General features: G+C 34.7%; 4 protein-coding genes across 6 annotated transcripts; 2 read left to right on the top strand and 2 right to left on the bottom strand.

Moving 5' to 3' along the window:
* The first annotated feature begins 5,647 nt into the window (after positions 1 to 5,647).
* MS3_00005165 (uncharacterized protein) lies at positions 5,648 to 6,654 on the top strand. 2 transcript variants are annotated; one of them, XM_051213187.1, is made up of 4 exons: positions 5,648 to 5,821; positions 5,855 to 5,968; positions 6,009 to 6,092; positions 6,128 to 6,654. In XM_051213187.1, the coding sequence occupies exons 1-4, from the start codon at positions 5,750 to 5,752 to the stop codon at positions 6,224 to 6,226; spliced, it is 369 nt and encodes a 122-aa protein (XP_051069144.1). In that variant the 5' UTR covers positions 5,648 to 5,749; the 3' UTR covers positions 6,227 to 6,654. The 2 variants fall into 2 exon arrangements, with proteins under 2 accessions (XP_051069144.1, XP_051069145.1); XM_051213188.1 differs by having other exon boundaries at positions 6,137 to 6,531.
* Positions 6,655 to 6,734: 80 nt separating this feature from the next.
* MS3_00005164 (uncharacterized protein) lies at positions 6,735 to 21,801 on the top strand (the record flags this gene model as incomplete). Of its 2 annotated transcripts, XM_012942684.3 has the most annotated exons (4): positions 6,735 to 8,306; positions 11,026 to 11,804; positions 17,699 to 17,902; positions 20,350 to 21,108. In XM_012942684.3, exons 1-4 carry the CDS (start codon positions 7,958 to 7,960, stop codon positions 21,106 to 21,108), a joined length of 2,091 nt encoding a protein of 696 aa, XP_012798138.1. In that variant the 5' UTR covers positions 6,735 to 7,957. The 2 variants fall into 2 exon arrangements, with proteins under 2 accessions (XP_012798138.1, XP_051069143.1); XM_051213186.1 differs by having other exon boundaries at positions 11,026 to 17,902; positions 20,350 to 21,801.
* A 19,514-nt stretch (positions 21,802 to 41,315) lies between these two features.
* On the bottom strand, positions 41,316 to 49,239 carry RCCD1 (RCC1 domain-containing protein 1). Its single transcript, XM_051213185.1, has 5 exons — positions 46,904 to 49,239; positions 46,700 to 46,863; positions 46,540 to 46,661; positions 44,619 to 46,496; positions 41,316 to 42,661 (listed from the first exon to the last, which is right to left on the bottom strand). The coding sequence occupies exons 1-2, from the start codon at positions 47,232 to 47,234 to the stop codon at positions 46,700 to 46,702; spliced, it is 495 nt and encodes a 164-aa protein (XP_051069142.1). The 5' UTR covers positions 47,235 to 49,239; the 3' UTR covers positions 41,316 to 42,661; positions 44,619 to 46,496; positions 46,540 to 46,661.
* Positions 49,240 to 53,189: 3,950 nt separating this feature from the next.
* On the bottom strand, positions 53,190 to 66,853 carry MS3_00010593 (uncharacterized protein; the record flags this gene model as incomplete). Its single annotated transcript, XM_051218980.1, has 5 exons — positions 53,190 to 53,297; positions 55,473 to 55,640; positions 60,931 to 61,049; positions 65,241 to 65,362; positions 66,807 to 66,853. The coding sequence occupies 5 exons, from the start codon at positions 66,851 to 66,853 to the stop codon at positions 53,190 to 53,192; spliced, it is 564 nt and encodes a 187-aa protein (XP_051069141.1).
* Positions 66,854 to 72,089: the final 5,236 nt, after the last annotated feature.

Here is a 72,089-nt window from a genome sequence, read left to right as displayed (position 1 = left end):
TATCTAGATGTATTCAGAAAGCGAAAACGTCGCTTATTACTAATATAATTTTTTTCTCTCAGATTATTACATACTGGTATGCCGTTTCCGTCAAAAGTGATGATCCTTATAGCCGATAGTATTATTTGTATTCTCGAAACTTATATGACACTAATAAATAGTTTGCACAAAATAGCTTTAACCTGCATTTACTAAATGACTAGCAGACATCCATGTTTGTCAACATCCTTTAGGGTGGTAAATTAAATATGAAAGATTATGATAGCTCACTTCTGTTAAAAAATTGACTATGATTTATCCCCGACTTGGTAAATACTGCACTGAAATTGCTTCAGCTCAGATTAACACGAACAACCACATTAAGGTGACTTGACATACACCCAGATGGCGGACAACGACTACTTACACCATAACTTACAGTAAGGAATGCTTTAACAGGCACAAAAAGTTCACGGCCAAAATAATGTCTGAGGCTTAGAGAATGAGACACTTGAAATACTTGATAATATGCATGACAACCCTTAGCTTGACTCATTTTCCGGTGACAAAAATAATTAAAAATCGTGTTACTGGGAATCAAAAGGTCAGTAAGTTGTTCAGCTGAACGAATCAATGGGAATAACCTCACATTTAGAAGCGAGGTAGTATGTTACACTACGGAGGAAACTTGCAAAAAAGACCTCAGAAAGCCTCTAATAGGTACTGCTTCTGACCATCGCGTAAAACGGTTGACACATGCTGAGGAACCAGACTATCCGTTTGCTTCTGTTGAGAACTATACCAGACTAAGATGGACATGGTCAGAACTAACATCAGGAGTTGCAAAATAACCTTAAAGACATTTAGAACTAGCCACTCTGAACTTTTAGGAGTTCTCACATGGGCATCCTCTCTCCCCCATGTCTTCATTCGTAATAGATGGCCCAAATCATTATGAAGTGAACGTGCTCGTCGCTGTAACTTTACGCTGATATAGGTCAGTCGACATTGTTAGGAACATGACGTTAATGCCCTGATGTTTGGCGGTATATTTATCAAGCAACAAGGTTTCATTACCTGTTCCTAAGTCTTTGGATCGTAGCTTGAGGTATTTTGACGACAGCTCAGGACGAACGTCAGTATCTCCTTTCTGTGGCTGTACAATTTTAGGAACATCGATTCTTAGGAAAACAAGTCGTCTATAATTACACTGTTATGTAACTATAGTAAACTGATAAGTGTAACTCAGTAAGCAAAGCTGTTTAGGAGAGTATGTGTCCGGATAGGAGTTATATATGAAGGCTAATAGTAGTGAACTTCCAGTCATCTACAGAGTACCACAGTACATAGCTAAGGGTTCCAGGTTGAAAGTGCTACATCACTATTCTGTATCCTGAGCCTATACTGACAAAAGTAACCATAATCTTGTTTCCCTGTGTAAGAATATACTGAGTAGAAACACTATGCCTGGAAATTTCCATTCGGATAACTACGATTTAGGGTTTCTGAATGTTCGCAGTTGTATCGTAATGTTGCTGTTGAGTGACGATTTCGTTAGGTTGGGTGTGAAATTATCGGTGTAAGCTCTCGCCGAGACATTCCTCAATGTATGCGTACAGAGGAGAGATCCTCGTACTCGTCGCTGATGAATCTTGGAAGGAGGGTTCTAATAATATTTTATATGGTATTACCATTAGTCGTCTATTTGAGTGTATGTTTTAACCAGTTAGACTGTCGAAAAGGTGGTCATATCTTTAAGGGTAACCACAAAATGTACATTGCGAGGAAAAAGATGACGACTTTAAGTGTTTTTTTATGTTAAGACACAGATAATCGATATTTGAACATCAATATCCATTCGCAACTTTGCGAACTACATGCAACTGGGATGTGGTTGAACTATTAGATGATCGAACATTTTCAATATTTTTCATGTCATTAAGTTTGTTATGCCTCGGTTTCCGTTCTTCAGAATCTATTCAGAGTACTTGTTGAATTATGGTCTACTTCGATATTAGTACTGCTCTAATAAAAGACCTAATTCTAAAACTGTAGGTTTGTCGTGATGTAATTACCTTATCTATAAGATCTAACGTGGAAGTCACATCATGCCACTACATGCTTACAGAAACTTTAAAAGTTCTGTTAGACAGGTATTTACAGCTTTGCTAAAGTTTTTTAACTAAAGGGCTTCAAAATGGTCTACCTTATATTTTATTGTAAAGCTGAGAGCAGGTGAAATGCGCTATATCGTCATTCCAAACACAAACATTTCGTCAGGCCACAAAGAAAGATAAGAAATGTAGTGACTACAGAAAATAATGAAGTAAATTATAAGGTCATCAGCTCACTCCTAACTTCATAACTCTGATTTCCACACTAACATCATTTTAGAGTCGACTTCTAAAACGTTTTGTTTTCATCCACTTAAAAGCATGCTACTAGAGTTATTGTAGGGGGTGCTGCAGCTTTATGGAGCGTTGCTGTACAATGTTTAGCGCTGAACATTAATAGACACAGTGGATAATAAATGCACCCATATTGCTCTCAATATACTTGTGTCGGCTACATACATTCACGTTGCTTTATCCTGAGGTCAAAGATTTAAGAAGAGCCTATCATAAAATAAAAGTGAATAAATACACTCAGCCACACTGTAGGGTCATGCTACTATGTTCGTAGAATAGTTGTATGCTAAAATGTACAATCTAATGTCCTTTTTAATACAAACGTTTGGATTGGGATAAAGTATTGATCATCTGTATGGAAGTCAACTATGTAGACGTATTGGGAACAAACATTTGTAAAAGTAGGACGCCACTAGAAACCAGCACTATAAATTCTCCGGGCGTCGGATTCGTCACTTAACTCTGCCAAATATACAGCCTTGGGCCTGCTACGAACTCTATTTTTTACCTTGGTTCGTAACTGTGGATAGAAATGTTGTTGGTTGACTAGTACTAAAAAAGCATATGGACGTCAACAACATGGAAGACGAGAACCGTAGGCATATGTAGTCACTGTCTTCGTTTATGCTGGAAAAATTAATCTGCAAATTACTGTACGCAATTTTTTCGATTTGGGCAAACTTATTTATGCTTTTATATAACCCAAGTATCTGCACCGAACCTTAATGGTTGGCAATGGTAACAATAGATTTTACGCATAGAAACCTTTTCCTTCTGTATTGTAGACTATTGCACAGATCAGAGAGCACAAGAAATGCTGAAAAGTAGGTCTTCAAGCGCTTTTTACGCTCGTACACCTAAAATGCCGGAAATCATAGTCCGGAATTCTACAGTCTAAGTAGAGCAAGTAAAATTATTCGAGCACTGTAGACTCATTTTTTGGAGTGAGCCTGCTCTGTGTATTATAGTGTGGGGTATATTTCTAAAAATCAACCAGAAACTAAGCTACTGCAGTCATCCATGACAGATCAATCATAATGTTATCACTAATAACTGATCCATGTTGAAGAATGTAGCTATTGGGCTGCTTCTCAAAGAGTGTTATATATTGTCTAAGTAAGTTACTCCGGCTCCGGAAGCACACAGCTCAAATGAGTTAGAGGGCAGTATTTTGTTCGAAAAGCTTTCACTATTGAGTGGTATTCTCTGGTTTGAAGTCATAGAAACATGAAAAATAAATATTTAAATACGTATAGGTAAAACAAGTCATGGATACCCAAAAATGACTGACTTCCTTGGCTTGTATGTACTACAAGCAATTCTTCTGTTAGACAAATTATGAGCAGTAATACAGTGGCAAGCACTACTTTTAAGATTCGTGGAGTTACAGTGGGAGCAAGTCAGTTTTAGTCATTCGTATCAACGAGTAGTGGTAGTCCTACTAACAGTAATAAATAGCTAACTAACGTGGAAGAATTTTGATTGTTGAATGTGAGACTAATGTGAACATACATTATGTGAATCTTGATCCACATTCTTTCGAGAGCTTCAGATTCACTTTCAATATCAATAAAATAAAGACTGATCAATGGACTACCCTACCACGTATTGCAGACTGCTATATTCATCGACTAATGCTCACTGACGAATGAGTTTTTCGAAATAATCGTAGTGCCACTGGGATTTGGAATGGGGCTCTCAACAGTGTGGGATGACGTCTTGTAGTGCTTTAGTATCACCATTATTTAGGGTTCTACGTTCTTTAAATATGTGGAGCAGATATTCTGTGTAGTGTACATCTTTGGAGAGTTCTGGCGCGTGTGTGGTCAGTTTGAGGGTTAAGATATAATATACGGATGATCCGTAATTTTATTTTGAGTCCTCTGAATTATTTTCTTCACGAGGCAAATCAGGTCGCTGTGAATCCTGGTGATAACCATAGTTCGGTTGTAAGACTAAGCTAGGGTATCGGACATGTTATTTTGCAAGGAAACAAGGTCGGAGTTTACTTGTCATGAAAACCCAAGCAAAGAGATTTTTCTGAAGAAGCCTCTATAAAATTTCCACATGGCTTTCACTATTCGTAAAAGCATTTTAGTTACAAAACCATGTCCTGAATTATATTGTGAGAATTTTTGTTTGATTTTTGTCGATCCACTGGTTCTCCTAGTTTATGGTTAGCCCTTCTAGGATTTCGTCAGATTTTGACAAATCTCTGGTAAACATCACGGATGTAACGCACTCAGTCAACTCTCATGGTAGCTGATTTATTTCCACAAGGAACACTACACATAGTTTAATTGCACTGTACTTGTGAAAGTCGGTCTCTGCACAACAGTACGTGACTTCGATGTTATCAAACCACAACAGGATGAGTTGATGGTAGCCACATTCTGAGTGCTGACTGAAATAAGTTCAGGATTATAGTCAGATTTGAGATTAAATGTATAAATATAGGATAAAGTCGGGTGGTGTTGATTTTCGAAAGGAAGTTCGCGACCAGGATGACAGGCTAGCACTTCAGTATGACATGACTTGATTTCAAATTTGAGTGAGTAATAATGAATTTCACCTAAACTATTCAAGACTCAAATAAGTCTACTTGTGATATTCTGAGAACTATACATGCAGCCTAGATAATTCCACTCTAGAAGTTTTATTAATCAGGAAAAATCTTGGTGTCTTGTTACCATGTAATTTAAAATTCCATACTAACGGTGAAAATGATGGCTTTCGAGAAAAGTTTGAGGCCTATCTCAGCCAAGTTTAACCAGAAGCTTTTCAGCTAATTTTTAATAGTTTTATTCGACATTATATAGATTATGAAAATGGAGTATTTCCAAATTTATTCCAAAAGAATTCGGAAATTACAAGGCATATGCAATAGAAAGCTACAGAATAAGTTCGAAGACGTCAATTCACAGTTTATGAGGAACGTGAAACTCGTTAGGCGTAATTTCCTTTCATTCCATCTACAACCATTTGAACCATTTGAACCGCTACAGGTTTTTGCAAAGACCCAGCTTGGAAACACGTTCTAGAGCACTAACATCCCGTTTTATATTTTTCTTTTATACCTGTTGGGTCATGCTTCTATATGAATTGGCTGTTCATTTATACCGGAAACTGTATCTCATTCAACAATAGCTTCTATTTTATAGACAAATAATTGAATTACAAAAATAATCGCCAACAAAGTAATATTTGACCGAAAATTAGACTGTTTTCTTTTGAATAAGCATAAACGCTCAAATGGACGACTAATTTGAACGACTACAGTTTGATTTTGTTTAGCCTAATTCTTTACTCCCTACTAAGCGGCCAGTTAACCTGTGACCTCGAAGTCAGCTGGTTGTGTCGATATGCATTATGAACAGTTGCTCTGGGCTGTTAAAAATGGTGACTTGCAATCGATAAAAGAAAACATGAATAATGTACGCATTTACAGTTATTTAATTATTACTTAGTTGTCTGGGGTTAATTCTACTTTTAAAAATGGAAGAACTCTAATTCACTACGCTGCTGACTATGGACAGAAAGAAATATGTGATTACCTCATACGAAATGGTGCAGATTTAAATGTATGCTCCAGTTATTTTTTCACTGATTCAAGGTTTGTAGGTTAATGACAGTTTTGGAGTTACACCTTTGCTTGCAGCCATATATGAGGGTCATATAGATTGCGTATCTTTGCTGCTCAACAATGTAACTCCTTATTGGCTTAATAAGTATATTTTCAGGGCGCAAAGCTGGGGCTAGCTCCAGATGGCTCAACGTACGTCGACTGTGCCGCGTCAGAAGATATAAGGAATATCTTGAGAAACTACATAACTGTATGATACGAGATGCACATAATCTACACAATGAGTGCCAGAAATTTTGTGTTTTCGTTCCAAAGACCGTCAATTTATTGGCACGAATAGATTCTCTCCGAGTTTCTTCCAGTGCACGTATTCCAGGCTGCAAAATGATGGTTGCTTAAGAGCTTGCACAATATTTTGTTCTCCACTTCTGCTTTATGTTCACTTAACTTTAAACATTATTGTCCATAAAACAAGGTATATTTCCTCCCTTTGTACACAACTTATTTTGTGATTTGTATGCTTTATTATGTGTAAATTTTTCTAATAAACATTTTTCCTAAGTTCTTATTTTTTCTTAAAAACTTGGATTTCAGTGTTTGTATGTACTCAGTGTTATATGCCTAAGAGTTGTGTTATGACTTCAGGAAATTAACGTTTATATACCATTGTTTGGGTTTTTTATTGCCAGGCCCAGTCAAAACATATGTATCTAAAGCATATTCTCACCTTTTCCTCAGGTTGTGTTGTATGATCATCTGATGCATAGTGGATGTTTTAGTATGGTTGATAATTTTTTCCTTTCAAAAACAAACGTGACTTAACCATTTAAGGTGACAATAAAATGCATCGAAGCGTTATCTGATTTAAAGTCTCAGTACAGCGTTGTTGCTTTGGGGCTTCCTCAACATTTAGAACTACATCTCCACTTATCTCTAAAACGTTTGGTTCTGTAATCTATCATGTAATCGCTGAAGAATCATCACCGAAAACAGTAGCTGTAAGTACTAGGCCCATTATATTAGGGAGATGAATGCAGTGTTCTGCGTTAGGAATCATGTTCTTTTATATTAACACTAATATTGTACTATATTTACAACTTCGAAAGTAGCTCTAATAATTTCGTTTCGCTGCGCTAATGGGGTATGGAAACTTGAACCGATGTGGATGCTTACCAGGTTATACTTTGCATTTGACTGACTGATATTAGGGGTCCTGAATATTACGAAATGATAATGATGGCTAGTAGCTAAACGGTGTAATAACATGTTTTTCTCAAATAATTTTGCAATATATTTAGTTTTCATTTGACAGAATTAGTTTGAGACGTTGTTCATAGGTTTTTCCGAGAACATTAGTTTCAGTGATTACTAAGTTTACTCGGTAGATTTCTATATTTGTCAATAATTGTGTAAATATATCATACAGCTGTCATTTATCCCTCTGATTTGTAAGTAGTTTGAAATTATGCGTACTTTATCTATAAAAACTCTAATCAACCCATGCTTATCGTGATATGTGGACTTTACATAAACATACACCTTAGTGGGGTAACGTTTTTCAGTAACCCATATATTAGTTATGATCTACTATCTGAAGTGTGCAATCATGCTGAACTTCCGGTATTAAAAAATTAGCCTTAAAATTTGTATTTCTTAGAGATAGAGTTACTCGAAATAACTATTTAGAGTAAGTATTTACACACAATTAGAGCCTCATAATGCCAATATAAGGTAGTTGGTTGTTTAGAGATAATAGTAACGATAGCTATTTACTTTTTCCAATTCATGAAGTTACATATCCTTTTAGATAATTAGAAAATCTTTTTTTTGACCCCAGTTGCTTTTCTTAAGTTTAAGTATTGTCCTTTTTCCTGTTCTTTGTATTAAGTATTTATTTCCATTGTTTACCGGTCAGTGCATTGAAAAATATTTCACTTTCATTGAAACAGATAATATTTTGCTGTTACTGACAAACAAAAATTAAACCATGTCTACTACTGGTGTTAGGTTCTGTCTCGCAGTCCCAAAGTCGTTAAAACATCCAAAATATTCCGATAATACCTATCAAGTACGTGTTGCTCATAGACTAGCTGAATGTCTTAAAACGTCCATTATGGAAAACCGTCTAATGTCAACTTTTGTTCCTACTGACAGACAGATTAACATTGAGTGTGATGACCAGCCAGTATTTACATCTTGTTGTACAATTGATGAAACACCAACTGATTTGAATAATTGTGGTCATTCTACACACTTTGTTCTGATATATATACCAAAGTTGTGGCTTAAACAATGTGCATCATTACTAAGACCGGATTTATCAATCGATAAACAAGGTTAGTTATCATTTAATGGCATTCAGTAAAGGAATAAATCCATAGTTAAATGTTCTGAAACTTTGTACTTCAGAGCTGTTTTGACAATTTTTGTCTAATATACTGCTTTAAGCCACACAAAAGGGTTAAATAGACCTTTATAAACATTAAACATGTCATTTAATGTATTATGTAGGCGTCTAAAAACCTACATTTATTGATATTCAGACTACTTATCTTAGTTGAGGTATAACCGATAATTTATTTATTTATTTGAACACACAAATATCGGTAAAAAGGGGCATCAGATACATAGTTGATAAATGATTAATGAAATTAAATCCATTTATTTTATTCTACAAATCTTGTTGTGATTAGATTGATTAAATATATGATGATGACCTACCTCAAACTCATGGGCGAACAAAGAAATTATTCGTATCATTGCAGCTAATTTACAGAGGCAACAATTAATGACTCCAAATTTCAATTTTATTTATCTGTGTCAGTTTGAATCGGGTAGTTAATCGCTCGTTCCATGAAATTGAAATCAGCAATCAATGAAATTGGGGTTGCTACCATATATATTTCTAACTTCTATCACCCTTCACCAAATATCTTTTGCTATATTTTGTATTGATAAAGGCTTCTGAATCTATGATCGACACACTTAAGTGATAATTTCCAGGTTTTTAATTAGTCATCTGTGAATCCACAGAAGATATTTTTCGTAGGTTTCTATAGTATGTAGCAATTTCTTCATTCCAGTGGCTTAGATTTTAATAGGATAGGGAGTGACGTAGTTGACGGCGTCGACAAAGTCACTTATCTTGGAAATCTGATCAGCTCCAATGGGTTGGTGTTTGAAGAAATCTCTACACAGATTTAAAAAGCTCGTTTGGCTTTCGCCAACTTACGTCACCTGTGGCGAAGGCGAGATATTCGTCTATCAATTAAAAGACGAGTATACTGTGCAGCAGTTCTTTCTGTTATACTTTACGGCTGCAAAACGTGTTCATTAAGGGTAGAAGATCCTCATAAGTTAGTATGTTTTAGAAATATTGCCAACATCTGCTGGGATCACTGGGTAAGTAGTCGTGAGGTTTGACACATGATATCAGGGAATGATGGTAAATCAGTTGATGAGGTTGTAAATCTTCATTGATTGAGATAGGTGGGCCACGTGTTACGTATGCCCGACCACCGTTTACCACGGCGCGCAATGCTGACTAGTTTTGGAAATGGTTGGAAGAAAGTTAGAGGCGGCCAAACCAAGACGTGGCATCAGTCTTCTAGCCATGTTGGTAGATGGAGACTACTTGGTTGGGTTCCGCGTGACTATCATAACCAGTGGTTAGAGACTGGGTGAAATGGCTTGAAATCGACCACAATGGCGTCGGTGTATACACTCTTTGTCTTCTCTTAAACCGCGAGATTAAAATCGCTTTATACCTTTCTTTCTACGAAATAATTCTTTGTTCCTTTATTGTATCCTTATGCACAATCTTTCTTGTATACATTACTACCATTGATGTAACTAATATGAATTTGATGTTCATCTCGTTGTGCTAATGAGGTGTGGCAGCTTAAACTGATGTATATATGCGCCTGATTGTACTTCGTAGGTGGGATTTTAGTGTGGAGTTCCAGCAAAAAGTGAATGTTTCACGATCATAAGTTCATATTATACAGCTAATGTGTTAACCATTACTTTCAGGAATTATCAATAAGGTTACTCAGTTTGCTAGTTGTTTAATTTTTTATTCCGTTCTTATACGTATTCTGTAACCCGTTGAACAATTGTTTACTATCTCTTCAAGAGTGAATACGTTTAGATGTAGACGATTAGTTGAATAGTTCTGTGGATTTTAGTTATGTCATTGAGGTATTCTACCCGTTTTCATAGGTAAGGTTTATCAAAAGCTTTGATGTTTCAAAAATCACTTATCAAACCCCTAATTCATTTGTAAAGGGGTTTATTATGAGTGGTAAAATATGCCTAAAATATTCCAATCAGTCACTAATAAACAAGACAAAACCTGGTGCATATTTGTATCAGCCGAATTTCCCACGCTTTGTATCAACTCAATAAGAGGAAATGAATAATGTCGAAACAATGTTGTCAACTATATTAGAAAACTAAATAAGGAAAATTTACTTTAAAGGTATGATTGAATTTTAAGAGTGAAACCTATCATTGAAATCATGAACGTATGAAGTAATATTGGACTCAAGAATTGCCTCCAATCATAGATTAGCCAAACTTCTATCAAGGTGTTAACACTTTCCGGGACAATTCAGACTAGCAGTTGATGATTTCATTAACTGATCTCATTTCTTGGGGTGGGAGCCTTGGGTTGATTTTCCTGGTTCATTTTTAAAAACTAACTATAGTGTCACCGAATATTTACACAAAAAAGGCTTACTGCCTTAAACAACCAAGTCCTAATTATTTGCACAGTTTCAAGTTTCCAGTTCGCCCATTCCCGTTTACCATTCGAGTTAAGAGAAATTTAATCCGAATTCATATGTGAAGGTATCAGTATGTCAACCATGACATTTTGGTCTTGGCTTCCAGATAGTTTTATAAATTTGTGCACCTGTGGAGATAACCAAAACAAAAATACGTGTTATCATCAAAGCTTTTACGACTACTACTAACTTCTTAAAGAGTTTTTAATTAATTATTAAACCATTTTGGTTACTTTCCTTCTTGTCTTTTTCTGTGTATACCTTGTAGAACTCAATAATTGTGTTCAAAAGTTAACCGATGGTCAAACAGCTTGGCTTGCCGAACTCGCTATTCGTAGTTTAGTTTTGTCTAAGGCACATATTAAAAGTCTTGTATGTGATTTGGGTTTGTCCTTAAATCTGATTGATAATATTGATGAGTATATTTTATCAAATCGTCCAGCTCTATTCATCTTAGAGTATTTAGGACTAATATCTAATTTAACTAGAAGTCATGACAAAATGGAGAGACGATCTATATGGACCGATCATTTCTCCACTTTAAATGTATTTCCGAATTCGGAGAAATTACGTCAGTATCTTGGTGATTCAATTGGATTTTATTTTGTTTGGATGAAGTCTTATTGTGTTTATTTAACTTGTCCGTTAATCGCTGGTTTATTTTGTCAAGTGTTCAATTTACTAAATGGTCAACATTTTGAAGATAAGCAAGTATCACTGGGAATTCATTTAGTTTATACTATTTTCATGATATTATGGGCTGTTATCTGTACTAAACTGTGGCAACGTGAGTATATTTCTTGTGTCGATCGATGGTCTGGCAATGCCTTAATTGAATTAGCAGCAAATGACTTAGCTTGGCTGTTTAACTTTATTGATCAGAGACCAACTTTTCACGGCACTTGGAGACAAAGTCGCGTTACTGGCTTGATGGAATTGCACTATCCCGCAGCTAAACGTCGATTACGTTATGTGGCATCCGGTTTCATTACACTAGCATGTTTGTTATGGGCTATATTTGTAAATATTGCCCTGTTGAATATGGAAGTAAGTCATCTTATCATTACGCAGAATGCTTTAATAGAGTTATTTACTTGTTATAGAGGTACAATTGAGGTAAACCTAAATGGTGGATCTTTAATTCGCCCACCAAAACATTGCCCACATCCTAGATAAATAGATTCCAGAAGACGAAACCTTTTTCAAGTCAATGGATGTATTATCAGCGAATTACAGCTGTCATTTATATACTTAATGTTAAGTAATTGAAGATCATTTAGTTTATGAAAATTGAGATTTAAAAAAAAGAAAGCTCAAATTTTTAACGTAGAACTGTTCTGGCATTTGAAACAATAACCATTGGTTGATAGATCAAGTGGGAGCAATGTGTCACATTGTAATTTATACACATTTAACGAATGAAAATTGGGATGGGATATGCTGCCTATATTTCAATAATAACCTATACAGTGTCACTATAGTTTCTTTCTTAATATAATGGATTTAGTATAGCTGAATTTTTGCTATCAATCGAACCCAAGACACAATCCTTTCAAGATTTACATACCCTAATACAAAATTAATCAATTGTAGTCAATATCAACAACAACAAAATACAAACCTATACATATAATTAAAATCACGGATAGTTTAAAATATTTTTCTCTCTTAGGTATACTATGATAATACGTTATATGATTATGAGACTAGTCACGTTATGCCAGGTATAAGATTCACAACTCAGAGTAGAAAACCAGATAAATACTAGTTAATAATCTATTCAACACAGTTACAAGCAGTCAAACTTATTGAGTCCTGAGTAGAAATCAATAGCAGGAAATCACATATTTAATAGTCAGTAAGCTAAGTGCCTGTTTGTCCATGCTCACCAACCAATTATACTTTCACTACCATATCAATAATAAATATCTTGATTCATCTCTAAAGTTTTAGTGTTAAACACGAATATATTATTAGCATATTTCACAAATTGTATAGTCGACAGTCAACTGAAGAGTTGTAGCCTGTTCAAACTTTCTAATGGAATTCATTGGATAGGCGCCTTTTAATCTTTTGAAATTTAGTATCTCCGAATGTTTTTGGTGAAGTGAATTAATTCTCATTTCTTCTCGTCCAGTCAATCTTCTTTTGAAGTATTCAACATTCATGCTTAAAGTTCACGAAGATACCGTACATCTTCGTAATTCTACATACTAATATTTTTTCAAGTTGATCTGTTTAAAAGATTTATTTGTTTTAATACACAATGAAACGGTCCTATTTCTTGGATAAGCTTTTAGGCACTATTTTTAGTAGTCACACTGTCAGTATCACAGTATGATCAAACTGCTCAGTTTAGCGTAGTTTCATAATAACATGCGAAAGAACCCTCTACCTATTAAAAGGAAAGTAGTCTACCCAACCTTTCGGCGTGCTTTATCTTATAGCTGTGAAACATTATTTTCCAATGTAGAGGAGATAAATAGGTTAGTAGTATTTGATTATAGATGTCTTCGAAACTGTTAACACATGAAAGAACAATCAAATGAGTGTTGCTGAGGATAGGGACGTAGGGTATTAGGTAAAAAGACGAAAACTATTTGTGAGTCCTCGTTAACTGACTAACTTTTTGAAATATATGATTATTGTATGGTCTGAATCGACTATTGTTTGACGACTGTTTTCATTATTCACTATATATTGTTAATCTAATAAGTAATTCACAGTCATACTATTTTATTTGCATCTTTTATGTTTTGCTTTGTTTTATTACGATAACTTCATCATTTTAAAACATGATGTTTTATTTGATCAAAGTTTATATGTCCGGCTATCTCAGCATTACATTCACCAGTTCGGCAATTATCTCAACATTTTATTGTACCAATAACTTTACTGCTCTTTCAGCAATTGCTAGGATTATTCCTACTGCTTATGATCAAATATTCCTGTAAGCTTGTATCTACCTATATAAAGTCTTTTGATCAGTTGGCTGAAACGAATAATCTCACATAGCGGTGGATTGTTTCAAAATTGTAAAGCTCAAACTGAAAGAATAAGATATTAACATAAATTATTTGACAGATAATAAATAATATTGAGTATTTAGTGTTTAGAAACAATCTTGAGGAGTGCTTGAATACATGCTTCGTCTTAATTAACATTCATTACAAAGGTGTGTTTCCATTCTTGAGAAAACTGATGTTTTCTGTCAGATTCAGAGTCGAAGTATACAGGAAAGTTGAGCAACATTGCAAGTTGATATATAGATATCAGTCAGCAGTAAAGGCTATTGCATATTGTTGAACACGAACTGGTTATAATGACATTTTCCTACCCCGAGAACTTCCACTAAGTAAACCTATATTATATAGTTTAGACAATCAAATATATCATCATTTTGTATCGTTTCTTAACGTAATCACTAAATTTTTGTGACCTTTATCGTACTTTAGCTCACACTTGATATCAGAAAAGACATTGACCAGACAATGAACTTAATTGTACTCTAAGACATCCTTTAGCATTCTTAGCTTTGTCTGTATTAAAATGTACATTGTGTTTTGGTTTTTCATTACTTTCATCATCATATCAGAAGAATATTGTCTTTTAATGATTAATTTATGTTCATTATATTCATTCATTTCAGTCATTATTAGATTTGATTATCTTTTTATTTATGTAAATTATATGGTTAACTGCTTATGTAATAATTTCAATAGTTGCGATGATGAGTCAGTTGAAGCTAGATCACTATGGAAAACCTGGAAACACTGGAAGGCCATCTTGTCTTACTGTGGGACTCCTCAGCAGCGCGCATCCACGACCCCGCCTCGCGGGATTCGAACCTAGGACCTATCAGTCTCACGCATGAGCGCTTAATCACTAGACCACTATAATAGTCGAGAAATAATCCTAAACTTTTAGTATATAGTATAGTATTTATTATATTTTGATAGTTTTACTAATTTCAAGCATATTTCGATAGTAATATTATATGCATAAAATTTTATGTAAATAATACTTACATCTTAAAACCTTTAGTATTGTATAGTAACACAAACAGTAAATATTGTACACTGAAAAGAAGTGAAAATAATCAAAATATCATCACAAATCAATAGTAAGCAAATTAAAATGAAAGAACAAATAGTTATTCACGTTACTTAACTATTCATTAAATTTTTTCTTTAGTCATCTATCTAAAAGAGTTATGATAATTCCTAATACAAAATATTATGGTTTATTTAACTAATTTAGTGTCCTACGAAAAAAAAATAGCATTACATAACATTGGAGAGTAAGTCAAATTATATTATGAGTTTTGTTAAAATTTACTTTACACTAATTCAAACCCTAGAATATCAGTAACAGAAAATTAAATTCACAGTGATTCAATTTTCAAATCGGATCACGTATGTTTATTGTTTTAGATGCCAAGAATAAGACTGGACCTCTTTTTCTTAATTATCCACAATTTTCAATGTTTAATTTTAAAAAATATCATTCTTTGATAAGAACTTACTTTTAAATATGCAAGAATTTTTCAATTTATTTAGGTCAATCGTAATTTATGAACGTATCTAAAGCATTAGTTTGCTATATGTATTCACAATACTGGATAAATATTTATGGTATGTCTCAATACTTTTAATAATTAATTAAGATGTAGAAGAGGTTTAGAAAGAAGACTAGGTGCGTATTAGTTTCGACATAGATATAAATTAGTAGAAATTATTGTTTCTTAAACTGACTTACTCCTACTACCCGTTGTGGAGGTGCACGAGCCCCCCACCAGCATTGTCCATCGAACTCCGTATTGGGCAATCCTCTCCGATTTGTTTCACGTTGCTACTCATTCCTTTGATGTCTGCCTCCGATTCTCGGCATAGCGTGTTCTTCTGGCCTTTCTTTTTTCCATTTCCCTTCAGGATTCCAAGTTGGTGATTACCTTAATGTGTGTCCTATTCGCCTCTAACGTCTTTTCCTAATTTCCTATCCAGCTGGAAGCTCGTTTGTTCTCTCCCACAGTTGGCTGTTGCTGGTGATATCCGGCCAACGGATATTGAGTATCTTGCGTAGACAATTGTTTAGAAATACTTGAACCTTTTAGATGATGATTGTGGTAGTTCTCCACGTCTCAGCCCCGTACAGTGGAATTGTCTCGACGTTCGTATTGAAGATTCTGACTTTGATATTGGTTGACAGTTGTTTTGAGTTGTATATATTGTTCAACTGTAGGAATGCTATCCTCGCTTTGCCAATCCTCGCCTTAATGTCTGCATCCGATCCTCCTTGTTTATTGATGCTGCTGCCTAGATGTGGGAGACTTTCCACCTCTTATAGAATTTCTCCATCAAGTGTGATTGTGTTAATCCTCTCTGTGTTGTATTCCAGGATCATGCTTTTTCCTCTGTGTATGCTGAGGCCTGATGCTGCAGAGGCTGCTGCTAAGCTGACTGTCTTCATCTGCATTTGTTCGTGCGTATGGTATAGAAGCAATAGATCATCTGTAAAGTTTGAATCGTCTAGTCGAATCCAAGCTGTATATTGTATTCCGTACTTTCCCTGAGATGTGGAGGTCGTCATAATCCAATTAACCACCAGAAGGAAGAGAGGGAGAGAGTAGGCAAACTTGTCTGACTCCGGTCCGCACTTGAAATGCATCTGTCAACTGTCATCCATGCACGACTTCGCAGTGTAGACCGTCTTTAAATTCTGGATGATGTTGACAATCTCAGGTACGCCATAATGTCGAAAACGTTCCCATAATGTTTTCCTATCCACACTGTCGAATGCTGTCCCATAGTCAAGGAAGCTGATGTATAGTGACGAGTTCCATTCAGTTGATTGTTCAATGATGATCCGCGGTGTCTCAATTTGATCTGTGCTTGAGAGGTCCTTGTGGAATCCGGCCTGTTGATCTCGAAGTTGGGCGTCGACTGAATCTTTCATCTGGTTCAGCAACACTTCGTTGAATACTTTTCTTGGTACCGATAGTTGTGTGATTTCACTGTAATTGTCGCAGTTGCTGAGATCTCCTTTCTCTGGTAACCTAATGAGGTGTCCTTCTCTCCAATCTCTCGGCACTTGTTTTTTTTTTCCCGAATCTCCCTGAATGGAACATCTTTGCAGTTACTTCCATATATGGCTTCAGTGCTTCAGGTGGTACGTTGTTAGGTCCAGCTGTTTTCTCAATAGGAAGGTCTACGTGTACTGTTTTCCTTAAACTTATTCGTATGGATAGCTAAGATCTCGGGGTTCAACGGTGATTTAATGTTTAAAACATTTAGATTTCAATGCAATAAATCTGAGGTTTGAACCTCACTCCACCTACTTAGGTTTGGAAATCCTGTTGTTGCCACTAGCCCTAAAAAATTATACAACTCATACTTGGTATGTGCGTTTTATCGTCTTCAGTGATAAAGTTGCTTCCATACAATAGGAGTGTTCTGTTATCACGATTGTGAATCTAAAAGAAATAAAATGATTGATACTTTCGACACAGTATTAGCATAGTATTCGAAACCTTTGTTTGCACAGGTTAGAACTTTTCACAAAATGGTATAGCTAATTACGGTTGAATAAAACATAGTTGACTAGTTTCTTAAAGATAACAAAAATGTCGGATTATAGGTCATTTTTCGTATTTTGCTGTCCTTTTTTTATCTTTTATCTTCTCACTTCCATATTATCGCTTAGATTTTTTGTTATTGTACTGCCTAATTGTGTCTAACGCCATAAATCGGCACATTTTGACACTGAATTAAGTTAGTTTAATTGCGTTAGCTTTATTTCTATAGCAAAAGATAAACATTCTAATACACTCTGTATGATGTTGAACTCATGGAAATTTTTCTACACTATCATACATCCATGTGTCGTTCGCTTCTCTCTTAGCTGTTGTTGACATTATCTTCATCTCACTTCTTTTCTCACAGGGTTTTATCGTAGCAGAAAAGTCGCCATGGTTTCATATAGGATTCGTAAGTCAGTTCGCTGAACCTGATGCAATATTTGATCCGAACGCCAATGGAATATTATCGTATATTCCTGGGGTTTTACATTCTTTAATGGTTTTCGTTATGAATCAAATAATTTTTCGTGCTATTGCTGAACATCTAACCGAATGGGAAAATCATTGTGTTAGTTATTTTCATTTTTATAGAATAAATATCATGAGGTCTACAGATTAAATAATGATATGTTTTTTATATGTCTAAAATTTTAAGTCTCATATAACTCTGTGGAAACAAACAAATCTGCATGTAGATCCAATTAGTTAATTTGATTTTAATTTTGTTATTCAGTGGTCAAGACTGAAGTACTCCAACATAATGAGTCACCATTTCAAATTTAATGGTGTCTACGAGCCCTCTGGACTGGAGATCATTACAGAGAATTAACTGTCAATTCGTTGAAAAGCGCAGATGAATATTAGTTATATATACAAGATGCCATATCAAGTTAAATAGGGTCTGTATAACGTTTCGGGACCCTTCAACCTACTCCGGTTAATTGCGAGCATAAAAGACGGTGAAGCTTGGAGGACGCAACATACTCCCTATTTGAAGGAGTTTGTTGATTTAGTAGCCTTTGAAAAGTATCACTAGTAACCAGAGCCGTATTGTCGGTTGAACGATATATAGGGTTAGTGGCATAGCTATAAGGAATTTTTAAAAATGTCTCAAAAAATGGGTGGAGAACTTTAAGGAACATTTTAGGGCTCCACCAACGTTAGATAGATTATTTTGTTCTTATTCACAGATGATTAATGATGAGCCTAAAGAAGCGGTTATCTAATAGAATTTCTTACAGAGTTTCGTTAACCAGGAAACCAAATTCCAGCTCTAATCAAAGACTAGAAATTTAGGACGTTACTGAACTGTTTGGAGAGATCTGATAAAGTTAGTGTTTTTTCATCCTTCTAGAAAGCGGTTGTCACTCTCATTTTTAAAATTGGCGATGAGCGCCTGGATGTATAATATTTGGTTTGCATAATAAGAATGCAAATTGCTTCTGTAAGATTGGCGCCTATTCCTACTCACCCTTTGTAATTAGACGTTGGAACTAGTCCAGAGATTCGTATACCTTGTTAGATGTTTTTGGTGGCCGTGTTCCAGATAAGGATGAGGTCTGGGGACGTGTATTAGTACACAGCGGTTGATAGTTCTCTATGCGTTACAATCTTGATACGTAATCTTTAATGAATTATTTTTGACGCAAGTCCTTTAAATTGTACATTGTTTGACGACTCCGATCGACTGCGAAAGATGGGAAAGGTCAGTTTACAACATTTCAACTTGAAATAAAAATTTAGTGTTAGATTGACATCTGTTGATTAACTAGGTCCCATTTGATGGGATTTTTATGATCGTACAGCTGATTTGTTTACAAATTTTCTGAACATTGTTCAACAGAGTAACAAATGGGTATTTTCCAACAATTTATCTTTTGTTTCATACCTTAAGTAATGAGATAGTTTTTCTAACCGAGTGAAATTGGTCTTGTTTCCCATCTTAGACTATATTATTTAATGAATACTATTTTTGCTTTCTTTAAAAAAATTTTTCTTCCTGATTATATAAGTTTCTATAGTCTAATTCTTCCCAATATTATAATTTCACATTAATCTTAGATTGTAAGTGAAATTTCTACCAATCAAACTTTATAATTAGAAATCATTAATTTTCGAAATAATATCAATCAAACAACATGTTACTAATAATTAAATAGTTGGCACAATAAAAAAGAATTAAATTTATTTATATTTATCACAAAAATTATAAATTAAATGTTCAATATGTAATAATTATTTTTAAATAAGTAATATTATATTAATCTGTTTACAGGTATTATTATGATTTTATGCCCGGCTTTTATCACGTGATTTATCCACCAATCAAAATGCGACTTATACAAATCTTTGCACTATGACAAAACCAATGACGTTCAACCGGTATGAGCAGTCTAGCGTCCTTATTGGTCCTATGGTCCTACTAGCCCGTCCGCTTGAGTCCAAAACACAATACCAGCTTCTGAAATACGAATCATTTATTTCAGACATACTCGGTTTATATATCAATCTGACAGACCACAACGTACCATAAAATAAAAAATAACATTTGTACAATATTTGGCCAAATGTGGCTGTGAACGTGGGAGACAGTGGTCAATAAACTAGGCATAATTTAGGGCCAATAAATCGTACAATAATAAATTATAGGTCAAAATAAAGCTTATAATAAGAGGAATATAAATATACATAATCTAATTATTGAATAGTTACACCATAAGAATATATAGAAAATATTAGTCAATTAATATGTCTCAGAAGTTACTTGTGATTTAATCTTCGCTCGGATATAACAGGTATGATTACCAAGGTTTGATTTGATAATTTCGAATAAATTGGTTCCGTTGTACTATTTAAATTTGGATTAATTTTAATTTGGTTATTTATTCTCTGAAGAAAGTGGCTTACACTAAGTCACGAAATGTCAGAAAATCTAGTTTTTCTACTCATTAAGATATTAAAATATATTAATTATTTATTAATCTGTTTACGTTTTTTTTCTCCCTTTGTTTTCAGACAAATAAGGATTATGAACGTGCATTGATTATAAAACGCTTCTTATTTGAATTGGTTGATGCATATGGTGGTTTAATTTATTTAGGCTTTATATTAGCTGATCGTTTGGCATTACGTTCACTTTTATTAACAATGTTTGCTACTGATTCAATAAGACGCTTAACACTTGAATGTATTATACCATACATAATTTATCGATTTCGTGCATGGAAAGAAAAACAATCAATTGGTTTAATTAAACGTAACCACAATAGTGAAAAACCTATGTATCAAATACGTGTTGAACGTGAATTATGCGCAGATATTTATGAATCATTTGATGATTATTTAGAAATGGTTTTACAACATGGTTATCTTGTATTATTTGCTTATGCATCACCATTATTTATTACAATTTTAGCTATATTATGTACATTTCTTGAAATACATTTTGATGTATTCAAATTATTTTGGGTAACACAATGTCCTAAATCAAATTTATTACTTAGAGAACAATCTATATGGTTATTGCTATTAGGTATACAAGCTTGGTTATCTGTATTAACTAATGCTGGTTTATTAATATCAGAAATTCATCGATTAGAAATTTTAACTGATGTGACTGCAAGCACTATATTTCTAATATTTGAACATTGCCTTATATTCATTGCTTTATGTATACATTTTTTAATATCTGATACACCGGTTACTGTACGAGATGCTAGATTAGCTCGAGATTTTGCTAGAGCACGTTTGTTGAGTCCTAAAAAAGATAATTAATTATACGAAGATCATGCTGCACATAAATGCACGTATTACATAATACACAAAGTTTAGAAAGTCGTGATGTGATATATTAGTAATTGTTTTAGCCTTTTTCACCTACTTATATTTATTATTTTGTTTGTCCTGATTACGTTGTATCTTACTTAATATACTTTACAATTTTAGTATATGAATTTTGTAGACTTTTGTTTGTACTCATCAAACTTAGACAATACGTTTTTTTCAATGATTTGTTATTGAATGATGTTTTGAACGTTTATCCATAAAAGTCAATACAAAATGTTGTCTTTCCTATTATCATCCAATCCATCAAAAATCAGTCACATTTGATCCTAAGTTAGGATAATTTAGAGGACGGTTAATATATCAGTAGCATTCGTCAACTGTTTCTTCTTAGTCTTAAATATCTCAAAATTGTGCACATCATACGATGTTGAGTTGAAAACTTGTAGGTCTCTCACAAAGCGTGTTACATTTAGATAATTAAACTGGAGTCCATCAGGGTACATCTCTAATTTCAACCAATCAACTCAAAACAAATCACTTGTTCATGTTTAAAGGACAAACCATTTGGGGAGCACCAGTGGTTGTAATTAATTTCCTTATGTATTCGAATCTCTCCAAATTTAAAAGTGACTAAATAGTTTGCATATTTCTCAGTGACCGAAAGATCTTAATACTGTTTCCATATTTTATAATAGCTCACTGAAGTTACAAAGCTGTTAATTAATAAATACATTTTCAGAAGAATCAATCACAAACCGATTGAGTCAAGATATTATTACGGCTGTAAATCTGTCATATTCAAGAGGTCTTACCAAGATAGTATGACTTATTTATCAGTTAACAAATCGTCAGCCAATGAGGAAAATGTAGACTACATGTTAACAGATTCTTCTTCACTTATATTAGTCGTGAGATTAATGTGACACTAGTAAGTGGAACTTATATTAGTTCCTGTTTTTCATATATCATATTATGGTTTACAAAACTGATTCCTAATATGCCTATTAATATCTAATTAACATGAACAATTCAAATTGAATTTGTTTAGATACTCTCCATTAATAAAGTCAAAGTTGATTTGCAACAGTAGCTTAATTTATCAGAATATAGCTAGAAAAGTTGGTTGTAAGTAATGTAGAATTATTTATTTCGTTCAGCGACATACTTATCCTTTCAAGTAAAAATTGACACATGAACTACTAAAATCAATAAATTATTTGAAAAAGAAACTCGGGAAAAGTACGAAACATGACCTATTTAAAGAAGCTTGGATGAAATTATTGTTAGAGTACAAATTATATAAATACAAACATTGGCTAGGTCATAGAGTTATGAAAAGACATATCTTTAAAAAAATAAACGCGAGAGCATTTAAAGTTCAAAGGTATGATAGATCTATTTTGGTAGAATAAAATAATAAGAAATATTTCAATTGGGATAACAAAATTAAGTTAGATAATTTAATTAGTATATTTAATAACATTCACCCATCTATTAATTTTGCACTTGAGGAAGAACAGACCAACACCATATTATTTCTAGACTTCCAACCAATAACAAGGGTAGGTGGAATACTAAAAAGAGGGATTCATAGAAAGTCCTCAGTTTGAAAATATTCTGTCATCGTTATAAAGCTGTACCATTCAGATATAAAAGAAACTTAGTAAAGATTTTGACTCATGGCTCCAGAATGATTTGTTTTGATGGCACCATTGCAGATGAATTGAGTAATGTTTGTAACCTGCTTAATAGGAATGAGTGTGCAACAGATTCATCAACAAACATAAATGAAATGTAAAGAAGACCGAATGTTCCTACCGTTTTGAAGAAAGTACTGTCCGTAAAATTACAATTCCTAAATGATTCTACCAAGGAAATTGTAACTAGAAGGTTAAGAAATGCGGGTCGGAAACAGTCACTAGCCAAACTGAACGCGATGATGAAGGTCATCAATGAAGGCAGACTGAATTCTCCACATTCATGTGTACTTGCCAGTCCAACTCCTCCTATGGAGCCAGTTATATCAAGTGAATAACTCGGCAAATTCGTCATCGCATATCAGAACACTATTCAGTTATGGTTAAGCAAGAGACAGGTAAGAGTGACTAACAGTTCGATTCTCGATCACTTGATGGACACAGGGCATCAAGTTGGCTTGAATAAAGCATCTAAGTTTGTCCACAATATTCCATCGAATTTACCATATGGTTTGACAGTTTGCATATTGCTGGAATTATCGGAATCCATGTTCACATAAATAATCATTGCATTCAAAACAGGTTTGTGCAACCACTTTCCATTAATCGGCCACCAGCCAAAGCAGTTTATCAGTCAGTGATAACAGCGTAATAGATTACCTAAATAAACATGATAATTAAAAAGTACAGACTGATAGTGTGATGACAGATGTTTTAGTTGTGATAAGGATAACAAAAGCCTGAACCCATGTTTCATAATGGGAAATAGGTCAGAAGTTTTGCGTACAATGTATGGTATTTTATAACTAGATTCGAGTCTGTTTTCGATGGTTACTACGTCTTTATTCTTAATACTTTGTGCTAGATTGCCTGCGGTGGTTGTCACACAGCCTGTCTGACAGAAGATGGCATCCTGTTTTGTTTTGGATGCAATAAATTTGGTCAGTTGGGATTTGACTCATCTATGAAAGCTGTTGACTCACCAGTGAAACACCCACTCTTAACAAATCAACAATTGGATTCCAATATGGTTATATCATCTGTTTACTGTGGTTTATGGTCCACAACTCTCTATTTAAACTCAAAAACCTGATGTTTGCACGAAGTACTCATGATATTTTTTATGGATATATTTTACGTGAACAAATTTTCTATTGAAGACAGTTTATTAAAAAAATTTCACTGTAAATCATAAGTACCACTCGTAGATGAAATTCAATTATTTTGTAAAGAACATATTTTTAAAAACATTGGTGATTATTCCAACTTATGTAGTGATTTTTATATGAGTCAAAAGATGCGAGTTGAAAGTATAATTATCCTATGAAGTAAACATAGTTGAAATTTGTTTAGAAATGGTAGTTAATATTAAGTTGATATCAAAATAAACTGCGAAGACGAATTTGAGTAGTTCTCCGTTGCGTGAAATACGTGGTCTGCTCAGTAAGTGTAATAGCAACACATGTATGAAATCTCATCACTGTGATAATAATATATGAGGTCATCCAATAAGTCTTCGAACTAGAACGATGTGAGTGAGAATACCATCAATCGTTACTCGTTTACAAATCATTGATGGATAAAAGTATTCTGCCTCCACAGTACGATTTAAAGGGTATATATGTTTAAACAAACTTTGGTTTTATGTGCTGACTAAAGGAAGAGAAAAAGTATATGCAAGTACTACATTAGTTAACTACGGAATGTTGAATATGTGTGCAAAATTCTAAGACCTTTATGTTTAATTAACCTACCAACATTTTGCAAGTTTTTACGTTGTAAATCTACTTTTCAAACCAAGTATAACATATGGAATTTTGTTTCGTGTTAACCTGATTGTTGCGAATCGCGGTATTTGATTGTAGAACATATTCAGTCACACAAATTTAAGGAGCTTCGTGCACTGATAGTGAAGCCTCCAGTCTATTTCACAACCATTTAATCTTCTTACAATGAATTTGGCTTAATCATTCTGACGATTATCAAATACATCTTGCATTGTTCACTACAAGCGGCAAAGCTACCTAACCTTTCGATATCGTGTTTATTTCTAATTCCACAATCAGGTGATTACAATAAGCTTATGAAACAATTAGTGAATTGAGAATAACAAGTATTATTAAGTTAGGCAGTTCCCTGGAGTGATATAAGTGAAGGATTAAACAAGTTGAAAACACACAAAGATATGTACAAGTTACTTAGCGAAATAAGTGGATAAGTGTCAGTAAGATTAGTTTTCACCGATGTGACTGTACAAACATAGGGTAACAATGAATCCTAATAAATGTTAGTTCGTGTAGTTTTCTGATTAACTGGGAAGTACTCAGTGTGTTACACCGATTCCATGTGTTAGTATAAGCCATCCAGAATTACTGCTTACACTACCACTCGTTATTGTAACCCGATCGACTGTTAAATTGACCCTCGGTTACTATGCAGTGAAGTTATTTTACAGGTATATTCTGGTGTTTCATGGTAGGAATATTTCTATCTAGCAGTAAAAGCTTCATATCACATGACTATTTGCAATATCAAAACAGCCGTATAAGGAATCTGGAGATGCATCAAGTTCATATAATTTTCGGTGCTACATAGTTCCCTCACCTACCTGTACAATGTTATAATATCTCCAAATCAGTTCAGACCTTTTGCGATATTCCCTTCAGTTCGATATGGGAACGGATTGAATTACCGTTAGAAAACGTACTTAGAGGCATGGATATATCGAAATAAGTCGTTCAAAGCAGCAAGCTGAATGTAGTTAGGATACTTGGGAATAAATGCAAAGGGAAGTTTTAACCAGTCAGTATAGAAAGAGGTATGAAGCCTTGAAGAACAGTCTGTTCGCCACAACGTTGTGTAGACAACATCTGTTCTAATGACAATATAAACCTATTCCTACTCACTATTCTGTTTTATATCTATTTTAAAAGTGAACACTCACTTGATAATCACCTTCCGAAATTGTCTGTTTCGACTATTTTTGTTTTCATTCCCCATATTTCTCTGGAGCACGGACCTCAAGTTATTTCCTTCTTGATATTATCATTATTATCTTACAGACGAAAAATCGTCAGTCAAAAATATATATTCACATTCGATCTTTTACGAAACTATCAAGATTTGGACGAACAGTTTCACACGCATTGGACGTCCATTTATATCAGGACATTTAGCATAACCTTATGTGTATAGAGATCTTAGCCACTGAACATCAATGGTTCCAATGTATCACCTGAAAGACTGATCCGAGTTCCACCAAGTATGCTGTACTAGTGCAGAGTTTTTAGATCGAAGTTATCTTCACCAACTATTTTCCTGAAGATGATGAGGCCAGTCAGGCAAATGAAACATTTGAACCATTCACTTAAAATCCTTGAGATTTTTACGGATATGGTGAGCAATCACGTTTTCAGGAGTAATAATATTAGTTTTATCTGTTGGTCATTGACAGTTAATTCTATGATATTGTATATCTATAATGATTGTGTAAATTATCGATTGGTTGATATTAATGACCACTTAGTTGATGTTGTATAAATCTGATTGTACATAAATCACATAAATTGTGGTGCATTCAAGTATCAGTTTTATTTTGCATATCAAATAAACCCTCATCTACTGTCATCGTGTTCTTACTTGCGCCATCCAATACGCGATTTTCAGTACTAAGTACCAAGTTAGTTAAGTATTCCACGGACACAGCATTTGCTAATTTAAATTAATCTAGATTTCTTTTATAGCTCTATTATTTACGACATGGTCAATAGTCTAGTATACCATCACAAACAAGTGAAGGCTTAACTTCGTATAAGTTCTATTAGATACTTATACTCTTTATAACAATCAATGGCTTGACTAGTTGTTAACATTAACTAGTTGATTCTGTCATGGCATTTAGATCTAGACTGTAAACAGTAACCAGAAAATCCTAACACTTAATCGCAATATTTTTCTTAAAGCTAATTATTTTCTAAATGCTACCGTCAAGTGTCATGTATTGGAGGGATTTGGTAGAGATGTTCTAATTAACATTTGTAATTCGCGAAAGTATTCTGAAGGTGTTTCTAACTAATATGTACATAAAGACAGATAAATAAATCACATCAGTACAAAGAGATAACAAACTTAGTTGAGAATATTGAAATTGTCACCAAGTTAGAAGGTATGACGAACCGAAGAATAACAACTATACATGTTATTGAGGAGATGCAAACGAATGTAGAATACATGAGAAGTGGACGAATAAAAGTCTTTCAAAACTTGCATAATGTCAATGTGCTCACGGTTGACGAGTGTTACTCACTAAAAGCATAACATGGAAACAAGTACCACCAAACTGACTATTACTTCCAAATAACATTCTCGCATAATTATTCGTAATCTGTATATACGGTTTCAAATTTCCCCATACTTCAATGAACGAAATATTTGAATAAAAGTGGTAGTCAATATGGACATATCAAGTTCGCATAGATGATTATTTATTCTGGAATACAAGATCTGACGAAGCATACGACTGTCAAATATATTAGTTCGGTTGTGGTGTTTGAATGAACTAATGATTCCTTTGTACTTGTTGCATGCTTGATTTCGAATTCCAATTACAGTACATTCGTTTGTGGTTATCTAGTACTGCTTGATCCGATTACGTTATTTCTGGGATTCTTAGTTCATACTATGATTCAAATACTTCTAATTATCATATCGGTTCTATTGGCCAAATTGTGTGACTAATATATATATACAGTACACTTTTGTTTGCTTATCTGTCTACCTATTATTCTTGTTCTCTTATTCCTCTAACCTATTAAGATTCGAAACACTCTGAGTAATCGGCACTTTTGTACACAATTCCTATTGGACCTGTCTAATCCAATGCTGGTTTTATCTCATTTTACTGCAATTCCGAAACATCTCAATTGTAATACAATTGGTAGACATTCTAGCTCCAGTGTTCTTATAATTCCAATGCTAATCCAGAATGATCTTACTCTGCTTCAATCTGATGTCCATTCATTCCTTTAACAACTGAATTATGTTTACCATTACTGTAGAAGTCGGGTAACTTAATTAATCAAGCACACAATCAGTAATATTGAAATCCGAGTTCTTAGGCAATCCATTCATTTCTGGGTTTTCGAGATAAGTAATGCGAATACACCAATAACTTTCAAATTACGATATTCTATCCGAAGTTTTCTATACATGTGAACAAATGAAACAATACTTAAAAACAAGTACTTTGAATTCTTTATTCAACTAAATAGAAACATTTTACAAATACATAGTATATAAAACAGGATAGAGAACGATCAGTGGAAATAAAGTTGGAAGTTAACAGATCAATAAGACAGAAAAATGAATACACAAGTTACATACAACAATCCATATCATGTATCAATTCAGAGCACTGTGAAATACTCAAAGTGAAAAACTGTCTACAGGAAATGTACAAACAAGGTGATAACCACTTCTCACTCCATTCCATCGTACAACAAACACGTCATCACAACCATCAACACCATTAAATTATCGTAATTAACTATGTGATGAGTAGTCTGAAATCAGTCACAACATAACACTCGCATCTATACACATTTTTAAATCGAACAAAACAATTCATCAAATGGCATTATGATGGTCACTTTTCAAATAATCGGGTCAAACGCCAATCATCACAATCAAGATGAAATGAGTGGTAGCTATTGTCAAGTTGAGAAGTGAGATGGTATTGAACCGGATTCACAGTGTTTTCTAAGCATGAATATACTGGTTGATTTGTGACCGACCAGTTGATTCAAAACACTATCAAATAGAACTGAATGTTTACGAAGTTGGCAGTGAGCATAGCATTGAAATCTCGAGTAACAGACTAATGGATCTCAGTAAACAAGTCAAATGAGACCATGACTTTGTGGCTAATAAATCTCATTTCCTCAAATCGCCCGGTCTCTCTCTTCCTGGTTCAAAACGTGAATGGTCACTATGTACTACAAGTTTCAAAGTTCAATCATATGTTCATTCGACAGTCTATAAGCTGACTACACTCCGTCAAGTTTAACCAAATTTCGTGACTATCCATTAATTCAGCTCACAAACAACATCAAATGTCAGATATTGGAATGGAGTTCAGTTCAATCAGTTAGTCGGTTGTAAATTGAACTAAAATGACACAATATAATCCCTAATTCAATAATGACGACCATATCACTCTTAATAAATGATTTCGTTATCTTTTACTCTGAATGAATTAAGCTTAATTAACTGTGTTTAATGCACTTCTCATGAAATGACAAGTAATAGAATAAAGTTCGGTTCACTATTACTACCAGATTATATTAATCTGTTATATATAACGTAAATGTGTAACAGTATATGTTTTGAAATAATTCTTAATGAGTTATTATGTCTAGCATGTTACTAACTATTTTATATAATCAGCTATTCCAATAAGCAATAATTAACAATATACATAATAAGGTTCACCAATGCAAAAATGTAGATAAAGTAAAGTAACTTACTACAACATTGAACTTTATATTGAGTAAATTCTCGATAGTGGCGTACGACGTTATTGACTGGATAAAGTCTCACGGTCAATAGAATGCAGTCAACACCGTCCTGATCACACCAGTTTGATTTAAGTAAAAACAAGAAACAACAGAAAAAAAGTTAATTTAATCTTCAGCAGTCATACGGAAATAAGAAATGTGAGCAGAAAGTACTCATTTTCTAAGTCAAATGACGAACGAAATGTACAAACAGTCTTAAACATCAACAAATTTTAAGAGTGTTTGGATTATCGAAATAGATCATTTTGGAGTATAATCGTGTAGAGTAAAAAGAAGAATGTCAATCTTAACTGATATTAAATGCGCCAACCAAATTTATTCACATTAATTTCACCATTGTCTAAGCACTAAATCATGAATATGACCACCTATATGTTCATCGTCCTCGAAAATTAAACCAAAAATATGGCCAGAATTGAAATGGAGATCCGCAGTTTTAAGTCAAATATGAAATGAATAATTGGTGGAGATGTTCTCATATACATATCTTCCAATTCACATGGCCTCAGCTAATTAACAGTAAATGATGACCTAAACCTATGCATAACTTAAATAAGATAGTAATAAAAATACTCGTGAACAACATTACATTTAAAGTTACATGTGAATTTAATTGGAACAAAATCAATTCATTCTCAGTATGAGTGTATACAAAGCACATATGGACTTCAGTCAGTATGTAGTCAGTATGTATACAGTTTTACTTCGGAATATGGACATTCGTTTACGATTATTCCTATCTGCAAACTGTTTAAAACGTTTGTCAAATGAAGTTCATACTTATATTAGGAAAATCAACGTCAAACTTACTGTTTGTCTTTTGGAACCATAAAACTAAAACATCGCCGATGTTCATTACATTTATGTAACACGATTTTAACGAATTCTGAAGTTCCGATAACAAATCCCAATCTCTGTTCTCTATGTATGGAGGTTTCATTATTGTCCAGAGAGAATGATCACATCCGATTCCCTTAGACCTACACGTACGACATGGACTGCATGGATATTTCTTTAATTGACCAAAACACATGAAAGACTGACAGGTTAGATAAATTCCTATGATAATGAGAATGTTGATATACATCATTCTAGTTGAACACAGTTATTTTGAGTTAAAACAACTTTGTTTGAATATATAACCAGAATCACAACGCACTTACTCAAATATGTAAATCAACAGAACTCTATTCATCTGAACCAACCGATTATATCAACCAACGTGTACATGGATATGAATATGGGAGGGCCAAGTAAACACAAAAATGTTGCTGACAATATCCCAATAAACTGAATAACAATACATTCAAATAAGTTGAAAATATTCATTCCTATAATATCCACTCCCAATAACAATAGAAAAATTAAGGTAAATTGAGTATCCCTACCGTTTATTAGACTGATGTTGATAGAATTCATATTGTTTAACATGGATTTAAAAATTATAAACAATGAGTTAATTCAATCGGAGTAAACATAGATTATTTCCGAATATTGTAATTTCTGCATTTAAAATGTAAATAGGTGAATATATAAAAACAAATAAATAAACAAAGTTGAAAACAATGAGACAGGTGAACAGGTGAACAGAAATAATAAGAATTCAGTGGAATGAGGAAAAAAAGTCTGAAGATTTTGTTGTATCTGTTTATGATGATAATGAAGATATACACTCAAGCATTTCTCTGTGCATTAATCGGGCTTAACACGAAGCCACCCAGTATTCCCTGTTGTGAATTTTCGATTTAGACAATGGTGAAATTAATGTGAATAAATATGGTTGGCGCATTTGATATTAGTTAAGATTGACATTCTTCTATTTACTCTACACGATTATACTGTGGTGGACCAAAAAGCATATTAACCGAAAAACAGCAATAAAGTTATTACATCCAAAAGTTAATGTAGCAATAAACAACGCATAAGATAATAACACAAATAAAAGTCCAGGGACGTTACTTAAATCAGCAGGTTGGGGAGTGTCTTGTTGATTTTGGTACCAGAATCCACAATTATAGGTAAATAATAATTCCAATGAGACGATATGGCTCAAGTAGTATATCCGAACGTAGAATGTAATGTGAATGTTACAACAGTCTATAAATATAGATGATAGTTAATTAATCATTCCGTTATCACATCCACAAACATGATAAAACAGGAGACGTATGTATAAAAGTGTATTTAATTATGAGCAGTTAACAATGTCATGCTATGTGGGATTCAAAAACAGAAGGAAGAATGTAAGTATCCAAGGTCATATACTTAAACAACAAGTGCAATCGATTAATGATAAATGTACAGATTGTGAGAATTGGCAAAATAAATGCAAAAGATATCAAAAACTATTTACAAAATAGGTTTATTAAGTCTATCTCCACATATCTCCCCCCACAGTGTCCGGAGGTAACACTAAGTTGTTAAACACAAAAAACAAAGAACAATGCAAAAGTGGAGTACATGGCAGAAATATACAATGTGTCAATGTACATTGATGTACTCGATCACAACAAAAAGAAATGAAAATATGGTCAGTGGATGGTTAGCTAATAGTAATACAGTACAAAACGGTTGGTAAACTCATAAAATAAAAATTGGATTGTTTATTTTTATGTACTGTTAATAAATAATTAACTACAATTCACCCGTTTATTATTGTGACAATTTTTCTTATCATTAAAAAAATTGACAAAACAAGTGATTGTGAAGAAATGTAATTAATTATATGTACATGTGAAGAAAAGAAATAGTTCTTATTAGAAAACTGAGTAAATCTGACCTTGTAATATGTATCATTGAATGTTTTTCATTTTATTAGTCTACAAAATGTACATAACGTTTAGATTTCTTTATAAGTCTACCAGAACGCGTTAAACAAGAAGGTGTATTGCCAAGTTTTTCATCCTCCTCTTGTTTCGCAGTAATTGATGGGAGGGATTGTTTATTCGCAGTGTTGTGTTCTTTGTCTTGTGAAGCTTCGTGGAAAGCTGGTTTTATTCTGTCTATAGAAATGGTCTCCTTGTTCCCGTTTCTGTTGATAATGAAGTATTTGTGAGTGCGCTTAATTACTTTAAAAGGACCTTCATATGGTGCTATTGTTATGTTCTCGCGGGGATATTGCTTTGATGTTCTGCATCGTTTGCTGTAAGCGGCTTACAAGACGAGAAGGATCCCATGACCTTGTAGATTCACGATTGACCAGTTGTCCTGGTAACGTTGAGATTGTCCCATAAACTAGTTCGGCGGCAGTGCATCCAGTGTCTTCCTTTATAGTTGAACGAATCTCAAGAAGTACGAGCGGTAAAGCATCGCTCCACTGTGAAGAGTCAGCTTGTGCCATCAGTGGGCTTTTCAATTAATGATGGAATCTTTCAACCATGCCATTAGCTACTGGGTGATAAGCTGTTGTTTTGATGTGGTTTACCCAGAGAAGTCTAGTGAATTCCTGAAATAGAATGGATTGGAATTGGGGACCACGATCTTTAGTGATTATCGAGGGTACTCCATAGTTCGATATCCGGCGGTCAAGATAAAGGGATGCTACTGTTTCAGCAGAAGTGTCTTTGATAGGGCATGCTATAGCCCATCTTGTAAACCTGTCCACCGCGGTGAGGATGTGAGTGAAGTAATTTGAGGGTGGCAGGGGTCCAACTAAGTCTAAATTACTATGTTGAAAACGTTTGTCGGGGGTAGGGAATTCCCAGATTGGGCTGATGGTGTGTTTTTGGATTTTGCTGCGTTGGCACTGTAAGCAGCCACGTGCCCAATGTTTAGCATCCGAATTGATTTTTAGCCAAACGAAACGTTCTGTGATAAGCTTTGTGGTTGCTCTGATGCCTGGATGCGACAGTCCATGTAGCTGTTGAAATGATTTTCGTCGACAAGGTTGTGGCACACTGGGGCGATTATTACCCGTTGAAGTGTCGCAAATGATGGATGCATCTGAGAAAGGAATGGGTACAGGTTTAAGATTCAAGTTAGACTTCTCTTTGCAGGTCTTCAAATCTGCATCGTCCACTTGTAGTTTGGCTAAAACTTCGAGGCTGATGTTGTGGTTGTGTACCATCATGTTGATATCCTTTATAGATAGAGCGTCTGCGACAATGTTGGAGGAGCCTTTGATAAACTGGATGTCCGTAGTGAATTGAGAAATATAATCCAGTTGTCTGACTTTCCGTGAAGAATGCTTGTAGTACGACGTACGAAAGGAATATCAAGGGGGTTTATGATCAGTCATAATAGAGAAATCACGGCCCTGTAGCAGGAAGTTGAAATGTTTTACAGCTAAATATATAGCCAGAAGTTCACGTCCGAAGGTGCTGTAAAGTTCTTTAGTTGGCGATAATCGTTTGGAAAAGAACGCTATAAGAGTAGTCTTGTCGTTCACACACTGCTGTAATACTGCTCCTACCGCTTTCTGGGAGGCGTCAGTGCAGTGCGTTGTGAGGTCGGTGTTTAGATGCTGTAGCCTAGTAGCATTGGATATCATCAGTCTCGCTTTAGCAAAAGCCTCTCTGACCTCGGGCGTTGACGTTAAGGTATTCTCTTTTTTGGTCTGAGCTGCAGTTTTATCAGTCTTCAGTAAATCTGTCAAAGGTCACAAAATGGCCGCGCAGCTAGGGAGAAAACGTAGGTAAAAGTTACACATCCCCAGGAACCGGCGTAATGCCTTTATCGACTTGGGCTCAGGAAAGTTGACTATAACTTCGACTTTTTCTTCAAGAGGTTTAATTCTTTAGAAATCAATGTGATGTCCCAGGAATTCCAGAGTTGAGACGCGAATATGCACTTCGAGGGATTGATTACCACACCATAACTTTTTAAACGTTCGAAAAAAGTGTCTAAGTGTTGAAAATGTTCTTCAGTGAAAGAACTAGCGATTAAAACATCGTCGATATAGACGAATACAATATTCAAACCTCTGGTTACTTCGTCCATGAATCTCTAAAAGATTTGAGCAGCGTTTTTTTCCGAAAGGCATCCTCACAAATTCAAACAAACCAAAAAGTGTGATTATGGCTGTTTTTTTCAGTATCCTCAGGTGCCATCGGTATTTGATGATATGCTCGAACTAGGTCTAACTTTGAAAAAATCCGTTTTCCATGCAGGTTCAATGAGAAGTAGTGTAAGTGAGGAGTAGTCAGGTTGTTTAAACGGCGGTAGTCTGCACAGGGGCGCCAATCTTGATCCTTCTTCAGGACCATGTGTAGTGGGGAAGCCCATGGGCTGCTAGACTGCCTAATGATGCCTAGTTGCATCTTGTGCTCGAATTCTCGCTTAGCAATTGTTAGCTTATGTGGGGGCAGTCTTCTTGGCCTGGCGCGTATTGGAGGGCCTGTGGTGGTAATGTGATGTTGTAGATGGTGGGTGGTGCATTCGTTTCGATAATGGACGCTGGTGATGCACTCAAATTTCGACAAAATGTCGGCGAAGATGTTGTTCACAGGTTTTATCATCGAACTCCATGAATTTCGTAGTTGGAGGTGATTGTGCCGATGACCTGTAAATTCGTGTTCTTGTCAATTAATTTCTTGTTGCCCATATCTACTAGTAGGTTGTAAGCACTGAGGAAGTCGGCTCCGAGAATGGGTTGTTTGACTTGAGCTACGATAAACACCCATGTGAATCTTCTGCGGACACTGAGGTCTAAGATTAATGACTGTTCTCCATAAGTTTTAATGACAGTGTTGTTGGTCGCGACGAGAGATAATTTAGAACACTCAGAGTGCCGTCGTCGAGAGAGATGTAGTGAGAAGATGCTGACTTTGGCTTCGGTATCGACTAAAAATTCTGAGCCAGAAGTTCGATCCCTGATGTGAATTAAACGCCTTGGATAGTGGCCAGAAACAGGCGCCGCCATCACTGTCTGGCTGGGCCGTTTCTCTGATTCACCGTATCAGTTGAAGAAATGTGCACAATCGTGTACAACGCCGTGCTTTAGCGCCGTATTTGTTATGACACCAGCAGACTTCGGAGGTTTGTCTAGGAGAACGTGAACGTTGCCGAGATAAAGATCTCCGTCTAGAAGAGGATCTTTGTTGTATAGCTTGAACAGTTGCTATTGTAGTCTGCAGTGACACTAGTTGACTCGTTAATTGTGTAAACTACATTTGGAAAGAGGTTAAGCAACTGGTATCCACTGCTCCAGGTGGTTGCACAGAGTTTACGTGGTCAATATCATGATAAACTTCCATCAATTTGTCCGCCATGTCGGCTAAATCATCTAGGGCGACCGATTTCCACGAGACACCAAGGATTTGTCTAACGTTATGTGGTAATCGTTGAAACCGCATTTGTTTTAGGAGGGCTTCATCCAGTTTGTATGGGCCCGCAAGTTGTTTCATGTGTCGAAGAAGTTGGGAGGGTCTCTTGTCTCTCAGGTCGCAGGACGTTAACAATTGATGACGTCTTTTTTCATCTGAGACTGCAGTGCGTTGAATTACCGCTGCACTTATCTTATCTTATGGTTCCGACTCAGGCACGTGGTCAATTAAGTCGCGAACCTCAGAAGCAATCTCAGTGGAGAGTGCACCTACAACATGCGCCTATGTTGTTGCTTGTGAGCGTATGCCTCTGTCCATGAATAAAGCTTCTATTTGCGCAAACCAGATTCTTGGATTATTAGATCCGTATGTTGAAAGTCTGAATGCAGAAATAGCATTAGTTGGGCTTAAAATGTTTTAAAGTAATTAAGCGCACTCACAAATACTTCATTATCAACAGAAACGGGAACAAGGAGACCATTTCTATAGACAGAATAAAACCAGCTTTCCACGAAGCTTCACAAGACAAAGAACACAACACTGCGAATAAACAATCCCTCCCATCAATTACTGCGAAACAAGAGGAGGATGAAAAACTTGGCAATACACCTTCTTGTTTAACGCGTTCTGGTAGACTTATAAAGAAATCTAAACGTTATGTACATTTTGTAGACTAATAAAATGAAAAACATTCAATGATACATATTACAAGGTCAGATTTACTCAGTTTTCTAATAAGAACTATTTCTTTTCTTCACATGTACATATAATTAATTACATTTCTTCACAATCACTTGTTTTGTCAATTTTTTTTAATGATAAGAAAAATTGTCACAATAATAAACGGGTGAATTGTAGTTAATTATTTATTAACAGTACATAAAAATAAACAATCCAATTTTTATTTTATGAGTTTACCAACCGTTTTGTACTGTATTACTATTAGCTAACCATCCACTGACCATATTTTCATTTCTTTTTGTTGTGATCGAGTACATCAATGTACATTGACACATTGTATATTTCTGCCATGTACTCCACTTTTGCATTGTTCTTTGTTTTTTGTGTTTAACAACTTAGTGTTACCTCCGGACACTGTGGGGGGAGATATGTGGAGATAGACTTAATAAACCTATTTTGTAAATAGTTTTTGATATCTTTTGCATTTATTTTGCCAATTCTCACAATCTGTACATTTATCATTAATCGATTGCACTTGTTGTTTAAGTATATGACCTTGGATACTTACATTCTTCCTTCTGTTTTTGAATCCCACATAGCATGACATTGTTAACTGCTCATAATTAAATACACTTTTATACATACGTCTCCTGTTTTATCATGTTTGTGGATGTGATAACGGAATGATTAATTAACTATCATCTATATTTATAGACTGTTGTAACATTCACATTACATTCTACGTTCGGATATACTACTTGAGCCATATCGTCTCATTGGAATTATTATTTACCTATAATTGTGGATTCTGGTACCAAAATCAACAAGACACTCCCCAACCTGCTGATTTAAGTAACGTCCCTGGACTTTTATTTGTGTTATTATCTTATGCGTTGTTTATTGCTACATTAACTTTTGGATGTAATAACTTTATTGCTGTTTTTCGGTTAATATGCTTTTTGGTCCACCACAGTATAATCGTGTAGAGTAAATAGAAGAATGTCAATCTTAACTAATATCAAATGCGCCAACCATATTTATTCACATTAATTTCACCATTGTCTAAATCGAAAATTCACAACAGGGAATACTGGGTGGCTTCGTGTTAAGCCCGATTAATGCACAGAGAAATGCTTGAGTGTATATCTTCATTATCATCATAAACAGATACAACAAAATCTTCAGACTTTTTTCCTCATTCCACTGAATTCTTATTATTTCTGTTCACCTGTTCACCTGTCTCATTGTTTTCAACTTTGTTTATTTATTTGTTTTTATATATTCACCTATTTACATTTTAAATGCAGAAATTACAATATTCGGAAATAATCTATGTTTACTCCGATTGAATTAACTCATTGTTTATAATTTTTAAATCCATGTTAAACAATATGAATTCTATCAACATCAGTCTAATAAACGGTAGGGATACTCAATTTACCTTAATTTTTCTATTGTTATTGGGAGTGGATATTATAGGAATGAATATTTTCAACTTATTTGAATGTATTGTTATTCAGTTTATTGGGATATTGTCAGCAACATTTTTGTGTTTACTTGGCCCTCCCATATTCATATCCATGTACACGTTGGTTGATATAATCGGTTGGTTCAGATGAATAGAGTTCTGTTGATTTACATATTTGAGTAAGTGCGTTGTGATTCTGGTTATATATTCAAACAAAGTTGTTTTAACTCAAAATAACTGTGTTCAACTAGAATGATGTATATCAACATTCTCATTATCATAGGAATTTATCTAACCTGTCAGTCTTTCATGTGTTTTGGTCAATTAAAGAAATATCCATGCAGTCCATGTCGTACGTGTAGGTCTAAGGGAATCGGATGTGATCATTCTCTCTGGACAATAATGAAACCTCCATACATAGAGAACAGAGATTGGGATTTGTTATCGGAACTTCAGAATTCGTTAAAATCGTGTTACATAAATGTAATGAACATCGGCGATGTTTTAGTTTTATGGTTCCAAAAAGACAAACAGTAAGTTTGACGTTGATTTTCCTAATATAAGTATGAACTTCATTTGACAAACGTTTTAAACAGTTTGCAGATAGGAATAATCGTAAACGAATGTCCATATTCCGAAGTAAAACTGTATACATACTGACTACATACTGACTGAATTCCATATGTGCTTTGTATACACTCATACTGAGAATGAATTGATTTTGTTCCAATTAAATTCACATGTAACTTTAAATGTAATGTTGTTCACGAGTATTTTTATTACTATCTTATTTAAGTTATGCATAGGTTTAGGTCATCATTTACTGTTAATTAGCTGAGGCCATGTGAATTGGAAGATATGTATATGAGAACATCTCCACCAATTATTCATTTCATATTTGACTTAAAACTGCGGATCTCCATTTCAATTCTGGCCATATTTTTGGTTTAATTTTCGAGGACGATGAACATATAGGTGGTCATATTCATGATTTAGTGCTTAGACAATGGTGAAATTAATGTGAATAAATTTGGTTGGCGCATTTAATATCAGTTAAGATTGACATTCTTCTTTTTACTCTACACGATTATACTCCAAAATGATCTATTTCGATAATCCAAACACTCTTAAAATTTGTTGATGTTTAAGACTGTTTGTACATTTCGTTCGTCATTTGACTTAGAAAATGAGTACTTTCTGCTCACATTTCTTATTTCCGTATGACTGCTGAAGATTAAATTAACTTTTTTTCTGTTGTTTCTTGTTTTTACTTAAATCAAACTGGTGTGATCAGGACGGTGTTGACTGCATTCTATTGACCGTGAGACTTTATCCAGTCAATAACGTCGTACGCCACTATCGAGAATTTACTCAATATAAAGTTCAATGTTGTAGTAAGTTACTTTACTTTATCTACATTTTTGCATTGGTGAACCTTATTATGTATATTGTTAATTATTGCTTATTGGAATAGCTGATTATATAAAATAGTTAGTAACATGCTAGACATAATAACTCATTAAGAATTATTTCAAAACATATACTGTTACACATTTACGTTATATATAACAGATTAATATAATCTGGTAGTAATAGTGAACCGAACTTTATTCTATTACTTGTCATTTCATGAGAAGTGCATTAAACACAGTTAATTAAGCTTAATTCATTCAGAGTAAAAGATAACGAAATCATTTATTAAGAGTGATATGGTCGTCATTATTGAATTAGGGATTATATTGTGTCATTTTAGTTCAATTTACAACCGACTAACTGATTGAACTGAACTCCATTCCAATATCTGACATTTGATGTTGTTTGTGAGCTGAATTAATGGATAGTCACGAAATTTGGTTAAACTTGACGGAGTGTAGTCAGCTTATAGACTGTCGAATGAACATATGATTGAACTTTGAAACTTGTAGTACATAGTGACCATTCACGTTTTGAACCAGGAAGAGAGAGACCGGGCGATTTGAGGAAATGAGATTTATTAGCCACAAAGTCATGGTCTCATTTGACTTGTTTACTGAGATCCATTAGTCTGTTACTCGAGATTTCAATGCTATGCTCACTGCCAACTTCGTAAACATTCAGTTCTATTTGATAGTGTTTTGAATCAACTGGTCGGTCACAAATCAACCAGTATATTCATGCTTAGAAAACACTGTGAATCCGGTTCAATACCATCTCACTTCTCAACTTGACAATAGCTACCACTCATTTCATCTTGATTGTGATGATTGGCGTTTGACCCGATTATTTGAAAAGTGACCATCATAATGCCATTTGATGAATTGTTTTGTTCGATTTAAAAATGTGTATAGATGCGAGTGTTATGTTGTGACTGATTTCAGACTACTCATCACATAGTTAATTACGATAATTTAATGGTGTTGATGGTTGTGATGACGTGTTTGTTGTACGATGGAATGGAGTGAGAAGTGGTTATCACCTTGTTTGTACATTTCCCTGTAGACAGTTTTTCACTTTGAGTATTTCACAGTGCTCTGAATTGATACATGATATGGATTGTTGTATGTAACTTGTGTATTCATTTTTCTGTCTTATTGATCTGTTAACTTCCAACTTTATTTCCACTGATCGTTCTCTATCCTGTTTTATATACTATGTATTTGTAAAATGTTTCTATTTAGTTGAATAAAGAATTCAAAGTACTTGTTTTTAAGTATTGTTTCATTTGTTCACATGTATAGAAAACTTCGGATAGAATATCGTAATTTGAAAGTTATTGGTGTATTCGCATTACTTATCTCGAAAACCCAGAAATGAATGGATTGCCTAAGAACTCGGATTTCAATATTACTGATTGTGTGCTTGATTAATTAAGTTACCCGACTTCTACAGTAATGGTAAACATAATTCAGTTGTTAAAGGAATGAATGGACATCAGACTGAAGCAGAGTAAGATCATTCTGGATTAGCATTGGAATTATAAGAACACTGGAGCTAGAATGTCTACCAATTGTATTACAATTGAGATGTTTCGGAATTGCAGTAAAATGAGATAAAACCAGCATTGGATTAGACAGGTCCAATAGGAATTGTGTACAAAAGTGCCGATTACTCAGAGTGTTTCGAATCTTAATAGGTTAGAGGAATAAGAGAACAAGAATAATAGGTAGACAGATAAGCAAACAAAAGTGTACTGTATATATATATTAGTCACACACTTTGGCCAATAGAACCGATATGATAATTAGAAGTAGTTGAATCATAGTATGAACTAAGAATCCCAGAAATAACGTAATCGGATCAAGCAGTACTAGATAACCACAAACGAATGTACTGTAATTGGAATTCGAAATCAAGCATGCAACAAGTACAAAGGAATCATTAGTTCATTCAAACACCACAACCGAACTAATATATTTGACAGTCGTATGCTTCGTCAGATCTTGTATTCCAGAATAAATAATCATCTATGCGAACTTGATATGTCCATATTGACTACCACTTTTATTCAAATATTTCGTTCATTGAAGTATGGGGAGATTTGAAACCGTATATACAGATTACGAATAATTATGCGAGAATGTTATTTGGAAGTAATAGTCAGTTTGGTGGTACTTGTTTCCATGTTATGCTTTTAGTGAGTAACACTCGTCAACCGTGAGCACATTGACATTATGCAAGTTTTGAAAGACTTTTATTCGTCCACTTCTCATGTATTCTACATTCGTTTGCATCTCCTCAATAACATGTATAGTTGTTATTCTTCGGTTCGTCATACCTTCTAACTTGGTGACAATTTCAATATTCTCAACTAAGTTTGTTATCTCTTTGTACTGATGTGATTTATTTATCTGTCTTTATGTACATATTAGTTAGAAACACCTTCAGAATACTTTCGCGAATTACAAATGTTAATTAGAACATCTCTACCAAATCCCTCCAATACATGACACTTGACGGTAGCATTTAGAAAATAATTAGCTTTAAGAAAAATATTGCGATTAAGTGTTAGGATTTTCTGGTTACTGTTTACAGTCTAGATCTAAATGCCATGACAGAATCAACTAGTTAATGTTAACAACTAGTCAAGCCATTGATTGTTATAAAGAGTATAAGTATCTAATAGAACTTATACGAAGTTAAGCCTTCACTTGTTTGTGATGGTATACTAGACTATTGACCATGTCGTAAATAATAGAGCTATAAAAGAAATCTAGATTAATTTAAATTAGCAAATGCTGTGTCCGTGGAATACTTAACTAACTTGGTACTTAGTACTGAAAATCGCGTATTGGATGGCGCAAGTAAGAACACGATGACAGTAGATGAGGGTTTATTTGATATGCAAAATAAAACTGATACTTGAATGCACCACAATTTATGTGATTTATGTACAATCAGATTTATACAACATCAACTAAGTGGTCATTAATATCAACCAATCGATAATTTACACAATCATTATAGATATACAATATCATAGAATTAACTGTCAATGACCAACAGATAAAACTAATATTATTACTCCTGAAAACGTGATTGCTCACCATATCCGTAAAAATCTCAAGGATTTTAAGTGAATGGTTCAAATGTTTCATTTGCCTGACTGGCCTCATCATCTTCAGGAAAATAGTTGGTGAAGATAACTTCGATCTAAAAACTCTGCACTAGTACAGCATACTTGGTGGAACTCGGATCAGTCTTTCAGGTGATACATTGGAACCATTGATGTTCAGTGGCTAAGATCTCTATACACATAAGGTTATGCTAAATGTCCTGATATAAATGGACGTCCAATGCGTGTGAAACTGTTCGTCCAAATCTTGATAGTTTCGTAAAAGATCGAATGTGAATATATATTTTTGACTGACGATTTTTCGTCTGTAAGATAATAATGATAATATCAAGAAGGAAATAACTTGAGGTCCGTGCTCCAGAGAAATATGGGGAATGAAAACAAAAATAGTCGAAACAGACAATTTCGGAAGGTGATTATCAAGTGAGTGTTCACTTTTAAAATAGATATAAAACAGAATAGTGAGTAGGAATAGGTTTATATTGTCATTAGAACAGATGTTGTCTACACAACGTTGTGGCGAACAGACTGTTCTTCAAGGCTTCATACCTCTTTCTATACTGACTGGTTAAAACTTCCCTTTGCATTTATTCCCAAGTATCCTAACTACATTCAGCTTGCTGCTTTGAACGACTTATTTCGATATATCCATGCCTCTAAGTACGTTTTCTAACGGTAATTCAATCCGTTCCCATATCGAACTGAAGGGAATATCGCAAAAGGTCTGAACTGATTTGGAGATATTATAACATTGTACAGGTAGGTGAGGGAACTGTGTAGCACCGAAAATTATATGAACTTGATGCATCTCCAGATTCCTTATACGGCTGTTTTGATATTGCAAATAGTCATGTGATATGAAGCTTTTACTGCTAGATAGAAATATTCCTACCATGAAACACCAGAATATACCTGTAAAATAACTTCACTGCATAGTAACCGAGGGTCAATTTAACAGTCGATCGGGTTACAATAACGAGTGGTAGTGTAAGCCGTAATTCTGGATGGCTTATACTAACACATGGAATCGGTGTAACACACTGAGTACTTCCCAGTTAATCAGAAAACTACACGAACTAACATTTATTAGGATTCATTGTTACCCTATGTTTGTACAGTCACATCGGTGAAAACTAATCTTACTGACACTTATCCACTTATTTCGCTAAGTAACTTGTACATATCTTTGTGTGTTTTCAACTTGTTTAATCCTTCACTTATATCACTCCAGGGAACTGCCTAACTTAATAATACTTGTTATTCTCAATTCACTAATTGTTTCATAAGCTTATTGTAATCACCTGATTGTGGAATTAGAAATAAACACGATATCGAAAGGTTAGGTAGCTTTGCCGCTTGTAGTGAACAATGCAAGATGTATTTGATAATCGTCAGAATGATTAAGCCAAATTCATTGTAAGAAGATTAAATGGTTGTGAAATAGACTGGAGGCTTCACTATCAGTGCACGAAGCTCCTTAAATTTGTGTGACTGAATATGTTCTACAATCAAATACCGCGATTCGCAACAATCAGGTTAACACGAAACAAAATTCCATATGTTATACTTGGTTTGAAAAGTAGATTTACAACGTAAAAACTTGCAAAATGTTGGTAGGTTAATTAAACATAAAGGTCTTAGAATTTTGCACACATATTCAACATTCCGTAGTTAACTAATGTAGTACTTGCATATACTTTTTCTCTTCCTTTAGTCAGCACATAAAACCAAAGTTTGTTTAAACATATATACCCTTTAAATCGTACTGTGGAGGCAGAATACTTTTATCCATCAATGATTTGTAAACGAGTAACGATTGATGGTATTCTCACTCACATCGTTCTAGTTCGAAGACTTATTGGATGACCTCATATATTATTATCACAGTGATGAGATTTCATACATGTGTTGCTATTACACTTACTGAGCAGACCACGTATTTCACGCAACGGAGAACTACTCAAATTCGTCTTCGCAGTTTATTTTGATATCAACTTAATATTAACTACCATTTCTAAACAAATTTCAACTATGTTTACTTCATAGGATAATTATACTTTCAACTCGCATCTTTTGACTCATATAAAAATCACTACATAAGTTGGAATAATCACCAATGTTTTTAAAAATATGTTCTTTACAAAATAATTGAATTTCATCTACGAGTGGTACTTATGATTTACAGTGAAATTTTTTTAATAAACTGTCTTCAATAGAAAATTTGTTCACGTAAAATATATCCATAAAAAATATCATGAGTACTTCGTGCAAACATCAGGTTTTTGAGTTTAAATAGAGAGTTGTGGACCATAAACCACAGTAAACAGATGATATAACCATATTGGAATCCAATTGTTGATTTGTTAAGAGTGGGTGTTTCACTGGTGAGTCAACAGCTTCCATAGATGAGTCAAATCCCAACTGACCAAATTTATTGCATCCAAAACAAAACAGGATGCCATCTTCTGTCAGACAGGCTGTGTGACAACCACCGCAGGCAATCTAGCACAAAGTATTAAGAATAAAGACGTAGTAACCATCGAAAACAGACTCGAATCTAGTTATAAAATACCATACATTGTACGCAAAACATCTGACCTATTTCCCATTATGAAACATGGGTTCAGGCTTTTGTTATCCTTATCACAACTAAAACATCTGTCATCACGCTATAAGTCTGTACTTTTTAATTATCATGTTTATTTAGGTAATCTATTACACTGTTATCACTGACTGATAAACTGCTTTGGCTGGTTTAATAATTTCCTAAATGCATATAAATAATATTGTATATTAGATTAGAGCCTAATGAAGATCTGATTGAAAACAATATTGTTCGATCATATATGTTCTAATTTACAACTGGATGTATCAAATATAAACGACCTTTTGGCAGTTGATAACATGTACGTAAACTCTGGAAGAAATACCCTCAACGACCGCAGTGAAGTAAACAGATGGAGATGCTATGCATTAATGAAATTTGGTTGGATGAAACACAGATATTACATAACTATACGTGACCTTGGGGATTCTAAACATGATAACGGACTTCAGAGAAAGTATATGAATAAGGCTGTGGAACTACAAAATATCTCATTACATACTATTTAGACTATATTAAATGGCACGTGTTCAGGGTAATGTACTGTAACTGATAATCAAAATTAATAAGTTCGCTTGCGATGGTTAAAGACCAAAATTATTATGTCTAATAAATCTGGTACGTCATTTATTACATGAACTTGGGGCAAGTTGAGGTATGCGACCTATATGATCGGCCTTTTCTAACACTTTCATCCTGTAGTGGGAAAGGAGCATCACCAGAGAGCTTAGGTTTATGAACTAGACACCTCGCTTCTGTCACACTTGAGTGCAGTCGGCAGCATAACTTCACCAGTGCACCTTACGTCCAATTTTTTCAGTCATATCCACTTCCCGCAACCGGTCATCCTGACATGATAGAACCTACAGGGATGAGTATTTTACCCGGTACAGCTCGATAGCACCATTATGATGAGCAATTTAGAGCAATGTGGCAGCAGAAAATTTGGGTTGTGAATGGCATATATAAATAAATAGTGAATTAAATGAAAGAAACATATTTTGAGTGGTGTGTTTGTTTTTGTGAAACCCATCACTTAAACAACGTAAATAATATGAAGTAAAAATAAATTTGACTTAAAATGATGTTCCTCAAAGTTAACTTAATCTCAGTTCCCTTTTGAACAGAGAATATACAAGCTAATCACTTTTTAAAAATGGTTTTAGAAGGTAGTTGACAGAATAAATAGGCTTAGTTGTGTTATAATTCACCTTAAAATAGACTGGGAAGTAATCTTGTTATAATAATTGAGAATAGACGCAAAAAAATAAAGTGGACTCTAAAATGGGAAAAGGATCAAACACGGAAATAACATCTAATTTTATACCGGCCGACAAAACATTCGTTAAGAAAATAAGTTACTTGTGAAATAGATAGGTTATCAGGGAAATCTACTGGAGTAGGAAGGGCCAAGACAGATACACAACTTTCCCGTTCTTTCTCGGTGATAGAGTTTGATTTATTACTGATTCCAAGGGACCTGTGCCCTAGTTGACCATGTTCATTCCAACCCCAAGTATAAACGTCTCCTGTATCTGGTTTTTAAAGAACAGAATAATTAGAAATATTTAATCTTACCAGTCAAACATACTGAATGCCAATTTCCTGCTGCAATTTGAGTAACAGTCAATATTTGTAAAGCTTCAATTATAGTCAGTTCAGTTTTGTCAGTTAAATCACCTAAACCCAACTGACCTCGACTTGAGATAAAAACATTAAATTATAAGTGATAACTTACCTACCTTCCTATACCCTGACTAAACACCTGTCCTGAAAATGTTAAACATAACAAAAACCCTAGACCACATGATATCGATTTTATTTTTATTGTTAAACTAAGTGGGCGATCAACTGCAATGATATTTCCAAAATTACAAACTTTTAGTAAGGTAACAGTTTCGTCTACCAATGAAATATACTGTACGAATAAAATCCCACCTACCCTTCAAACAATATACATTCTGACCATCTGAAGCTACTTGAACAACAGATATATCAGCAGAGACGCTATTCCCGTGATTTTTTTCAATTCCAGTGATGGATTCAGGTGTTGCGATAAAGAGCCATGAATCATTCGATCCTATGGACAGACCTGAAAGGTATAGGTGTTTTTCCTGTAACAACCCGACCAAACAATAAGACGTCGGAAAATCTACATCGTGACTGACAGTTGGAATCCAAGTTACCACGTGAGAATAGTGAACAGTGCCAATCTGCAAAAACCAAGCAATCACTTGGGGTGAACTCGAAAGTTGATTTCCATTCTCCACCATAATGACGGTATGCTCCAGATGTTAAAACTAAGCTTTCTGTAGAAATTTTCATAAAGTCAAGGCCTGAAAGATGAATGATATTAGAGCACGTTGATTCTGCTAATTATAATGAAAAATAGGTTCTGTATAGCAAGTAAATTCGAATCCTCAAATAACAGTAATGACCTGGAAATTTAATTAGTCGCATTTTGTTTCCTATATAAAATTGTACTCTGTCGCACAACTTAACAAAAACCAGTAACAAGTGTGACTTTTGAAATTGCTTTACAATGAAGAACTAAGCAAGCAATTGTTAAAAGTAAATATAAGAACCTAAGATTACATATTATTCGCAACATCGAAGCAGTCCATTATAAAGCTAGCACTCGTAACAACGCACCTTCTGTTTACGCATCGTCACAGGAAAATGACAGACGCACTAATGAGTAATGTTACACATTGAACCAAAACAAAGATACATACATTTTCCAGGGACAATTTAATTTTTCATATTGCTTACAATTAGGAGGTAGATGTTGCTTTAATTTATATGTTCCAATAAACATACCGGTAGTATCAATACTGTTTCGACGACATGAGTTGAGAAAGAAGCGCCTAATTTAGTGATACTCATGAAACCTGTGTATCACGCTTTGTTCAGGAGATGCACTCAATACGAGTTTATAGGAGCATATCAAACGAACATGCGACACGAAAGGTTACATGACGTGTATGGAACTTCACATTTATCATAACCTGTTGTCGTATTATGTCCAACGAAACGCCTAACACTATTACAAGTTTGAGGTTACAGACAATAACTCCGATGCGCGAATGACATTCCCCAATGGAATACATGGTTTAAGAAGTGATGTCACATTTCGTACTCAGTCCCAAGGTATCATTCATCGTGGTAGGAGCACTTTCGAAAACCTGCCTACAGATATGTCGGAAATGTTCCCGTCATAGCACTTATTACACTTAGGTGTAACTAAGAAGCTTACGTCTTTACAAAATGGTCTGTCCAGCATGCAAATGAAGCGAACAGATTCATCCTTTTCGGCATCCACAAATGTAACCAATAAATGTTATAGACGACACACGACTTCTGACTTCCAAAGAAAATGTTGTTCACTTGATGAAGTTCCTGTTTGTAAGACAACGAAAGGTAGTTTGTTCTTATTATACGTATGTTCTGCGATTGTGATATATTACCGTCGGTAAAACGGTAAGCTGATGCAAGCAGCACATCCTGCACTTGTTGAAGAAGCTTAGACAACAAAAGTTGTCTGAGAAGGTCATTGTCGAAAATCCTTTGACCAATTTGTCAAATTAATTACCTCTCCCATTAGTAACAACATGTCCGTTGCTGAGCCATGTTGAAGATCGATGCTATTGAGGAGTTGATCCAACCTTTGTCGGTCGGTTAGATCTCTGCATTTCAGAATAGACCCAAACAACACTAGTAAACATACTACATGTGACGTACCTAATGAATTTGCGCGGTAGTGTTTTCACTACATCATATAAAAATTAAAGTAAAGAAATGATATATAAGGTTCCGAAAAAAAACAAGACTCGCAGTGTACAATCAGTTGTATCAGATTAGGTCGGGCTCACCGCCGAAGATGCCACAAGTATTTGCTGTTTGACAACACCTTAACCAGTAACACACACTAACCGAAACGTGCACAACCCAGTGAAATCAGAAGCAGGAAGCGAAGATGTTTGAAGATATGTTTGACAGGCTATCAGTATATCGAGAGGTGACTGATCTCAACGGGCTAGCTGTTGTAGGAGAAGTTGAGCACGACGATCCCACTCGTGATCTGGTGTGGACGCGTAACCGAGCAACTTCAGCTGGGTGCATTCATGAGGGCGAATGTGGTCAGCATCGAATGTTGAATATTCACGAAGCTATTGATTTTGAAAATTTAATTTCCGCCACAACTTAATAACGTATTTTTCCAATATCAATCCTCATATTCATGCTTCAAATTCGTACAAAATATATCAATACGAACAAGTGAGTTTCATGTAGTAAATGACATACAAGATTTATTAGACATAATAATTTTGGTCTTTAACCATCGCAAGCGAACTTATTAATTTTGATTATCAGTTACAGTACATTACCCTGAACACGTGCCATTTAATATAGTCTAAATAGTATGTAATGAGATATTTTGTAGTCCCACAGCCTTATTCATATACTTTCTCTGAAGTCCGTTATCATGTTTAGAATCCCCAAGGTCACGTATAGTTATGTAATATCTGTGTTTCATCCAACCAAATTTCATTAATGCATAGCATCTCCATCTGTTTACTTCACTGCGGTCGTTGAGGGTATTTCTTCCAGAGTTTACGTACATGTTATCAACTGCCAAAAGGTCGTTTATATTTGATACATCCAGTTGTAAATTAGAACATATATGATCGAACAATATTGTTTTCAATCAGATCTTCATTAGGCTCTACTCTAATATACAATATTATTTATATGCATTTAGGAAATTATTAAACCAGCCAAAGCAGTTTATCAGTCAGTGATAACAGTGTAATAGATTACCTAAATAAACATGATAATTAAAAAGTACAGACTTATAGCGTGATGACAGATGTTTTAGTTGTGATAAGGATAACAAAAGCCTGAACCCATGTTTCATAATGGGAAATAGGTCAGAAGTTTTGCGTACAATGTATGGTATTTTATAACTAGATTCGAGTCTGTTTTCGATGGTTACTACGTCTTTATTCTTAATACTTTGTGCTAGATTGCCTGCGGTGGTTGTCACACAGCCTGTCTGACAGAAGATGGCATCCTGTTTTGTTTTGGATGCAATAAATTTGGTCAGTTGGGATTTGACTCATCTATGGAAGCTGTTGACTCACCAGTGAAACACCCACTCTTAACAAATCAACAATTGGATTCCAATATGGTTATATCATCTGTTTACTGTGGTTTATGGTCCACAACTCTCTATTTAAACTCAAAAACCTGATGTTTGCACGAAGTACTCATGATATTTTTTATGGATATATTTTACGTGAACAAATTTTCTATTGAAGACAGTTTATTAAAAAAATTTCACTGTAAATCATAAGTACCACTCGTAGATGAAATTCAATTATTTTGTAAAGAACATATTTTTAAAAACATTGGTGATTATTCCAACTTATGTAGTGATTTTTATATGAGTCAAAAGATGCGAGTTGAAAGTATAATTATCCTATGAAGTAAACATAGTTGAAATTTGTTTAGAAATGGTAGTTAATATTAAGTTGATATCAAAATAAACTGCGAAGACGAATTTGAGTAGTTCTCCGTTGCGTGAAATACGTGGTCTGCTCAGTAAGTGTAATAGCAACACATGTATGAAATCTCATCACTGTGATAATAATATATGAGGTCATCCAATAAGTCTTCGAACTAGAACGATGTGAGTGAGAATACCATCAATCGTTACTCGTTTACAAATCATTGATGGATAAAAGTATTCTGCCTCCACAGTACGATTTAAAGGGTATATATGTTTAAACAAACTTTGGTTTTATGTGCTGACTAAAGGAAGAGAAAAAGTATATGCAAGTACTACATTAGTTAACTACGGAATGTTGAATATGTGTGCAAAATTCTAAGACCTTTATGTTTAATTAACCTACCAACATTTTGCAAGTTTTTACGTTGTAAATCTACTTTTCAAACCAAGTATAACATATGGAATTTTGTTTCGTGTTAACCTGATTGTTGCGAATCGCGGTATTTGATTGTAGAACATATTCAGTCACACAAATTTAAGGAGCTTCGTGCACTGATAGTGAAGCCTCCAGTCTATTTCACAACCATTTAATCTTCTTACAATGAATTTGGCTTAATCATTCTGACGATTATCAAATACATCTTGCATTGTTCACTACAAGCGGCAAAGCTACCTAACCTTTCGATATCGTGTTTATTTCTAATTCCACAATCAGGTGATTACAATAAGCTTATGAAACAATTAGTGAATTGAGAATAACAAGTATTATTAAGTTAGGCAGTTCCCTGGAGTGATATAAGTGAAGGATTAAACAAGTTGAAAACACACAAAGATATGTACAAGTTACTTAGCGAAATAAGTGGATAAGTGTCAGTAAGATTAGTTTTCACCGATGTGACTGTACAAACATAGGGTAACAATGAATCCTAATAAATGTTAGTTCGTGTAGTTTTCTGATTAACTGGGAAGTACTCAGTGTGTTACACCGATTCCATGTGTTAGTATAAGCCATCCAGAATTACGGCTTACACTAGGACTCGAATAATAAATAACCGAAGTATCTCGAGCACATTGAATCCCATTCATCGTTTATTATCACATAAAATAATCTAGAACGTGGTAGATTATTATATTTTGGCTGACAACAATCTGTTTTAAACCAGAGTATAAGTATACTGTTTTCATACACAGATTAGAGGCCAATTAATATCAAAGATTTCTTAAGTGATTTCCAAGTTTGCCATTTTCGAGGAATCTGGTCATTAGATCGAATAGATATTTATTATTCACAACTGCTAACTACGAAATTTTATAAATGGTAGTTCTGGTATACGCAAACTATGCCTTAAAGACACCATCGTTTGAAAATGCATCAATTGCTCTGCTTGATGGGTAAAGATTTATAAAATAGGATATATCATCTCTGTAACATCTTAGGTGGAAACTCTCAAAACACTGAATCCATGAGAATAGTGAACACTATAACTGATGTTCTTTAAGAAAGTGAGAGTTGTACGGACGTTTATATATATATACACATATACATATATAATAATAAAGCTAATATTGATTACCTAAATATACGAAAAATATTTAAGGTGAATTACACAATACATTTGACAATATGTTCATGACAGCTTCACAGTTCTCCTGTAAACTGATTAAGTATAAACAATAAAGGCGAACTGAAAATAATAAATTATATAAGAGCACAATTAAATAATTGAACATTAGCTCAATTATGACATTACTGAATATTGTTTTTAAATAAAAAGGAAGGAATTACAGATAACTAAGAGTTAAGTGAACAGATAAACAAAAGAGAAAAATGCTTTTTGAAAAGCTAATCGATTTTTAAAATTTATGACAATATTTGTATGAATATTCCCAATCTTTATTAGAAGGGTAATTTTCTTTAAGTGGAAATCAAACAATAAAAATAATCAACAAAGGAATGCAGTTAATTAGCTCATAGTCGTACATGTAAAATTAAAGAATAACTATGAATCCGTACTGAATCTATCACAGAAATCATTCTCCACTATTATTTTCAGACGTTAATAATAATATTGATAAATAAAGGTGAAATTTAGTTACTGTTACAATAGTAGATGCGATATAGAGCCGTACACAAACAGAAAAAGTTCATAGTTTGAATAGAAGTGGGAGATGTGATTATGTATACACTTGTTAATTTATAACCAATCTACTCACATTTTAATACATCCGTATAAGTTTATGGAATATAGTAGAGGTATATTCATGAAGAATCTCAGTGAGAACAAAGTTAAAATGCGATGAAGCAAAACACACTTACCAGTTAGCAAAGAGATTGTGTTAAACCAACTGTGGGAATATGTACGCATATAGTTCCGCTTAACATAGATGTACATAGACGTATAGATATATCATAGGTTAAGCATAAGCCAAACAAGGACCAAATGATAACATGAAAATACACAACAAAAGTACAAAACCTTTAAAAAACGCGATACATTAAGCAGTAGATATATAAACACATGTTATTGTTAATATGCAATGAAATATGAATTAAACAATGAAGGCATTAATAAAGAATAATAATATGAAATAAAACTGGAAATAAACAAAAGTGTAGATTTCTTTCTCTTTTCTTGATTGAATCGATACGAGGTATGTATGTGACATTGACAAGAAATTATTTAATGGTATCATTGCAATACATTAGTATTTAATATCAAACAAATTGTGGAGCATCTGGATCTGAAGAAGGAACAGGTATACCAGGATTATACAACAATGGACGCATATATCTAGCATTATCTATTGGATCGAATGCAAAAACCTAAGAAGAAAAAATAATTCGAAAAATAAACAAAAACATATAACCATGAAAAATTCGTAATTTTTGTTGACTAATTACATTTTATGCAACGATTAATGAATCATACTTTAATTTATGTATTAAAAAGATATTTAGTTGTATAATTTGAGTTTATACTGAAGAAAAAACTTTGGAATCATATGATATACATAATTGTAAAATAATGGAAAAAGTTTTTGCCAAGCTATAGACACATACAATTACGATTTTGAGTGATTTGACTATTAAGTTCTATCGGATTGATTTTATTATATTGACTTTGATCCAAGTAGTTTGGTAGGGGTATTTAGAAAAAAAAATTGACATGACTATAAAGAAATAAAACAAACTTGGACTTGATTGTTGAATAATTGTAGATAGATAGTGGGATAAACAAATAAAGTACATTTTTACACATAAAAATTTATTTCTGATAATTTGATCATTTTATGTTTCTACAACAATCGATTACAGAAGGACTAAAATGATTTAATAATAAACAATAAATAACACTTAACATATACTTTTTGTATTGATATTTTTAAGTTATTTACAATGCAAAACGATACTAAGGACGAAATTGAATGAGAGGAAATTGATATTATTACCAGTAAATGAAAACAAGAGAATTATTTCTTATAAACAATTGTAATGAAGAAGGGGAGATAGGTTGCTCAAATTGATTCATGACGAAAGATTTATTGATATTCAGTATAGTAAAAATGGGAAATGTTTTTTGGAAGGAGCAGACATATAACTCAACTAGTCAATATTGAATGTTAATTGAGGAATTTTGATTTTATGATATTTGTGAATTATATTTATATGATTGTTTATTGATGAATCAGTAGCAAGTGTGGATCAGTTTAATTTATTCAAAATCTGACTACTAATCGATATATAATCGTATATAAGAAAACAAAACAAATCTATTCAGACATAATTTGGATCTACTTTTAGCATAGAACAAATTCTCATCTGTCATCATTCTTTCATTGTCAACATGTGTCCAGTCATATTAGTTTGGCAGTAGCACCAGTAATGCAACTATATCGATTCTGTTTTCGTCACGACAATACTGATGGTCGGAAGTAAAAGATGAAATGTAGATTGAAAAATACCTAGTAAAATTTAACTTAGATTGCAAAGGGATGCCATTATTGGTGGCAAAGTGAAAGGAAATTACAGTAGAATCTGTTACATCTTATACTGGATTACGACAGAATACGATACACAACTAATGGCAGTCGGATGTGTGGAACCCCATAGTTGCGGATCAGTAGATGGAGGAAGCACGGGGATTGACAATTGGATAAGAATCAGAAATGTGTAGAAAAACACGGGCATTTATGGTTATTAGTATTGGCTATAACATAATCATTATTCGGCCAATCAGCAAGGATGCAAGTTATGCTATCGTCCAATAGTAGCATACCACGTTAATGTTCTAGAAGGCCCTGTCAGGTTCTGATTGGATAAAATCTTTTTGGGTCCTTTGGAGCCTCTGGAAACTTCGTCGTGGTTTCTGAAGAGGTTCCGATAGAATTAATATTGGCTTCCGCTTTGAGAATTGTCTAATGACATACCAAGTCATCATATTGTGCAATTATTAGAACCCCATCAAGAAGGTCCTGTGAAACAAACAAGTATCAACCAACCGAACAAAACTGTTGTTCATTATGCCGCGCTGTCATAAAATGATAGTCTTTTCGCTGATTTCATACAGTCTGAGCGTCAGAAAACAAGATGGTAACAGTTAATGTGATATCGATCCCATTGCGTCCCAATACACATCATCAGAAATCTCCATTGTTTACACAGTGTTGTCACAGGAAGCGAACAATTCTTCAGCAACAATATATATATAATGAGGACTAGATTACGTTTATTTTTCACCTTCAAATAATTCATTGTATGTTAACACCCAACTCATTTCCCTAAATTTTGTTGATCGATTTCTTTTTTTTATGATTATGAAGCATGAAATACAAAGATATTTATTTGTTATTCCACCCTTTTATTTCGAAGCAAAATAGATTATCAGAGTGATACAATGACAGAACAGCAAGACCCATATTCTTATTTTAATCACGTTAACAAAATCATTGTTAATACTTGTAAACTTCGAATGTGTACAAATGAGTGCAAAAAATTCACCAGGATAGCCTTAGTTAATGCTCTAGAATTCACATGATTTTTATCAATACGAATAATTGACAGTAAAATCTGACGATTGAGACAGAGTTCAGCTGTAAGTTTAGTTGTTCGTACATGGTTATAAGAAACGGTAATCACAAGCAGTAGAGTGTATCGTACAAATATTAACTTAAGATAGAGAAACAGTTTTAATCAATGCAGTTAGGCTTATAAAGAGTGGTTTATATTCAACAAATATGATTTTGAAAATAATTAAGATAGCCATAAGAAAATATTGTATATTATGATGTCTACATCATCATTTTCAGCCAGAAATCGATTAAGACCGTATGGACAACGGTAACCATTATTGATTAACGCATCAGTCAAGAGCTTCACCTCTACTTCATTAGTATCACTAGTACAAATACGATTGATTCTATTGAATAAGCTCTTTATTAAACCACGTTTATAATGAATAGGGCAGTGACTATGGTTACCCTTTGAAGTTCATAAACCGCTGGAAGGGTTGCAATATGACTAGACCTATGACGCTTCTGGCACCCAAAAAGCGAGTTTATATTACGCTACCATTCAGAGGTGACACAAATAGTCTCATGTTGAAACAGAGGCTTAAATTAGCTATCAACCGGACATTTTATGCAGCCCAACTTGTCATTATCGAAAAGACAAGGTCTATGTTTCACCAAAAGCCCAAACAGCATGAAAACGATTGTGTCACATCCCATTGTGTCTATAAATTTACATGTATGTGTGGAAACACGTACGTAGGGAGGAGCAATCGTGATTTGCAACTAAGGGTGGGTGAACATATACCAAAATGGTTGCAGAATCAGATGAATTCCAATGGTGAAATAAGATCATAGGATAGACAGGCATCATCATCCATTGCGAAACATTTGACTGAGACGGGTCATAAGGTTGATATCAAATCAGCATTTGTTGTGTTGTACAAAAGCCTTCAAGGACGTATACTAAGGTTTATTGAAGCCTTGGCTATACGAAAATTGAAACCCCCTTTATGTGTTCAAAAACAATTTGTACTTACACTTAACCTACCCTGGTAGTACTGATTTACTGTCCAGAGTGGTAATCACATTTGTTTTTGTGTACTTTAATATTTTTTCCTTTGTTATGACTTACCCTTAACCTGTCTAGTTGACCTTTTAATTTTTCATATATAAATGTTCTTAACAAGTATATGTGTGATCAGATTGTTCGAAATGTATTGCGCAAATATATCACATAATTTTGATAAACTACGTCTTCTCATTGCATTATCGAAATTTATCAAAGGGACTAATTGTTTTAAATACATTATGTTAAAGAAAGGTGAACAGATGTTTTACAGTTAAATATTATTACAAAATCAATTTCTATTCGCTAGTCTACACATGAGAATTTATACCACACTTTGAAGCTGAAACTCCAAACTTTAAGATGATCAGAAATTTAGCAATTCAGATAACCCTTAACACTTTTTCTACATGAAACCTAAACAGGTACAGTAGAAGAGAAGATTTATCAAGGGTATATCTTATCTAACATAAACGCACAAGTGTAATAATTAAAAACAACAGAGCAACACCCATTTCCGAAAACTAATAAAATTGAGCGTAAAAACGTCAAGAAATTCAAACTGATGTGTTAAAACACTTATTTTGTTCAAACAACAATTATGTAACACAGTTGTATTTTATTGCTGTTGTTTTTTATTTTAGTTACCAACCTACTAAGTCTTACACTATTACTTTGATTTTCACCCTTACATACCAAATAGTTTTGTGGTTGAAAAACCAGATTGTTTCTATTTGCTAATCATCTTATCGGTTAGTTAAGAGTAGTTATCAATTTTAATAACCTTTAGCAAAACACAGGTTATTTTGTAAAGAGTAGTTCTCTCATCTGATCCCGTGCACAATCAGATACTATTAAAACGAACATTTTTACAGATCTTCTGGTATTTTTAGTTGTGACATTAAATTCGAAACTACATGAGCAGCTACGCACAGAAAATAACATTGCTAGCATAGATTATAAATTTGACTTAACTTTTTGGTAAACTGTAAATAGCTGCTTTACTGATAGACTGTCATAAGTCCCAGTCTTTCAATAGGTTTTTTAAACCTTCAATGTCTCATTGTATGTAAAATGTGTATTTTTTTCTGGCAATAAATCAAAAACCTTTTCTAACAAAGGAACGAGAAATTATAAAAAGAAGTAGGATAAGAGATTTCAAACATCTTTTTCGTGCCACTAAGATGCACGAGAATAAAAAATTAACGAAACTCGATGATTTAACACAAGTTAATATACTTGACTATGAACGACACATTTCTGTGAAAGCTGTTGAAACCATACAACTATCCAACAAATCGTTGTAGCGATGACTTAGTAGTCAGGTCAAGACATTCTGATCTGGCGGATTTAAACTCCGTTTTCGGTTCTGGGAGATGTATTAAAAATCTCTAACTCTTAAACGGTGTTACTTAACGTGAAGTACATAAGCTTGTACTTGATCAATTAAATACGAAAATTGTATACCATACCATGAACTTAAAGTGAAAATTTGAGTGCCCAAATCCTGTATGTCTTAAACTTGAAATCAAGGTACTACTATAAGATTCCTTGGATATAATAGTTTTTGGTTGTTATTTAAGTTTAGTGAGAAAATCAAAATGAGTCTAACAAATATTTACGTTGAAAATTAGTTATTCTTACAAAAATAAACACTAACTTCAAAGATCTATCCTTTGAAATTCATTGATGAGCTCTCTATCGGTTTGAAATTAGGTTAATCTACGACTACATGAAAACGAAATAACCTGATAATTACGCTGAATCAGGATCCTTATTTCATGTTTAGTCCAGTAATGTCTGAATCGAGTTAAATATATTCCATAGTGGGTGATATGAAAAGCGTTGTCGTGGGAAAGATGAACAGATGTTGAAAACACAATAAGTGAAGAAACTTGTCGAATGAAAGTTTAAATAATAGTGCATTAAGAGGAAAACAATTCACATATTATTACCCAATATTACTACACTTTTAAATATACTTAAATTTAAGAGAATATAAAGCCACAACACCCCAAATAAACATTTTCTAAATAAAGCAACGCAGGGCTCTTTCTTTAACTATCCAACAGTATTCTAATTAACTATTCCCATAAAGGTTCACTAGTGAATCAGTTCACAATATTGATTAATATGCCAGTGAGTTGCAGAAACTTTATACTTTTGAATAACACCATAGTATTTTAAGATTTTAATATGACAAAACAAAAATGATCATGATTTAAACGATAATTCAAGGTATTTGGTGGTGGTGGTGATAGGGAGAAGTGGTGGTTGATGATCCACAGAATAAGAAGAAGCAACTATTTAACATTATTTTATTTTTAATGCTATTGTCCAACCAGATTATTGACTGCATAACTTAGAAAATCCACGGACAAATCATAACAAAAATGATATAAATATTAAATGAGAATAATTACGATAAAAAAAATCAGACATCCATTCAACTAATCTAAATATGAACCAAAAAAAAGTTTTAATAACTTGGACAAATTATAGTCGCCAATATCTTTCATGACTATGACAAAAAAAGAATGGAAGGATGTGACAATTTAAATGGAAATATCAATAGTTAATTCAAATCAAGACAATGTTATAAAAAAAAAATGAATGTCATCCCATCTGTTTTCGTCGATACTTCAATATTTTAATGTATTATTTAAGTCCATTAACATTACCTTATGTGAATTTATTTGTTTAAGAAAAGGATGAAACACTCTATTTCATAAATATTAATAGTCAAGAGCGAGGAGTCAATAATTAAGAAATAATCTTCATGCTGAGATATGTGTTATGTATGTATCTTAGTTAAACTATGTTCTCTAAGATAGATGGTTTAATTGAAGAGATGTTATTTTCATTATTGGCAACCTCTTCAGAAGGCACAAATTCGATTGGAGAAATATCAAAATCGTGGATCGGTAGAACCTTGAGAATGCCAGCAAATTTCTAGAAGCATAGCATTTACATCAATGAACAGGCAAAACAACATAATTATGCACATGTACTCTCTATAATTTCACAGATATGTATATAATTTTCTGTAAAGAATAAGCACAACCAAACACAGAATAGTTGCGCTACATTACGAGTCACTTATGCACAAAGTGTAAGTTGTCTAGCAGATATTAAATTAAAATAATTGTTTGACTGATGTCAGTTTTGAATTAGGAACATCCTGTCCGACAAGTGAGTTAGCCAATAAACTATAATTCCAATGACGTTTAAAAACATAGTGTGGACAATCTTAAAGCGATCTGAATAAAACTGAAGTACTAACTAATTTCTAGTTAGTTAATGATTGGAAAAACCAAAATCCTCAAATACAACAAAGCGAGAACCAACACAATCAAACTTGAAGGAGAGGCTCTGGAATAGGTGGAAAGCTTTAAGCATATGGACAACGACATTAATAAATAAGGAGGATCTGATGCAGATGTAAGGGAAAGAATTTACAAAGTAAGGGCGGCATTCCTATAAATGAAGAACATACGAGACTCAAAACAACTGTCAACGAACATTACAGTCACAATCTTTGATACGGACGTCAAGACAGTTCTACTGTACGGTGCTGAAACTTGGAGAACTACTACAACCATCATCAAAAAGTATAAGTATTTCTAAACAGTTTTCTACACAAGATACTGAATGTCCGTTGACCCGATACCATCACCAACAACCTACTCAATGGGAGAGAACAAATCAACTTTCAACTGAAGGGAAATTTATGAAAAGACTCTGGAAGTGGATAGGACACAATTAATGAAAATCATCACATTGAATTGCGAGGCAAGCGCTAACTTGGAATCGTGAGGGGAAGAGGAAAACTGGGAGCTCAAGGAACAAATTGCGCCGGGAATCGGCAAAAGACACCAAATTAATGAATGTCAACTGGAAAGGATTGCTCAGGACAAAGTTCGATGGAGAATCGTGGTTGGCAGCCTATGCTCTTCCATGAGGGGCAATAAGCACAAGTGGCATCATTGTGTGAAAGTCCCATTTGTCACACTACACTGGCATAATAAGAGTAGATTAATATGTAGTATAAAGGGGTCAAATGTTCACGCCAATAGTAGTTAAAAGAAACTGGGAGGAAAGCCCAAGCAACTAGAAACAAATATAAAAGGTACACAACAATCAAGTACCCGAAATTGAAAGGAAGAATTACAATGAATGGATCTTTGTCACTGTAACTTTACCATCATTTTAACTATCCATTCCATATACATAACGCATCATAATCACCTAGACTAGCATTCAGAATTTATGAGTATACAATATTTCTGAATATGAAAACATTGAAGATTTCTAAATCATACACCTAATCGATACAACTGGTAGTTAAGTATGAGTAGGTATGACCTCAAGAACTAATTACTATAGAGAATGATTTACAAGATTTGTGGTAATAAGCACGTTTAGGGTTTTGAAAATGATCAACAGAATACTTGATCGATAGATGAACCACAATAGTACGACAAGGATGACCAGTAGCCGCTTACAAATTAGGATTAGTGATGTAAGCACCTGAGTAGACTGAAAATGAAATTCAATGCAACTGGTCATCAAAATAGATTTCTCTATAGTATAATAACCTATTTTCACGCAAAATGTTGAACAGAAATAACCATAATTGGAAAGTATTGATAGACAGGCTTCATAAATCACTGACACACTAATGACAATGAAATCAGACTCTCTCCAGCTTTAATTTTGATCTCTGTATCACTAATTTATCTTTAGGGTTATATGATTAAAATCATAACGCTACTGACCACTCCGTAGTTCAAACAAACTCCCATTTCGGCCGCATGTAACACAAGCAAGTAACCACTAGTTAATAACCTTTCTTGAAGCAAAACAAAAAAGCCATAAACAAAAGACTCTCAAACCAAATCTGTACTTACTTCTAAGTATGAAAAACTTCAATATCTCATAGGAAGCACTGTGACAATTCAAATTATTTCAATGTATGCAACAAAACTAAGTAACATCTGAAATTTCGATATTGAGATAACAGTGTTTGCAGATGTAGAATGGAGAAATACTAAAGAATCCAAACAACGAGCATGTATGATGAAACCAATTCGGTTCAAGTATAGCCACTGAACAGAAGTGGTCACCGTTAAACTTGATAAATGATGTAAAACAATCAGATGTAAGAGAGCCATTAAATACTTTTGGCAGGTTTCTGATCGTATTACACAAAATTTATAACTGAAGTTATGAACAATGAAAGAAGTTAACTTATCTACTTTTGTAGATGTTAAAATGAAAAAAATAACAATAAAAAACAACCTAAGGTAGATGGTCTGGCGATTAGGGACAGGATAGAATAAACGACTGGATAAAGGTCTTTTTATACACAACTTTAAGTTTTCAATCTGTGTAACAAAGTCTACATTGAATAAAAGGAGACAAAGTTGAACTGCTTTCGATAAGTTTTCCAGCTCGTAAATGACTGAAGGATGAGTTCTTAACAACGATAAACATTATAGATAATTATGCACTTGTGATCAGACAGATCTGAGGATGAAAGATATCTCTTCGGTAAACTTAGTAAATGAATTTCTTAGTTAAAATAATTTTTAAAAACCGTTCATCATACACTGCTAAATTAGAAGCGCCAGTACGAGAATCGCATTCAAGAAAGCTTTTAGGAGAATAAATAAACTGATCAGTCAATGTAAAATGATACGAATATAAAATGGATATCTTTTGATTTGTTAAAATAAGATTTTAGTATTCAGTTAATGAACGAAAGCTGAAAAAGAGCATGACTATGATGAATTTGGAAAGATTTTATTGAAAACTCTTAACAGACTAAGCAAGCACCTATGGACGGGGTGGCTTAGTGATTGAAAAACTCGATATTCAGTCCCTAGATTGAATCCCGCCCTACCTATTTCAGTTTAGGCGACTGGAAAGTAAAAGCAAAGATGGATAGTGAATTTAACTGGGTAGTATCTTTAGCTGTTACACTAAGAGTGTGACTTGTGCCCAAGCGATTAATGAATGACTTTATTCTCAAAACTATAGAAATCTTCAGCAGCTTCGATTAAACGGTTTTAGACTTAGTTTTATGTATTACTTTATTCAGTGGTCTATTATTACTTTACAAATGTCATGAAAATTTTTAAGAAGTTGAAGACTATTTTCTATCTTATAAAGAATGCTGTGCAGAAGAATGGTTTGTCAATAGAGATTCGAAACAAGTAGTCCAACACCTACCAAGTTTCTGTATCACGTTATTGAAAAATCAGAATGATCAACCTGTACTGTTTTGAAAATACATCAGGTTAATTTACTAAAAATATTCTCATTTTCAAAGAATAGGCTTGAGTGTAAGTTTGGACTAAGTGAGTACTCACAAATATAAAGGCACTAAATAAAGAATCGATAAGAAAAAACCCCAAAGATGCAAATCTACTCGAATTCCAAATAAAATGAACAAATACATACATGAAACTAGAACACCTTCAAAATGAGAATATCAATTGGCTAAGAGCACTTATGTAACTTGAATCTAATTACAGTTGTGCAAGATGATGCAACTCGCATCCGAAATATACTGTGGTGTACCCTAACACTAAGCTACATTATAAGAGTTAACGATATCACTCGACTGACCAAAAAAAAACAGGAGAATCAGAGTTTAGACGTATAACTTACTGGATGAAGGCCAAATGTTTTAGTTACGAAGATACCGCTTCGCACAAAATGATCCTAACAAACGGGTTAGTTTAGTGACATTTTTAATTGTAAACTGTAGGTATTATAACAAGAAAACCATGTGTAAAATTTAGTCATATTCCTTCCTTTAAGTAATTAGCGAGATTTCCAAGCAATCGTACACCATGAAACTGACTAAAACAGCATTCGTATCCTATGAGTAGCAAGTATCATACAATGTATCAACTCGATTCCAACTGATACGTCTATCAGAAACAAAAATTGGGAATTCAATTACAGTCGCTTATTTTAAAATAGATACACGTAGAAAAATTAACAGTGTAACAAAATACTAGTTTTTAAAAAAAGAAAGAATACATTTGCATAAATATAGAGACCGTCTTAAAACCTATTTAAAATTTTTCGAAGACTTCATTCATGTTTATAACTTAAAAGAACGATCAGAAAGTTGAAAGACGTGTACTATTTTCTGACGTGACTATTATGTTTTCTATTGACCTTACTTTTAAAACAATTGGAATTGTGCATTGTCGTGAATCAGTACACGTAGGACATATATCTACTGCCTTTTTGGAGTAGATTTAGGACTTAATCAATTGATTTACCACACAGATAAAAAATTCTAGATTCAGAAAACAAACGAAAATCCTAAGAAAGATTACAAGAAGAGGTGTACGATAGGGAAAACGTATGGGTAATGATACAATAAGTTGGTAAAATAAACAGTCGATTTATTCATACTATACTGACAAACTTTAAACGATGCAGTTTCAAACTCAGACAAAAGAATGCAATAAACAAAAGCTGAAAACAACAGTTTATACTGTTACCTAATATGGCAAAATATGACAGAACTTGGAAGGAAGCTAATGTACAAACGAAAGACAAATAAAACTTTAACAATCGATTCATTAGAGATCGTAGAACGAGTCAGTCAGTATAAGTGTAACCTAAAAGCAATATGATTTAATTCATTTTATTTATTCTTGATGGCAATTTCCTTTGTAAATATGTCCGATGTTTTTCGATCATATAAAAAGTTTCAAAAAATAAAACAAATTCAAATACAGGTCTTTTGAAAACATTACAAGAAACTCTCATTTTTTACTACCAAAGAAAAATCAATCGCACACGAACATCATCATAAGAATTAGTCCCTCTGTGTGTCTTTCTAACTAACTGTTATACCCAAATGAAAAACAATTATTTTCACGAAATATTACAAAAAACACACATGCTTATATGAATTGTAATATCTGAGTCACCTGTATGAAGATATGAAGATATAAGTGAATCAAATGATAACAGTAAATTAATGGTAATAGATAAAAAACATGAGGTCCTATGATGTTTTTTTATATAATTATAAATACGTAGCTAATTGTAACGATACACCAAAACTAATCAATAAATAGAAATATCATGATATCAATCTTTGAAGAAACAGCATGATCCACTTGTATATCAGTGAGTATGCGGAGTAATTCCGTTTCAGATGATATACGTAACTAGCATCATAGTGGATATGAAAAGCTAGGAAAAATTAGCAAAATGTGAAGAATAAAGGAAACCTACATATTTTGCGCAAGACAACAAGAAACACATGCCAGACAGTAATTAGTTTTGTGCTTTAGTCATGATGGTGTTATTTAACCATTATCAGTCAAACTATGGACTATGATCAAAAAATAAGCAACACAATGTTTAGTAACTTCTGTAATTACTACAATAAACGAAACATTTCTAACAATACTTACAATTTTGGTAATGAATCTTAGGGAAGAAATTATTCCGAGGAGGACATTTTAATAGTGATTGGGGTCGACGGGCATGAAGCGTTGGAAGTAAAAAGTACATAAAGTTCAGATATTGGAAAGTAAAATTCCGTTAGAAAATAGATCTTGCCAACCAGAAAACAAATTGAGACTGACTCAATAGCAGCCATTCGCACTGAATTAGTAGCGAAACAACAGACACGTCATACATTGAACTTACGAAGAAATTCTAAAGATGAATTTGGAAAAACTAATTGGCCTTTCCCAACCTCTGTAACTTGTAGAGTAGATGAAATGTCTGTCTGCTGAGCAAAGGATGAATATGCAGGACAGCAGTTCGCTCTGTAAAATGTGATCATTACAAGTAAAGAGTATTTACAGGTTGATCAAAGATGTCTTTGAAGCATTACTAAGGTTCGTTTGGACCACTGAGCGAGAAATCTTGAAGTTATACGCAGTACATTAAACAAAGATGGCAAACTGACTAATGAAGCTATAAACTATTTCCGATTGAGTCGAATAGAACAAGTGGTATGTAAGTCCAACCACCGTCTACCTCGACGCACAATGTTGGATGACATAGAAGGTTGGAAGAAAAGTAGGTGTGACCAAACCAAAACGTGGCATCACTACGTGAAACTATCGACTGTTAAGCTGTTAAGCTATCAGGTTTGGATCCATGAGATTACCATGATCCGTAGTTGCAGAAGTTAGGTAATTTGGTTCAAAGTTAATTACTTTGGAGCAAACTGATTCACTTCTAGTTTTAGCTTAGATCCAAAGTTTTAAATCTACTTTCTACATTTTATTCAGCGAAATCATCCTTTCTTCTTAAACCCTGTCCAATGTTATGCACCCACCAATGATAGCAACGACGACGATAAAAATCAGTTCTAAGAGAGGCTTCAGTCAATCATAGTGAAGTGCCCAGGGAAAGACCTGACCATCCTGATGGGAGACTTAATCACCAAAGTTGAAATGGACAACGACGGATACGAAGATATCATGAAACAACATGGATTGATTGGGGGAAAAGAATGAAAATGGTAACATATTTGCAAATTTATGTGCGCTCAACAAAATGGTTATAGGTGGCACAATATCCCCCCCACAAACACATACACAAAGCTACATCAATCTCAACGCATTACACTACAGAGAATTTGACCAATCATATTTGCATCAGTAAAAAATTCAGAAGGTCAATGTAAGACGTGAGAATCAAGAGAGCAGCTGCAAAGATGCCCCATGTTCCATTTAGGGAGATTCGGGAGGAAGAACAAGTGTAAACAGATTGAAAAAAACGAATACATCATCAAATAACCGAAGAAAAGGGATCTGAAGAAACGTGAGAACTACACATATCACACATGTATCAGTAACACGAAAAGTTTTAAACATTGATGAACCAGAGTTGAACTAATGACGACACTCAGTCATGTAGTCTGTCGGTGGATATTATTTAATTAAACACATTTTTACGAATGAGGGACCAAAATATACATGTGCTACACAAATCATTGAATTTGTGTGGGCTGGGATACTGCCCGAATACCCGAACCAAAACAGGTAGATTTCTTAAGGGGCCACTCCTCGACTCCTTAACCCAGAGGTCACATCCACGGTGTACTGAAGCAATGTCAGGAGATGCAATTCCATAGTAGCCAGTGACAAACAACAGTTTCATACGACATTTGTTCTTTCAGGATCCTGAAGCCCAAGTGCACCATTGGTTTGGAATCACAGTTTTCCAACTCCCATAGGTGGACGCACAGTACCGACTAACCCGGTCTGAGCACCGGATATCCACTTTATGTCTCCTCGATTCCGCATACAAAATCCCCGCCACGAGGAAGCAGTGACTGTAAGAGCGTGTAGCGGTAAATAAATCCCCAAAATAAATAGCACTAAGTTTTCGACATTGGATGCTGACCATATGTTTTAGTGGACTCATCTAGCTGAAGGCGCTCGGTCAGGCATCCGCACCAGATCACGTGTGGTAACGCCGTGCTCAACATAAACCGCAATCGCTAGCCAGATTAGATCAGAGAATTCCGATATATTGGTCATCGCCAAATATACTCTTCCGATCTCCTCGACTCTGTCTTTTGATTTCTCTGGGTGGGAACGAAATACATTAGGTGTTACTGGTAGAAGCGTTGTCAAACACTGAATACCTGTGACATCATCATTGGTGAGACCGTCGTGATCTGGTACACCTAATTGCAACTGTGAGTCTGTTCCTTTTTGGGATTTTTATATATCATTGCCTTATTTTTTTATTTTTTTTTTAAACATTGTGATTTTTTTCGTGATTTTTCTTGGATATATATATATTTTCCCCTCGTTCATTATCGTACTTCATACTTCATCATGACTGAACAGACACCTAAAGTACTCAAGCTTAAGACTTTGTCCCCGCCTTCGTTTCAACTCATGCCTTTCTGGCCCGACAACATCGAAGCCTGGTTTTGCTACGCAGAAGCCGACTTCTCCGAGCACGGCATGATCGACACACGTGCACAATTCCTCGCAGTAGTCAAGGCACTACCGCGCGAATTCAACAGGTACGTAACACCTAGTATGTTTACTAGTGATGTTTCCGATCCTTACGAAATCTTAAAACGCTCGATTCTTAAACGAGGAGACCTAACCGATCGACAAAGGTTAGATCAACTCTTCAATAACATCGACCTGCAACACGGTTCTGCGACGGACATGTTGCAACGGATGAGAGAGGTAATAGGCCCAAGAACTTTCGACGAAGGTCTATTCAAACAACTCTTCTTGTCAAAACTTCCCCAACAGGTGCAAGCAGTTCTGGTCTCGTTTCAGAACAACGCCTTAGACGAACTAGCTGCATCAGCCGACCGCATTTTAGAAATTACGAAACCTACTACCGAGGTATTTTCAGTCAAAGAAAAGCCTCAAACGACTCATAACGATATAACCGAATGATGTCACACACTCACGCGTTATCTTAGTCTTCGTACCGACCGTAAGAGATCGCGCACCCCACGTAGAAGCATGTCACGTAAGCGATCTGTCTCTAGACCACGAGAGACAGATAACCCCGACTGGTGCTGGTATCATAACCAGTATGGAAAGTTTTCCAGAAATTGCAGAAAACCCTGCAATTTTCCCAACACGAAACCGAGTGACTCGAAAAACTTCCAAGCCGGCACGCGTTAACGGCAACCGTAGCCGGCGAACAAAGCCGTCTGTTATACGTCACAGATGTGACAACGAGAGTTCGCTACCTCGTCGACACTGGCGCAGAAGTTAGCGTTCTCCCAGCAAATCCTAACGACCGGCTTCAGGAATCGGCTTTTAACTTACAGGCGGCAAACGGAAAACCGATCGCTACGTATGGCAAAAGGTACGTTTACCTTAACGTGGGTTTACGCAAACCCATCCACTGGATTTTCGTTATTGCAGATGTTTCTATGCCAATCATTGGTATGGACCTTCTACAACACCACAATCTGATCATCGACACGCGCAAACGGAGGCTAGTAGACGGAAACACTAATTTGTCCGTTTGCGTAACTTCCTTTTCTGGTTGCAGATTATCCCCAGTCACAGTTAAGCATATGATCGACCCAATTTATCAGCCACTACTCGATAAGTACCCTGGGATACAACAAACTCAACCGGAACTACCGTGTGTAACCAGCAATGTTACACATCACATCACGACTACAGGACCACCTGTATTCTCTAAAGCACGACGACTAGCTCCCGAAAAGCTAAGGTTAGCGAAAAACGAGTTCGACCATATGATAGACTTAGGAATCATACGACCGTCAAGTAGCCCATATGCATCTCCGTCGCACATGGTCCATAAAAAGGACAGCAACGATTGGCGTCCAACTGGTGACTATCGGCGATTGAACGCGAAAACCATTCCCGATCGTTACCCGTTGCCTCACATTCACGATTTGACAGCTACCTTGAAAGGTACAACTGTTTTTTTCGAAAATCGACTTGGTTAAAGCGTATAACCAAATACCTATGGCTACTGACGACATTCCGAAAACAGCTATCATAACTCTCTTCGGACTCTATGAATTTTTGCGAATGCCTTTCGGTCTAAGAAATGCTGCTCAAACATTCCAAAGATTCATAGACGACGTTTTTCGAGGTCTCAACTTCGTACATGCGTATGTTGACGACTGTCTAATCGCAAGTCCGGACAGAGAAACACATCTCAAGCATCTGGATCTTGTTTTCGAACGACTACAAAAACATGGCATTACTGTAAACGTTCAGAAATGCCAATTCGGAACCGACTCGTTAGATTTCCTAGGACACACTATCGATGCTCAAGGTATCCGACCCCTTAGAACCAAAGTGGCGGCCATTCTGGATTACCCAGAACCGACCACCGTCAAGCAATTACGCACGTTTAACGGCCTCGTAAGTTTCTATAGACGTTTCATACCGAAAAGCGCATTACTTATGAAACCTCTGACCGACCAACTTCGTGGAAATGCGAAATCCATCAATTTGGACGACACCGCACGAAAAGCATTCTCCACAGTTAAGGAACTGATTGCTAAAGCAACAATGCTCGCACATCAGGACACCGAAGCACCCATTAGTATCGCAGTAGACGCATCCGACTCGGCAATCGGAGGAGTCTTACAACAATGGGTTAACAACTCCTGGCAACCCTTGGCATTTTCTCTAGAAGGTTGCTAGACACCGAATCTAGGTACAGCACATTCGGTAGGGAACTCCTAGCTATGTATTGTGCTGTACGACATTTTCAACACTATATCGAAGGCCGTGAATTCACTCTTTTCACGGACCATAAACCGCCCACTTTCTCGTTAAGCTCTCCTTCTGACAAGTACTCTCCCCGTGAGTCTCGACAACTGGACTACATTTCGCAGTTTACCTCAGACATTCAACACATCTCTGGAGCAAACAATGTAGTTACAGACGCCTTACCTCGCATAACTTCCTTGAACAGTTTCCAAGGAATCGACCTTCTTAAACTCGCCGAGCTTCAAAAAGAAGACAGTGATCTTCAGCACGAGTTATCGTCCACAACACTTAAACTACGCATCAAACAGATGGGAACAGGTAAGGAAACCTTACTTTGTGACACATCTACAGGTAGGGATCGCCCAATCGTGCCTAAACATTATCGACGCAATGTCTTCAACACATTGCACAAACTTTCGCATCCAGGTGTTCGTGCAACCATCAAGCTTATAGCAGAAAGGTTTTGCTGGCCTGGAATGAATAAAGACGTGAGGGAGTGGGCACGTTCCTGTGTAAGCTGCCAAAAATCTAAGGTTATCAGACACAATAAATGTCCCTTAGGCTCGTTTAAAACTCCCGATGCTCGTTTCGACCATGTTCATCTGGATTTGGTAGGACCTTTACCAGATTCAGATGGATACTGTTATTTCTTAACCTGCGTAGACCGTTTCACTCGATGGCCAGAAGCAGTACCTATCAAGGACATCACTGTTGAAACAGTGGCCCGCACCTTCGTCGAACGATGGGTAGCAAACTTCGGTTGCCCTTCAACCATCACCACAGACCGCGGACGTCAGTTTGAATCTGATCTTTTCCGTCGTCTGACCACACTTCTAGGAAGCACTCGCTTCCGAACGACCGCCTACCACCCACAAGCAAACGGGTTGGTAGAACGTTTTCACCGACAACTAAAAGCTTCACTATCAGCTGCAAACGTTTCACAGTGGACCGACGCTCTTCCACTCGTCTTACTAGGTATCCGCAATACAGTCAAAGCTGACATTGGATACACTGCGGCTCAACTCGTTTATGGAACGACACTTCGACTTCCAGGAGAATTCGTGGATCCTTCATCCTCTTCAATGAACATGGATCTAACCTCCTACACGAACAGGCTTACAAACGCAATGCGTTCAATTAAACCTGCTTCCACTCGACCTCAATCAACTGATGTTTTCGTTCAACCTGACTTACGATATAGTACACACGTTTTCGTTCGTCGAGACTCGCATCGACGAACATTCGAATCAGCATACGAAGGACCCTTCAAAGTTCTTCAACGTGAATCTAAGTACTATATAATCGATAAGAACGGAACAAACGATAGCATCAGCATAGATCGCTTAAAAGCAGCGTATTTAGAAGGAAATCCTATCCACGTCGATTTTCCTTCGGTACAATCGAACGATACGACTCCACTCATAATTCCTCAACCGACAACCAACACTAGCGATGATACTTCGAATGTATCTGAAAATATACCTAAAACGACGCGTTCTGGAAGAAGAGTAAGATTTCCAGAACATTTAAACGACTACTGCACGTAAGGCACTACTCGACATTTTATATTATCTCGATCTTTCTTATTAACGATATATAATTTTTTTTAAAAAAAAGACAATTTTATTATGCCCATATATTTATATTTTTATTTTAAAAAAAAAAACAAAAAAAAACATTTTTTACCGCTATTACGTGTGCTTGAGTTTATTTTCCATTTTTTCGCCGACATTGTGTTTTTACGCACATACGAGTGTATTTCGACATGCACTTACACTTTCTTTTTTGTTTTCCAGGACGACTGGAAAAGAACGATGCAGTTTTACGAGGAGTCGAAATTTTCGTTGTAACTTTCTTTTTTTACTATGTTGTACCTCGGTCCTATATAGTAAGGAAAGACGACCAGACGCTGCTACACTTAGTAAGCTATCAGAAGAGTGTTTACCAACGACAAACTCGTTGGGTTTAAACTTCTGGCCGGCCACGTCTTAGGGTCGTCACTGCCAAACTAGGGGGGGTGATCTGCAGCGGTAAATAAATCCCCAAAATAAATAGCACTAAGTTTTCGACATTGGATGCTGACCATATGTTTTAGTGGACTCATCTAGCTGAAGGCGCTCAGTCAGGCATCCGCACCAGATCACGTGTGGTAACGCCGTGCTCAACATAAACCGCAATCGCTAGCCAGATTAGATCAGAGAATTCCGATATATTGGTCATCGCCAAATATACTCTTCCGATCTCCTCGACTCTGTCTTTTGATTTCTCTGGGTGGGAACGAAATACATTAGGTGTT

The sequence above is a fragment of the Schistosoma haematobium genome, chromosome 3 (genome assembly GCF_000699445.3).
Source record: "Schistosoma haematobium chromosome 3, whole genome shotgun sequence".
Classification (NCBI taxonomy): domain Eukaryota; kingdom Metazoa; phylum Platyhelminthes; class Trematoda; order Strigeidida; family Schistosomatidae; genus Schistosoma; species Schistosoma haematobium.
Note: the sequence above shows the minus strand (reverse complement) of the source record. Positions and strands in the feature narration are given on the sequence as shown.

Excerpts from the sequence above, each read along its gene's own strand:
- MS3_00005165 (XM_051213187.1), top strand. The coding sequence starts at position 5,750 with ATGCATTATGAACAGTTGCTCTGGGCTGTTAAAAATGGTGACTTGCAA. Across the intron at positions 5,822-5,854 it reads TAAAAGAAAACATGAATAAT|TTGTCTGGGGTTAATTCTAC; the intron begins GTACGCATTTAC and ends ATTATTACTTAG. Across the intron at positions 6,093-6,127 it reads TATCTTTGCTGCTCAACAAT|GGCGCAAAGCTGGGGCTAGC; the intron begins GTAACTCCTTAT and ends GTATATTTTCAG.
- RCCD1 (XM_051213185.1), bottom strand. The coding sequence starts at position 47,234 with ATGGTGGAGAATGGAAATCAACTTTCGAGTTCACCCCAAGTGATTGCT. Across the intron at positions 46,864-46,903 it reads GAATGTATATTGTTTGAAGG|ACGAAACTGTTACCTTACTA; the intron begins GTAGGTGGGATT and ends TTTCATTGGTAG.